The sequence below is a fragment of the Talpa occidentalis genome, unplaced genomic scaffold (assembly GCF_014898055.3).
Source record: "Talpa occidentalis isolate TD23 unplaced genomic scaffold, MPIMG_talOcc4v2.1 talOcc4.5, whole genome shotgun sequence".
Lineage (NCBI taxonomy): Eukaryota > Metazoa > Chordata > Mammalia > Eulipotyphla > Talpidae > Talpa > Talpa occidentalis.
Genome location: NW_023604861.1, coordinates 122,253,870 through 122,324,916, shown reverse-complemented (window position 1 = coordinate 122,324,916; position 71,047 = coordinate 122,253,870). Strand labels below are relative to the sequence as shown.

The following is a 71,047-nucleotide window of genomic DNA, read 5'->3' as shown; positions in this document are numbered from 1 at the left end:
ATCTGAGGAAGTGTTAACATCTTAGATCCCTCTCAGGGCCATCCCTGGCCTTCTCCATGGGAATGCATTGTGAATTCTCTTCATCTAAGGATAAATGACAATTAGATCCAGCATCTGATAACCCTCAGCTCTGGGAGGGTTGACACATTTTGTGCATTGTCTGGAAGGCCCTCCCTGATGGCTTCCCAGGGATTTCCCCACCTGCGGATGCAGAGGTGGCTCCTGCAGCCCCGCAGCTGTGGAGCTTGGGGAGGCCCCCATCAGCCCTTGTCTTCAGAGACAGTCCCCCAAGCCCCCTCGCAGTGCTGTGGGGTGGCTGTGAAGAGTCCCTCACTGAGTACTTTGGATGGACTTCCATCTGCCTTGGAAAGATGGCTACAGAGATATGTCGGAGTGTGGGTACCAACACCAAAGGGCTTTCTGGGTGGTCTCTGTTGCTTCTGAAATGCTAAGTTCAGTTTATTCAGTTCCTGTTTATGCTTTGCCATTTGTCCAAAGAGGAAGGGGAAGGAAAGAATATGAGGAGAAATAGACTGAGAGAAAGAGGGCCCTCCCTGGTGGCACAGGGGTTAAAGACAGCACTATCAAGCTATCACCAGCCACTGCGGCACAAATTTGATCCCAATCCCCAGCCAGCCAGGATGATGACCCACATAGCCTAGCAGACCTCTCCTGTCTCACCCGCTGCGCCCCTCAGCAGTGTGTTTCAGTAGATCTGCCTATTCTGCTCTGGTGAATCCTCTCACCACCACCCCTGTACCTCTAGCCTACACCCCAGTTCTTGTATGCATAAATAAGTAAATCTTTAATTAAAAAAAGAGAAAGAGATGGAAGCTCCTAGTTTGACTTAGAAGAAGAACCAATACTGGGTCCCATAGGACACCTACTGCCCTCTAATTGGTGCTTCACAGATTATCACTAATGAAGGGTCTGCATTCTTGTACTTCCAAATGGTCACAGAAAATTAGTGAAAATGAATTCATAGAAAAATGAAATAAAAAATAAGCAAAACACAAGTCCTCCTTTAAAAAATATTTTCAGATTCATTTGCAGCAACATGGATGGAGCAAGAAGGGATTATGCTCATGAAATAAGTCAGAAGGAAAAAGAAAAATATCAGATGGTTTCACTTACAGGAGGAATATGGAATATAGGAATATAAGACTATAGAACCATAGAAGAGGTCAAGGGAAATAAAACTATAACAATAAAAACACAACAAAATGAAAATAAATAGACAACTATAAATTAGAGACATCCTGCAGGGGAGGGGAAGGGAGAGGGATCAAAACGAGTACAGGAAGAGCACAAGGGACTATGGTGGTGCACGGGTGAGTTGGTGGTGGGAATTCTATGGGGACTACACCTGAGAAAAGAAAGCAAACATAGAAAAAAATGAATAATGTAAAAAATAAATAATTAATTAATTAAATTTAAAAATATTTTCACATTCAACAGAAATCAAACCATTTTGTCAATCAGCAGAAAAGTTTCTAAGTACTTACTCTGTTGGACTGAGCTGATGATGCTGCTGCTGACCAGTTCTCAAAATGGCCCTGTCCTCACACCCTGCTGTGGGCTCTGTGCTGAGTGATTCAGGCCCAGGTGAAAGAAATTGTGAGCTGAGCTGGTAGGATAAGAGTTACCCACGCCCTGTTTGAACAGGTAGACTAAATCATTGACTGTCCAAACAATTTAGCCACCTCCCTGGCCATAAGTTACTGTGCAAGGCGCAAGCCTTTAGATCCTGACTAACGATTCTCTCAGTTTCCCGGGTGAAAGCTAAGAGGCTGAAGTCCAGTAGGACTGGAACCTCTCTGAGCAAACCTGGGCCTAAGCTGGCCCAGAACAAACCATGACCCTCATCTCCTCCTCCCTAACTCATGAACTTACTCTTTAAACATCTCCTCCTAATCCCTTTGAGAATCCAGGTTAACTTCTTTCTGGCACCGGTTCCATCATGCTTGAGTCTCTAATAAAGCCTTGCCTGGTTCAACTACACCTTGTGTTCTCTGGTGAATTCTTTCCCTAGAGGGCAAAGGACCCACTCTTTTGGGTCAGGACCTGTAACAAACCTCAGCTTCATACTAGTTTTTTATCCCCAAGGAATTAACACCAGTGGAATACTGTTTGTCTCACCTTCTATGGTTAGGACAATCACTTTTGTAACAGGAGCTTCCCAAGGAGACTCAGCATTCTCCTGACAAAAGTTATAGAGACCCCAAAGCTCTTATAGGGCCTTGTGCTTCTCCTATGTTTTCCTTCCAATATGAAATATCAGGTGAAACTTCATCCAGTCTCATCCCACTTCCTCCTCAACAAATCTCTTCAACCACTTTTACATTTGTAACAAATACAGGTCACAAAAAGGCAAGGCCTGACATTTTTGTCCCTTCAGCATGAACAGCAATCCTTCAGTGTCTGAGAGATGACAAATGATAGCAGGTCTCTTGGCTTCAGACACCACCCCAGGTTCAGGTCCTCCTTCCCAGCACTGGGTCACACTAGGGTCTCCCAACCCGAAACTATTGTACATGACAAGCCTTGGAGCCTCGTGGGGTTCAGAGAACAACATGTCCATCACTAGATCATCTCCTCCTCGAAATTTTCAGAAAGAGTCACACATACAAATACCTTCTTTTTGTAAGTATTTCTAAGTCACCCCAAGGACAATGTAACCCAAATGTGAGTGGTTGGATGTTCTTACTAGTCCTCATATATTACAAGCTGGGGGTGAACTGGCTCATGCCCAGATCACCACAGCTCCCTGCAAAGGGCCAGATGGGTCTTGGTCATATTTGGAAATTCATTTGAGTCACCATACGTGGACAGAGTGGAACAGGCCCATAAAATAGGCCTATGCAAAAGAAAGTCAGGTGTGACACAAGGCACTATGGCATGCTGCCTGCATGCAGGACTGCTCTCCTCACTGCTGGTATAAGGCCATCATGTCTTAATATCAGGATTCATATGTATCTGCATATAAAGAGGGAGCTTCCATCTTCACCTTTTCCACATTGGCTATACTTGGCTCCAACTCCTGATGTTAGATGTCTGGGAGCTCAGGATGGAATGGGGAATCCTTGCAGCCTCTGATAAAGAGGAGGCCTTTGAGTGCTAACTGACAAGTGGACCTTGGGGAGCAGCAGCAGACAACACACCTGAGACTGCTCCATGCCTTGAGTCCCTGCCCTGACATTCAGATGATTCAGACGTTTCCTGAGGACCTACTACATGCAGAACACTGTGCACGCTGGATGCAGGCACCCAAACTTGACCCATATAGAGGATAGAGTGGGGGCTCTGGCAAGGAAACCAAAGAAAGAAGAACCATGTCCTCACTCACAGGTGCTGAGAACCTGTAGGATGCCCTCTGGGATGACTGATTTCCAGAGAACTCTGGCACCTTGCCACAAAGCACTAAGCTGTCTCAGGTAAAATTGGAATAGAAACCTAGGTTCCTTGCACAGCAACTCTGTCTGCATGATAAAAAGCATCGAATTGAGAAAATGATCCATTCCCTACCCTTGACAGTCAGAACAGAAGAACAAGACGAATTATCAGCTCTGCCTGATTTATCTTGGGCTGCGACTGTACTTCTTTTGTGTAATAGCAATTTACAGTGGTCACAGAGCATTGAACTCAGAATTAAAAAACACAGGGGATGGCTGGGTTTCCCTCCTCTCACCTGTGTGACTGTGGGCAGACCATCTCTGAGCTTCTTCCTTACCTTAAAATGGAAATATCAGCTACTGGGCCAACTCTCAGGACTCAAAGAGATGGCAGTGTGAAGTGTCTTGAAAAAGCCCTAAAGCAGGGGTTGGCAAGCTCAGGCCCTCTGGCCCAACCTGGTTTACCACTGGGTTTTGTAAGTAAAGTTTTATAGAAACATGGCTACATTTAATTAGGCATTGGCCACAGCTGCTTTTGCAACATACAAGAGTGGAATTGAATAGTTGCAACAGAAATTATGCATACCACAAGCCTAAATATCTGCTGGCTGCCTTTTATACACAAATTTGCTTGAAAGCATTTTCTACCTTCGATTATTTTTGCATGGGACTAAGCAAAGGGGTAAGCTCCAAGAATAATAAAATTTGGCTAATAGAATTTACCATTAAGAATTTATCTTAATGCATCAGAATTTTATCTCTAATTGATTCATTGATTTTTTTTTTTTGTAGACTCAACATTAATAGTTACATTCATGTCTCCAAAAGACTAAAGATGTTGGCTGCCATTTTTCTCCACTCAAGTCTGGTCTCTCATTGATTTTCTAGATATGGTAACATCAGGTATCTCTGGACATTTTCCGGGGATTTGAGGGTACTTTCTAAGAGTAGGGAAAACTTCATCTCTATATACAGACCATGACCTGTTTATAAAAAGGAAAATGATTTTGCAAACTTAATGGTTAAAAAGGATCTTAAAAGTTACTATTTAGATATCTGTCTGCACTTAGATTTAGTCTTTGACAGAAGATCCAAGTCCTTTTCTTGCCTTTTAGGAAACGATGAAGAATATTGCCTGATTATGAGCTATGGAAGACAAAAATGACTGTTTTCCCCTGGAATCCCAGAGCCCAACATTCTATTATGAACAAGTGGAGGCTTGATAAATGTTTGCTGACTGACTGACTGAATGGATGGATAAATGTTTATTCATTTGTGAAACATTAAAAAAAAACCCAATACATCCTGTTCTCTTTGTCCCTCCTGATGTGAAGCTGAAATGAGATAAAGGATGTGAAAACTTTTTGTGAACTGGCTTTAGGTTCAGGCTTGCTTTCAGGACCCCCGCTTAACAGCACCCACTTCTCACTCAAGCATATTTTAGGGTGCCTTTCCACGGCAGGGGGTGTAGATGATTCAGGATCAACCAACCCTGAGAAGAGAAATCAAGGTCATATTTGAGGAGTCTCTGGGGGCATATGCACCTTGGGAGTATATTTGGGGGGAGGAGAGGAAGGAGGCCCCATGCCATAAGAGGTGATGCTGCGGTCCTCTTGTCAAGGGAGGTAACATATTGCTCATGGCTAGTTACATGCAGCCACATTTGACTAACTGCTGGGACTTAATGGGCCAGGTAAAGTTATATAACAGAAAATAGAGAAAGTTGCTGAAGACAACTAGTAGCCCAGTCCCAAGCAGTGGCTGGTAGCTTACAAGGTCAACTAGCAACCAGGCCTAGCCTAAGGCTGGAGGCTCATGAGACAAACTAGCAGGCAGAATCTACTCAGCCTGGATAGCCTAGGGTGATCAGTAGCCCAGCCAGGCTGGGTCAGTCAGGGGCATTGGATGAAGGCTGTGGAGGTCATCAAGCAGCCAGAACCATCCTGAGCCTGGAGACTGCCAAGGTTGACCAGCAAGCGGCCCCAGCCTTAAGTATAGATGTTGAGAAGGTTAACAAGTAGGTCAGTCCTGGGCTCAACCTGGAGACTGCCTATGTTGACCAGTGGCCCAGCCCCTGGCAGAAGCTAAAATATGCCCAGGATGACCAGCAGGCTGGTCCCAGGACAAGACTGAAGGCTGCTGAGGTTGACCAGCAGGAAGAACTTGGACTTAGCCTGGAGACTGCCTAGGGTGATCAGTTGCCTAACCCTAGGCATTGGGTGGAGACTGCCAGGTCAATCAAGAGGCCATCCCCAGCCCCAGCCTGCCAGGTCAACCAGAAGACAGGACACAGAGAGAGCATGGAGTTAGCCCTGACAAACTGCAGGCAGGTCCACCCCACTCTGGAGGCTCCTAGGTCTACCAGCAAGCCAGCCCCATTCCCAGCATGAAGGCTGGCTGGTCAAAAAGCAGGCCGGCCCAGCCCCAGACCAGAGGCTGGGGCTTTGGCAAGGAGAACCATCCCAGTCACAGCCTGGAGGGTCCCGGGTAAACCAGCAGGCTGACCCCTACCCCAGGTAGAGGTCAAGTTGACAAACAGGCCAGTGCAAGTCCAAGCCAGGAGGCTGGCAGGGCCATGAGCTAGCCTGCACCAGCTCCTACTAGGAGGCTGACAAGTCAACAAGCAGGAGAGCCCAGCCCCTGCCTGGAGGCTGATGGGTTGACAAGCAGGCAGGAACCAACCCAAGTCTGGAGGCTACTGGTTGCAAACAGGCCAGTCCCAGGCCCAGCCTGGAGGCTACAAGATAAGAAGGAGGTCAGAGCAATCCAAGACTAAAGGGGAAGGGGTCAACCCTCAGGACAGCCCTTGCCAGGCTGGGGCTAAGGAGATCTAACGGCAGGCTGGTCCCAGCTCAGCCTGTTGCTGATGGGGTCGACCGGCAGCCTAGCCCCCACTCAGCCTGGAGGCTGAGGGGGTCAACCTGCAACCAGGCACCAGCTACACTTGGAGGATGAGAGGTCGAACAGCACCCAGCCCTAGCACAGCCTGGATGCTGAGGGTTTCAATGGCAGTCCACCCACAGCTCAGCCTGGAAGCTAAGGGAATCAACCGGAGGGACAGCCCCATCTCAGCCTGCAGACTGAGGGGGTCGATATGCAGCCAGGCCCCAGCACAGCCTGCAGGCTGAGGAGTTTGACCAGGAGGCTGGACCTAATTCAACCTACAGGCTGAGGGGGTTTGACTGCAGCCCGGCACCAGCGAAGCCTGGTGACTGAGGGGGCCGACCTGAAGCCAGGCAGCAGCTCAGCCTGGAGGCTGAGGGGGTCAACCATCAGGCTGGCCACAGCTCATCCTGCAGGCTGTATGGGTTGACCAGGAAGCCAGCCCCAGCTCAGCCTGGAGGCTGAGGGTTTGATCCACCTGCAGCCAGGCAGCAGCTCAGCCTGGAGGCTGAGGGAATCAAACAGAAGGCCGGCTACAGCTCACCCTGCAGACTGCAGAAGTCAACCAGCAGTCCTTCTCCAGCTCAGCCTGAAGTCTGAGCGAGTATACTGGCAGCCCTGATCCAACTCAGACTGAAGACTTGAGGGGGTTCCACCTGCACCCAGGCAGCAGCTCAGCATGGACGAGGAGGGGGTCCACCTGGAGCCAGGCACCAGCTCAGCCTGGAGGCTGAGGGGGTCGACCTGCAGCCCAGCACCAGCAAAGCCTGGAGGCTGAGGAGTCGACCAGAAGTCCTGCCCAAGCTCAGGCTGCAGGCTGAGGGAGTTGACCTGCAGCCCAGCACCAGCACACCATGGAGGCTGAGGGGGTCAACCACCAGCCCAGCCACAGACCCCAGCTCAGCCTGGAGGCTCAGGGGGTCAACCAGAGGGCCTTTCCAAGGTCAGCCTGTAGGCTGAGGTGTCTAGCACCAGCTCAGCCTGCAGGTTGAGGGGGTCGACTTACACCCCGGCACCAGCTCAGATTGGAGGCTGAGGGTTATTCTGGCAGGCTAGCCACACCTCAGCCTAGATATAAAGGGTTATACAGGCAGCCCGGCCCGGCTCAGCCTGCAGACTGAGGTGGTCAACTGGAAGCCATCTCCAGGTCAGCCTGCAGACTGAAGAAGTCAACCCCAAGGCCTGCCTTAGCTCCACCTGCAGGCTAAGAGGGTTGACCCTTGCACAACACCAGCTCAGCTTGGAGGCTATGGGGGTAGATGTGCAGCCCGGCCACAGCACAGCCTATAGGCTGAGGGGGTTGTCCTGCAGTCAGGCACCAGCTCTGCCTGTAGCCTGAGGGTGTCGACCAGCAGCCGGGCCCCAGCTCAGCCTCCAGGCTGAGAGTGTTGACTGGCAGGCCAGCCCTAGCTCATCCAGGAATGGTGAGGGTTTGACCAACAGACAGGCCCCAGCTCAGTTTTGAGGCTGAGTTGGTCGACCAGCAGGCCTGAGGCTTAGGGAGTCGATTGGCAGGCCAGCTCGAGTTCAGCCTGGAGGCTCAGAGTGTAGACTGGCACACAGGCCTCAGGTCAGCCTGCAGGTTGCCGTGTCAACCAGTGGTTGGGCTCCAGCCCCAGCCTGGAGGCTTACGCATTGACCAGCTTGCCTACCTGAGCCACTGCCTGGAGGCTGCCATGAGCAGGCCAGTCCTTGACCCATCCAGGAGGCTGCAAGATCAACAAGGAACACAGCCCCTAGCCTGGAGGCTGCCAGGTCAAACATCCGGCTGGCCCCAGCCCCAGCCTGGAGGCAGCCCCATCAATAAGCAGGCCAAACCCAGACACTGCCTGAAGGCTGCCGGGTCAACCAGCAAGCTGGCCCCAGCTGCAGGGTGGAAGCTGCCAGGTCAACAGGCAGCCCAACCCAGCCCTAGCCTGGAGAATGCCAGTTGGGCAAGCAGGCGGGCCTTAGCCCCAATCTATAGGCTCCCAGGTCAACCAGCAAGCAATCCCAGCCACAGCCTGGAGGCTGCTGAGTCAATGAGCAACTGGCCCTGGCCTAGCCAGGAGGCTCCAGGGTCAACCAGCAACCCAGACCCAGCCCAGGCTGGAGGCTGCATGGCCGAGCAGCATGCCGGCCCCAGTCACAACCTGTAGGCTGCTGGGTCGACCTGCAACATGGCCCCAGCCCAGCCTGGCAGCTGCCAGGTCAATAAACAAACCAGCCTAAGCCCGAGCCTGGATACTGCTGTGTGGATGAGCAAGCCAGCCACAGCCCCTGCCTGAAGGCTCCAGGATCAAAGGGCAGTCCAGCCTCACCCTGGAGGCACCTGGGTCCACCAGCAGGCTGGCCCAGCCACAGCCTCAAGCCTGTGGAGTTGACAAGCAGTCTGTCCGTCCCCATCCCAGAGGCTGCCAGGTGGAACAGCAGGCCGGCACAAGTGACATCCTGGAGGCTGCTGTCTCGACAAGCAGGCCAGCCCCAGCCCCAGCCTGGAGGCTGCCAGGTCAGTGAGCAACACAGCCCCAGCACCAGCCTGGAGACTGCCTGGTCGATAAGCAGCCCTGCCCCAGCCCTAGTCTGGAGGCTGCTGGGTAGAGGAGCAGGTCGGCCCTAGCTCCAGCCATGAGGCTCCTGGGAATATCAGCAGGTCAATGCCAGCCAGAACCTGGAGGCTGACTGGTCGACAAGCAACACAGCCCAGCCCCAGCCTTGAGTCTGCCGAGTCAATGAGCAGGCTGGCCACAGCCCCAGCCTGGAGGCTGCTAGGTGGATGAGCAGGCAGGCCCCAGCCTTTAGGCTGCCAGGTCTATGAGCTGGCCAGCCAAAGCCCCAGCCTGGAGGTTGCCAGGTAGACAAGCAGGCCAGCCCCAGCCAGCCTGGAAGCTGCCAGGTCAACGAGCAGGCCAGCCCCAGCCTGGTGTCTGCCAGTGTTGATCATAAAGCCAGGCCCAGCTAGGCCTAAAGACTGCCAATTTTGACAAGAAGGCCGGCCCCGGGCACAGCTTATTGGCTGTCAGGTTTGACCAGAAGGCTGGCCTTTGTCAGCCTGGACAAAGTTCCCTCAGAGGTCAATCAGAGGCCAGGCCTGGATACACTTGAGGTTCCCAAACATGAACAGTCAGCGGGTCCAAGACCCTAACTGAAATACATTCTTCCTAAACTGAAATAGCAAGACAGCCCAAGCTCCCAGTGGAGGCCTTGGACTCAAGAACCTGATGCCAGTGATCTAAGCCTGCTGACTGAGAGGGTCGACCTGCTGACTCATATGGTTGACTTGCAGCCCAGCCCCAGACTCAGCCTGGATGCTGCCAAGGTTGACCAGCAACCCAATACTGGCCTTAGCCTGGAGACAGCTGAGGTTGACCAGATAACTCACCCCAGTTTCATCCTGGAGGCTGCTGAGGTCTACCAAAAGGCCAATCCCAGTCAGCCTGGAGGCTGCAGAGGTTGACCAGCAGACAGAACCTGGATTCATCCTGGAGACTGCCTAGGGTGATGAGTGGCCCAGCCCTAGGCATTGAATGGAGGCTGCCAGGGTCTACCAGCAGCCCATCTCCAGGCTCTGCCTGAAGGCTCCCATATTAACTGGCAACCCAATCATCTCCTGGACCCAGACTCAGCCTTGTGGCTCCCCAAGTCAGAACACCAGCCAAATCAGCACTGAGCATTGAATGCCTGCCCCACCTGGAACCACATTTGAAAACCCAGACCTAGTCTGGAGGCTCCAAGGAGAACAGGCAGTGTGACCTGGACTCAGGCTGAAGAAGTGTGAGGACTAATGCCACGCCCAACACCACCAGGAAACAGAACAGGTGCAGGACTCACCCAGAGATCCCCAATATTAACAACCCACATGTCCTGGAGCCTAGATCAGCTAGAAGTTCTTAAATTGTAATTGAAATCATGGGGCTCAAGTTGTTGGATGCCCCTGGGGCAGGAAAGGTCGACCAGCAGACCAAGCCCAGGCTCACTCTGGAGGCTGCTGAGGTTGACCAGCGGCCAGCCCAAGGCATTGGAGGATGTTGCTGAGGTCAACTAGTAGCCCAGCCCCGAGCAGTGGTTGAAGTCTTCCCAGGCTGACTAGCAGCTGGCCCCAGCTGGCCCCAGCATAAGACTGGAGGTTGATGAGTTCGACAAGCAGGCCAGCACCAGGTTCAGCTTGAAGTCTGCCAAGGTTGACCAGTAGCCAGAACCTGGACTCAGCCTGAGGACTGCCTAGGGTGAAAAGGAGAGCTCTTGTTGCTGTAGCCCCATTTGCACCCTGGTGTTGCTGGGAAGGAGACATGGAAGAAGACATGTGGAGGAAAGTCCTGTAGACACACTTGAAAGAGAACAAGATGAGAGACGTGGGGAAGCTAATAATAGCAGCTGTTAACAATTTGTACTTTGATTTTGCTCTTTTTGTCCCAACTTTCTGGGACTTGCTACAGAACCCCTATCCTTTGGTTCCTGCTTTAAGGTGCCGTAGACTTGTTGCAACCTTTCACACCTCAGTGGCCAGCTTCAAGCTAACCCTGTTTGGCTGGACATTTGCTCAAAGGGGATGGATAATTTTGGATGATTTATTGGGGAAAATTCCTCTCTTCCCTCTCTATACTCACCGATTCTACTAAGGTTATTTCACACTAAGTATCTGCTTTGCCTTTGTGCATACAGCCAAATCCTTGTAGAGTATGCAAGTTTGGGGGTTCTGGGGTGATCCTCAGTCTCACACTAACATTTTAGGCTGATTTCCTGCCTACCTGGAGATAGAAAAACTTGCTAGTGGACCTCCTACCCCTTCACAATGTCCAACCTACTCCATGTCACACTGCACGCCCACATGTCTTTGTAGAAGTACAGACATGACCCCCAAAAAAACTCCCATAGCATGAGTGTGCACCTGGGATTGCTATGTGATGAACACAGTTTTCCTCAGGCTCAGAAACAGTCACTGGGCCTCATGGAAGCCTGACCCAATATCACTCTGGAGATGAGCCATATATCAGCCTGCAGAAAGCCAGTGACCACCCTAAGTTGGGCTGTCAACAGCTCCAGTGGGTTCTGGGTTTGCTCAGCCTGGGGAGATGAACTCAAAGGCTTCTCTTTGGCATACCACCCCTCTTTCCTATCTTACACTCTCCTTCACTAGCACCTACGTGGATTCACCCTATTCCCCTCAAACCTGTTTCTGGTCTTATAGTGTCCCAGGAGAAAGAGAGCAGCATGGGAGTCTTAAACACCTTTCCTTACTATTTCTCTACCCCTTCCACACTTTTAAGGCCCCAACCCTAACACATTTGAATAGGAAAGAGTTTTAAAACAGTCACATCAAGCTGCATTTCTGACTCCACAGAGATAGCTTTTCTTTCCCTGCCTCTGCATTCTCCCTGGCTGGTGATGCCAATCAAGCCTTAAATCCACAGAGTGTGGCCTCAAACCCAAATGGTCAGGTTTTTTCCGTGTTTTGATCCCTTTCTGTGCAAACAACCTGCAATGTCAGCTCTCTCCTATCTTTTTATTTACACACGAACACAAGGTGTTTCTTGCCAGAAGCCAGAGAGAGTTTCAGTTGCATCCGTTCATCAAAGCTCAGTTCCTTTCCAGAGCTTCTCTGGCCTTCCAGCACATTTGATCTTTGTCTCACAGCTGAGGTACCTCATTGATGCACAAGTGTTTTCACCTCAGAGAAGATATACTTAGGACGTCTGAGCTGGTGTGACAGTTGTTCAGAGACTGTTGTACAAGAAGCCACTACAATCCTGACTCTGTTTTGACCTAGATTGTGAACTGGGGAGGAGGAAACTGGGTAAAAGTACACACATTCTCCCTCACTAATCCCCAAAAGCTCCATCCTAGATTGAGGAATGGATATCCTCATATTCTGGCTTCTCCACAATATCAAGGTATTACCATGAGAAAAACAAGCAAAATTTTGGAAAAGGTAAGTCAATCAATAACATCTCTGGGAAAACTGGTAGTAAATATTAAAACAAAACTGTAGGGTAAGCAAAAATTTATGTCTTCTCCGCCCTCCCGCCATTAGCATTAATGATGGATCCCGCACTTCTACATGCATGGCTGATGGCGGGCACCCGGAGTAGGGTGTGGGCATGCTTAGGTGGGCACACCTGGGCTGAGATACTGGGGTTATAAGGGCAGGGTCACAGGGACGCCAGCAGAAATGAGACAGAACGAGAGTAGCAGAACCAGCAGAGCAGCAAAGGAGAAGCAGAGAGCAGAGGGAACAACAGAGAGCCCAGAAAGAAGACTCATGAGGGGCTGGGTGGCCTGCCAGCCTCCCAGCACCCCTGCCTGCCTGCCATATGCATGGTAAAAGCTCAAAAAAAGCTTGAAAAAGCCACCGAGGGCTCCAGGACTCTCCTTTACTCGTCTGCTGAGATCATAGAGATCCTGCTCTGTGCCTTCCTGGCACTACAAAAACGTATATCTAATCTGTGACACAATTCCTAGGTATCACCCCACAGAAATGCTTAATTTTATGCACAAGAGTTACAGGGCAACCCCAAGGAAAATGGGGGTTACCTAGGTATGAATCTTCACCCTGTCTGTATTAGAAATCAGCTTTCCCTCACCCAGAGATTTATCACAAAACCAATTATATTCCTAATAGTTAAATCGATTCACCTCCTTCCTATTGCTTGTTTTGAGGGATAGGAAAGAGATTTAAATTGCAGATTGTAAAGTAGTAGATTCAACTCATTTAAATTAGGCTTGTTGAGCGCTTCTCCGTGTGCCAGGCACTGCCCTAGGTGTCAGGAGTACAGGGATGAATTAGAATTTCTGCCCTTGAGGAAGTCACTCCCTGAGCTTGCACTCTGGAGATGCCCTTTGTAAGGGCAGGAATAGACACAGCAGGTTTTCTGATCCAGCAGACTGGGTAAAGGAGGAGTCAGAGCCCTCAGTGGTTTTTTGCAGGTTTTTATTGGGATTTACCCAGTACATTGCAGGCAAGAGTGCTGGGGGGCCAGGAGGCTGGCAGGCCTCCCAGCCCCCAGCAAGTCTTCACTATCTGGGCTCTCTGGAGTTCTCTCTGCTTCTCTTCTTCTTTTGGCTTCTGCTCGTTCTTGGCTTCTCTTTCGGCTTCTGCTGGCGTCCCCGTGATGCCGCCCTTAAAAGCCCAGTCTCAGCCCAGGTGAATCCCATCTACCTATGCCCACACCCTACTGCAGGTGCCCGCCATCAGGCGTGCATTCAGGACCGCAAGGATTCATCATCTATCCTGATGGAGGGAGGGCAGAAAAGCCTATTTTTCCTTACCCTACAGTCCACCCCCTCAGGGTTTTCTGCCATATAGTCTTCATATATACAATTTTCTTAGCAAACATAAACAATGCAGCCATGGCCCACAAAAGCAAATACATCACACTATAACAACAAAATACAACAGAACACGAATAAGTCCAGGCAGGGCCCCAACCTAGTGGCAAAAGACAATTATTGGTACCAGCAGATGAGCCACCAAATCTGCTGCCGAAGGCACTGCTCATATGAGGGAGGGAACCACTCACAGCATCTACGTAACACACCAGGAGCCGTCAGGCTTCCTGGCCTTCTCTGGCTGTAGTCTCGGCTACAAGCCACACCCCGCATCCACCCCCAGGATGCACTCATTCTGGGATTGGCGATTCTATTCTGTTGGGGGTAATCGCCAACCCTCAGGTTTCTGTCTGCAGTCGCTCCAACATTCAGCCTTCACAGCCACCAATGCGACTCGCAGACCCCTGCACTCAAGCCAACCCACTGCACAAGCACATGGGTCGGGGATCCAAACTCTACATGCGGCTTGGGCTCCACCCCAAGCCACGTTCCCCACCCGTCCCCCAAGGACGGGTTCCTCAGCTCCTCACCCTCACTCGACCATGAGCAGGGCATCGCCCACAGGTGATTTTACGAGACTCACTGGCCTTCCTCAGCTTACTTAGTGCTTAACAGCCACTCAGGGCTTCCCAAACTCAGCATCAGTACCAGCTTTTGCCTTCTCGGTTGGTTTTTCTCCTCCGCCTGGCTGCTGGGCATACACAGGCTGCTTTTGGCCATCGAGGCCCACTGGCCACTCCAAGATTCTCAAAAAAACATAACCGGCCAAGGTCCTCCACCTTCTGGAGGGATTGTCAGTCCATCAGTCCAAGTCTGTTGGTCTCTCCCTGCATCAGCACTGGCGAGCTCCGAATCGTGGTCCTCTCTTCGCCAATGATTCTTGCTGCTTCAGGGGTCGTTGGCTGGTCCTCTCAGGTGTCACAGCCAAACACAGTCTGCTACTCCTTAGTCCCTCCAGGTCTTCGGAGGGCTCCATACCCATCTGCATGGATCATCTTGCCGACTTACACCAGTCGTAGGGGGCAGGAATGGACATGGTGCAGGTTTTCTGATCCAGCAGACCGGGTAAAGGAGGAGTCAGAGCCCTCAGTGGATTTTTGCAGGTTTTTATTGGGAGTTACCCGAACATAGCAGGCAAGGGTGCCTCCCAGCCCCCAGCAAGTCCTCACTCTATCTGGGCTCTCTGTAGTTCTCTCTGCTTCTCTTCTTTCGGCTTCTGCTCGTTCTTGGCTTCTCTTTCGGCTTCTGCTGGCGTCCCCATGACACCGCCCTTAAAAGCCCAGTCTCAGCCCAGGTGAATCCCATCTACCTATGCCCACACCCTACTCCAGGGGCCCGCCATCAGGCGTGCATTCAGGACCGCAAGGATCCATCATCTCTCCTGATGGCGGGAGGGCAGAAAAGCCTGACATCTTTCCTTTCCTACACCCTTCTCTCTTCACTGCGAGGTGCTCACTCTGAGTCATAGTCAATATTCACGCAGCCAAGAATCCTTGATCTAGAAGCCCAAGATTCCCTCTCACCCTTCCAGGTCTGAAAGATCTCCCTGGGCCAGGACACGTCGGTCCACGCCACTGACTCAAGCTAGCGTCACAGCTCAGCCCTGAGCTCCTGCAGACTATATATGGCATTTCTGTCTGGATCACAATGTTTAACCAAGCTATAACCCACCCAAATGTTATCTTGCTCTTCCTCCTTTTGAAAGAGTTAAATGCTGAACTAAGAGCTGACTCTTCCTTCAGAGTCATCTACAACCTCCATGAGTGATTCCTCTTGTCCAGACACTGGCAAACTGCTCCAACCATGGTGATTTCTAGATTTCTCATCTAAATGAGGGCCTCTACCCAGCACCACACTGACCACTATTATGTGAGGGACAAGTTTGCTCTGTGAGCATCGGTGTCTGTGACATCTGATTCCACAGAAGTCAAACCTGCCTCGATGTCTATTAATATACAGAGTGCAGCTTGCAGGTCAATTTCTTTAGCTCCATAGGTATTTTCATTTTTTATTTTATTTTTTTAACATTTGTTTATTTATTTAATTTTTAATGTCCCCATTCTAGGATCTCACTATTGGTTGGTGACTGAAGAGCGGTCTCAAGTACCCCAATGACACATTCATGTCAAATTCGAGTTTCATATACTAAATGAGACTAAACTCAGTGTTTTATTTTTATTTTTATCTATTTTTTAAAATATTTTATTTTATATAATTCTTACATCTTTTTTCATCTTTGCACAATGTATGCATTTTCATTTTGGTTATATTCCCCATACAATTGCACCTCCCGGCTTATTTTGACTCTTGTTCTTCCTTTCCCCGCCCGGCCCCCCCCCCCCCCCGTGTGTCTCTGGTTTATAGTTGCTTGTTGATTTTGATTTTTACTTTGTATTGATTAGTCTTTTTCCTGGTCTCTTATTTAGGTTTTCTAAATTCCTGCTATGAGTGAGACCATCCAGTATTTTCCTTTTGACTTATTTCGCTGAGCATGATCCCTTCTAGCTCCATCCATGAACTGGGGCACAGGCCAGAAGTTCGAAGCGGGGATGAGAGAATTCACCAAAGACACAGTGAGAGCAGAACAGGCAGGTCCACTGAAAGACACTGCTGAGGGGAGCAGAGGGTGAGACAGGAAAGGTCCGCCACACCATGTGGGAATCTCCCTGGCCGGCCAGGAATCGAACCCATGCTGCAGAGGCTGTGGACAACTTCACAGCACTGCGCTCATCCCGCTGCGCCACCAGGGAGGCCCTAGGTATTTTCATTTTTTAAAGAAGAAAACTTACCCAAATGAGTCTCTAGTTGCTAGAATTCCAGTCAGTGAAATAAATGAACATTTCTAGATGACAAGTAAGATCAAGTGTCTTGTATAGTAAACAGTCCCTCACAGGTGTTCATTCACACTCACATGGGTTATTTATATTATGTAATTAGATTCGTATTTAAAAAAGAAACTTTTGGGCCTCCCCGGTGGCGCAGAGGTTGAGCGCTGGGTTGCGAAGCTGCCCACGGCCTCTGCAACGCCAGTTTGATCCCCGGCTGCTCCCCGGCCACTGGAGGAGGGTCCCACATGGTGCGCAGACCTCTCCTGCCGCCCGCTGCTCCCCTCAGCAGTGTACTTCGGTCCTTCTGCCTGCTCTGCTCCCTGCTCTGGCTCTGGTGAATTCTCTCACCCTCCCGCGCTTCTGACTGTACCCAGTGCATGTATAAATAAATAAAAATAAATAAATAAATAAATAAATAAATAAATAATAAATAAATAAAACATGCCTCCATTAAAAAAAAAAAAGAAAAAAGAAACTGTTTTGTGCCCAATACAACTACAAATGGAACAAACTGCTAAAAGACTGTGGGTAAGCTGTAAAACCCATGTTGCTCCCCACTCTGGCAGCCCTATTGTAAGACAAGGACATATGTGTTGGTGGTGCACTATCACCTCTGGACAGTGAGTCCAGGTGCTGTGGTTATGGTGGCACCAAAGCTTCATAAGTCAACTGAAAGACTGTTCTATCACCTGATGGCTACTGCTGCTTGATTTTGCTCAGTTGCTTATGTTTTTAAAACTAGAATCCAACAAGGAAAAGAGAAGAGATTTGATTTGTGATTGGGAAAGAGGAACATAACAAGTTCAGAACAAGAGGGAAAGTCGGTGGTTTTCCTAACTTTGAAGGATCATTTATGTATCCAAAATCCAATATAATAAAAAGAGGCTTTGTGGGCTAACTCATAAATTAAAAATCATCTCCAAGGTTCCAAATTCTAAGACCTAAGTTATTAATTCCTTCCCACTCAAAATATTTCAGAATGTCAGAGGAAAATGAGAATTTCACTGTGAAGTCTTGAAATAAAACAGACAAGATGTTTTTCAACAGGAGGGTGTCAGAGAGCTAATTAGAATCTCAAGGACATTTATTTTTAACCCTTAACCCAATTGAACTTGAATTGATGACATGTGCTCCATCTGGGAAGGACTTGGGAATACACTGTGGGCCATGCTGATCAGGGAGGCTGGGTGGGCACAGGGCATGAAATTCTGAGGGGTGTGAGGGCAAAGAGATGCAGAAAACTCCAAGTTCAGAATGAGAGGGAAAGTTGGTGGTTTCCTAACTTTCAAGGTTTCCTAACTTTCTAAGTAGGCAGACAGCATCAGAGAGGGTCCAAAACATCTATGTTGACCTGGCCACAAAACACAAGTAGATCCCTAGAAAGGAGGCCAAGTCAGCTGACCTCAGTTTCCCAGGAGAGTGGAATACACAGGGAGTACTTAGTGGTATTAGGGTGCAAATCAAATGAACCATGTTGTTGAAACAGATATATAGGTCCGACAAAAATATCTAAATTGTACCCAAGATATTTCCCCAGATTAGGGGCAAAATTGTTCACTAAATCTTGGGTGCACAGATGTTAAATGAAAGTAGAAGTAAAAGACTCCTTCCAGCCTCCTCTATTCTCATTCTTTTCTTTTCTATCCCATTTTCTCTAATCCAATATTGGCCTAGTAGCACAGGTTGGGGCAATGCCTGGGACACACATATCTGGCAGGGATATAACATCTCAGATGAATGGTGCATTTTGGCACTTCTCTACCAAGTTCACAAAAGGTCCATTAATTCAATTTCAGGTCTCTCTTTTTTCATGACCACTGGAAAGTATAAAACATCTAATTTTCTCAAAAGATGTTCATGTCAATAACAGTTTAGTTATTTAAAGATGAAGCCTGGGTGTTCATCTATTAACACTGTCACTGGGGTGTGGGGGAGCCTTTCAGCATGAAGGTATACCCAGAAATCACACCTTTATTTAGTTATGGACTATTCCCCCAAACATGATCCAAAGAGAGGAAGCCAAACAAGCCTACCCTCTGATTTGGCTTTTCATTACTTTTTTAGATCCTACTCTGGTCCCCTGACAGATAAAAATGTTGTTTGGATGATTTTCTTTCAAAGTCTCATAGTGTACATCTCTTGTTTTCTGCCTCTAGTCTTAATTGTGCTCTTGGCTTTATTAAACTCGCCCAAATCGATATGTACCTGAGGGACATTCTTCTTCCTTTGTTCCTGATATCATTTTCCCTGTGTGTCTCATAATTTCACCTCTACTCATCTGTCTGTTTTGGTTTGTTTATTCGTCTGTTTGTTTTCTTTTTGACTTGTGACCTGGCCAATCTTTCTCGGCAGAAAGTCTGTTTGCCATTATATTATTCATGCCACAGAAAATTGATTGCTGGGGAGGATAGTGTCCTTTCTGTATTTTCTTCCGAGAGGTAGTGACAAGATTTCTGTTAGGAAAGAAGCTGTGATGGGAAATAGACTATGAGTAATCCCAGGAATACAAGAATGAGTAAGACACAGTGTGTAATGTTTAGGGGATACAAAAAAAGAGATACCATCCTGAAGTCAGCAGCATCCCAGGTAGAGAGATGATGACTCCAGTAGAGATTCTTGAGAGATTCCTCCCACGTGACCATCCACAGGGAGATGGAGATCTCAGGGTCCACAATCAAGAAATCCAATTTGTGGAAAGAAGAAATAAAGCTATCATTATTTGCAGGCAACATAATATACATGGAGAAACCTAAAGATTCCATGAAAAAACTAATTGAAACAATAAATCAGTTCAGCAAGTGACAGGTTACAAAATCAATACACAAAAAACGGTTGCCTTCCTATGTGCAGACAATGGACTAGAGGAGGAAGAAATTAAGAAATTACCTTAATAGATGTTTCATAGTCATCTTCATCCTTGCATTTTCTTAAAATCAGAATCTCTATGTGCAGAAAACAACAAGCTTTAATGGGGCTGTGTAAGCTAAAGTTTGCAGTAGGAATGTTGCAGGGTTTATTTGGTTTTGTTTTAGTTTATTTTTAAATGAAATACATTTATTTCCCCTTATGTCATTTTTAATTTTTGGACAGTATTTGATTTCTCCCTTCAGGTATAGTCCCTATAGTTCTTCCACCATCATAGTACCCATGATCCATCACCACAGTTCCTTGTGTTCTTCCCTCTCCCATTTGACCCCTCTCCCTCCCTTCCTGGATGCCTCAGATCTATGGCCACATTGCAAGTTTTGATTTCATTATCACCTTTGTTTGGTTTCTCTCCATTCCACATATAAGTGCAACCATCTAATATTTTTCCTTTCCCTTCTGACTTATTTCGCTTAGCATAATCCCTTTCAGCTCCACCCATATTGCCACAAATGGCCATGAGTTTATCTTTTTGATCACTGAGTAGTATTCCACTATGTGTATACCACATCTTCCATCTTGATAATGTTGATTCTTCCAATCCAGGAGTAAGAAATATCTTTCCATTTCTTTGTGTCTCCTATTTCTTTTAACAATGCTTTATAATTTTCCTTGTACAGGTCTTCCATCTCCTTTGTTAGATTTATTCCCAGACATTCAAAATTTTTGGTACATTTGTATATTGGATGGTTTTCTTCATTTCTTCCTCTTCAGGCTGATTGTTTGCATATAGGCAAAAACATATTCATAAGGAAGGATGATTATTCATACCAGTGATTAAAATGTATCATAAGATCATAATAACTTAAAAGCATGTTACTAAAAATAAACAACCAACTCACTGGAGCAGTTTCTGATAATTCTGAAAGAGCATTTACATTAGCCAATAATTTATAATTTCTCTTTAGAAGATTTAACTTTTCTCTTTAGAAGATTTTCAGTTAAATCATTGCAGAATAGAAGTTTTTCAACAGAAAACTGGTAGAGAAGCTGGGAATAATTCTGAATACATCACCACCCTACAGCTTTATACCAAAAAGAAAGATGATGCTAAGTTTAGTCATATATAAAAATTTAAACTAAAGGAAATCTTTGAGAAAATACAGTCCCAAATTTCTGAACAGGGGCATTCTTTCTAAGTTTAGTGCAATAATGTAAGAAATCATGGAGAACAAAATCAACGACTTTGGCTATATAACACAATTTTAAACTTCAGTAAGTAAAAAGACATACTATAATTAAAATTAAAAAATAAAATAAGATAAATATAATTTTAAACTAGAATGAGAGCAAGATGCAGCTGCCCAGTAGCCAGCTTCTAAAGACAAAGACATTAGCAGGTTCCATTTCCAAACTTGGCTTTTGTATTTTTAAATAATGCCAGCTCCTATCTTCTGCCTTTATTGGGTTCCCTCTGTTCAGAGACATTTCATGATGGCCTTAAACTTATTGTTTTTAATCGTTAGCTTAACAGCAGGAAATTCATTTTTCCAGCCTCTGCTCCTCCAGAGCAACCTCAGTAATGAGTCAGGTTTGGGGACCCCCTGTATTAACCCTGTGCTAGGGTCCTCAGGGACCTTCCTCTACCTCCCCTAGTGGGGAGACAGAATTTACAACCTAGAAAGATTCTCAGGGCTGGCTTCAAGGCCCTTCAGTTCTGGCTTCTCCTGCTTTTGGTGTTACACAGTTTTGTCACTTTTCCTATGCAAGTTTATTAGGGGGGTGGTGCAATCAAGATACTGCTTTCAGTGACAGACTGATATATCTGGGATTAGAACCAAGAGCGTGTTTCTGGCTTTGTTGCAAAAGAGTTGCTCCTCACCTTCAGGGACTGAGGATGTTACCCCTTCCTGACACTATCACCACCTGCAAATCCCCTCATATTGACTTCCTCGCACCTTTTGTGGGAGGAGGAGCAAGTAGGTCACATGACAGACAGTTCCATAGCGGATGCTGGATGCCCATGCGGGCAAGCTTTCAGTCTCTCTGTGCTTGAGTTTCCCTCCCTGAGAGCACCCCTAGCTTCACGCCCTCTGGAGTCACGTGTGCTGGGAAAGCAGCGGCTGATGATGACACGGGCAGTGGGGAGGTTTTCTAATTACAGCTTTCCTCTCATGAGTCACAAATGGCTTGCCTTTGGAGACGAGGCTCTGAGAGAAAAAGCTAAGCTGTGGAGGTTCATCAAGCAGGCAGTTTAATAAAAACCAGACACCACTGCCTCTTGGCAAGGTTGGACTTTTCAGTTAGCTCTGCTCCTGGGACACCTAAGGATGAAGTTATATGTCAGCCGGTGATGAGAGGCCCAGGTCCAGAACACGGAGCAGTATCCACAGACTGAATAAAAAGAGTAGTAGCCACATATTAAGAGCTAAGAATGTTAGTGGGTGCTGTTGACGGATACCAGGCACTGCACTAAGCACACTACATGGACTGTGTTCTTTAAAATTTAAAAAGTAGGGCCTCCCTGGTGGCCTAGGGGTTAAGTCTCAGTGCTATTACCAAATATCTTGAGTTCAAGTCCCAACCAGGGAGCTGACCCACAGGGCGCAGCAGACCTGTCCTGTCTCCCTGCAGCTCCCTTAATCCCAACGGTGTATTTCAGTAGGCCCGCCTAGGTAGCAGTAATTCTGCTCCCCACTCTCACTCTGGTGAATCCTCTCACCCCATGCACTTCTGGCCTACACCCCAGTTCTTCGTTGCAAAAATAAATAAACTCTTTAATAAATAAAAATAAAAAAGCACCCTGCCTTATATGGGGCTGTGGCTTGTAGAGGGAAGCTGCTTCTCTGGGGTCTCACTGCAAGGCTGTTGGGGTGCCAGGTCTCTGTCTACATCAAGTTGCCTGACTGTGAACCCCTAAGCCATCAGGATGACAGAATAGGAGCCTCATGCTGCGAGTGGGAGAGGCAGTGACTGGAGAGAGGCACTGAGGAGTAAGAGGGAGCTGAAAACAGATGCCAGTGACAAAAGTTAAGTAAGGGAAACGTCAGGTTCCAGAGGGCCGCCTGCAGCAGAATAGGCTTTCTATAAGGTTCCAAAACCAAACCTCAGTAGTGTGTTGCTTCAGCTCCCAAATACAGGTGATGACATTAATATTAACATAATATTAAAACAAAGGAATGACACATTAAATTTACCTGTAGAGGTTCCCTCTGGAGGTGAGGAGGAGGCAGGAACAGGATACAAGGGAGGAACACACAAGCAGGTGCAAATTATTGCTAATTTTGCTAGTCCTTGGTTTAGATGCTAGGTTCACCAGGGATTGATTTCATTATTTTTAAAGGTGCCAAGTAAAAGAAGAAAAAAATATAATTAAAAAGTCAGGCATAGGGCCTCCCTGGTGGCACAAGGGGTTAAGCACAGCACTATGAAGCAATCTGAGACTCTGCAGCACACGTTCGATCCCCGGCCAGCCAGGGAGCTACCCACATGGTGTAGCAGACCTCTCCTGACTCGCCTGCTGCTCCCCTCAGCAGTGTGTTTCAGTCCATCTGCCTGTTTTTTCCCCACTCTGTCTCTGGTGGATCCTCTCACCCCCACATCTCTGGCCTGTACCCCAGCTCTTGTATGCATAAATAAATAAATTTTTTTTAAAAAAGTCAGGCATAAAGAGCTTGTTTTGAATCACAATTATGAAAAAAAGAAATCTAATTTGTGCATCTAAGGATCAGATTTTTTTAATAAAGAGTAGGGGAAATAATAAAGAAATAGCCAAGTACCCACTTCCAAATTTAAGACATAAAGCACTGCAAATACAACCAGGGCCTCTGTGTACCCATCCCTAATTCCATTTCCCTTCTTAGTCCCCAGAGGACACCACTTTCTGATTGTTTTTATATTCCTTCATCTCTTCTTAAAAGCTTCTCTATCTATATGCATCCATGAGCCACAGAGTTGCTTTTGCATGATTTAAAACTTCAGAACAACGGTACTGCATTATGCATAATAGTCTCACTCTGGCTTTATCTGGTCAACACTTTTTTGTATCAGTCCATTCAACTCCCTCGTTTTCTCATTTTTCTAGTGTTTATTTTATTATATGAAATTTTTTCTGTTATATAGACATGCAGCAATTTATTTATCCATTTTCTTGGTGAAAGAAAGTTGGTTGTTTATAATATTTGCTGCTGCACATAAGGCTGCCATCAACATTCTTATATTCATCTTCCAAGTACGTGTGCAAGAGACATTCTGGAGAGAATGCCTAGGAATGAAATCAGAGGGCAGAGGACACAAGCATCTTCAGCTTTGCTGGGTAATGAATACCAGATTGTTGCCCAGAGAGTTTGTGCCAATCTACACATCCACCAGTGATGTGTGAAGTTCCCCTACTCCACATCCAGGCCACCACCTGGTCTCATCCAGCTGCAGATTTGGTCATTTTGATGAGGTGTGCATGCCCTCTAGCTGTCACTTGACACTAATTCCTAATGAGGTTCAACATCTTATGTTTATAGGATAATTTTGTGGCCTCTTTTATACAGGTATTGTTGTGTCTTTTGCCCTTTTTTTTTTTTTTCCTCCTTGGAAGTATTGTCTTTTTCTTATAAATGTATAGGCATCCGCTGGTTATTTTACTGTGTTGTTCTGTTGGTGTATCTCTGTGCCGAAATCACACCATTTTAATCCCGGCAGCTTGACAATCGTGTTCACTAGTTATTTCCTTCTGTGAATAACCAGTAATTCCCTTTACTTAGTTATTATTATTTTTTTGTCTTTCTCCCTCCTCTTCCATGTCCTCATTTTCTTCCTCACCCCCCTTTTCCTCATCTTCTTTCTTCTAGAATATCTTAGCTCTTCTTGTATCACTGTTCTATCTGCATTTTAGAATCACCTTGATAATTTCCATGAAAACACTGTTCAAATTTTAATTTGAACTCAATCCATTATTGAATCTAGCAATTTTTGTAAAGAATTTGTATCTTTGTGGCATGACTGAACATGATATATCATTCCCATTTATTTGGAACTTCTTGAATGTCTTTCCATACAATTTCAACATTTTCCACATAAAGCTTCATTAGATTTTTCCTAGGTTTGCTTTTTGGTTTTTATAAATGGTATTATTTTTAAAAATTCCCTTTTAAAGCTTATTACCACTAGAGTATAAAAATATTACACTTTTGGGTCTCCCTGGTGGCACAAGGGGTTAAGCACCACTCTATAAAGCAGTCTGCAGCCTCTGTAGCATGAGTTCGATCCCTGGCCAGCTAGGGAGCAACCCACATGGCACAGTTGACGTCTCCTGACTCGCCCGCTGCTCCCCTCAGCGGTGTACTTCTGTCAATCTGCCTGTTCTGTTCCCCACTCTGTCTCTGGTGAATGCTCTCACCCCCGCATCTCTGGCCTGTACCCTGCTCTTGTATGCATAAATAAATAAATCTTTAAAAAAAGAAGTATTGCACTATTATTCAACTCCTTTTTTAGAGATAGGTTTACAGCTCTTCAGGAATGAGAGACCCAGACTAGACGTGTTAACAGTCACGAAATTAGTAAATTAGATATTCAGAGCTGATACTCGGTGGGGGGTGGGGGACACACGACTATAAGGCTACTCCATTCCCATGGCATGGTTAGCCCAGTAAATAGGTTGACTATTACCTCTTAGGCACATCTGCTGGTGCTACTATAAATGCCAAGGGCAAAATATCAGTCTTAGTGGTTCCTCATCCAAGAACTAGCTTGCTCAAAAAGAGACCACCAGCTTTAGGGGTCAAGGAGAGAAACAGACCTAAAGGCATAACTAAGAAGATTCTAGCCAGTGCCACCTCCGACACCCCCAATCTTCACCCTACTGTTTCACCTGCAGTTTCACAAGCATATCAACCTTGATGTGTTTCAGACTAATTGAATCATCTCTAATGCTCAATCTACCCTATTCCTGAGTACCCTAATTATTGGAACAGTATCCCTAACCATCTTGTCCCCTATAACAGAAGACTCAACATCATTCTAGACCCAGCCTTATTCTCATTTCTGCTCTCATATTGCTCACCAAGATCTGTCAATTCTAGATCACAGGAAAAAAAAAAAAACTCTTCAAGACAGCCTCTTCGTCATCCTCATTACTGCTCTCTCCTACATTTTTGCATTGTTTCCTAACTGGTTTCTTGGCCTCCCAGCCTCTTTGCTCCACAAGCCCCTCCCTCTAATGCTGCTAGTATGAGCAGTCCTTCCTGGACCACCCATCTTTTGGTAGAAGGGCATGTATGGGAGCCATCTGCCTTGACAGGAGTATTTTATCACTGACATTGTTTAGAACGATGCTAATATAAATCAGATTGACTCTGAGTTGGTTTTATTATTGCATTCAAATTCTCAACAGATGATACCCCCTTTTTGCTTACACCTGGCCAAATATCCCCACCTGTACCAGAGATAGCATAATCTACCTATTGAGCCTCTGTGAAGGTTAAATGAAACAGCACCCACTGAGAACTTTGCTAGCCCCTGCATGGGTGAGCACTGAGTTAATGTTAACAGTTATTAGTCAGAACACTAGTATCAGTTCCTACTTCCTATATGAGTTCTGTTTTGGCCAACAAATCCTTCACACCTGGCCTCAGGAACCCTCTTCCACTCCTTGTACCCCATATTCTAGATCACCTATTATATCATTTACCCTGCCTTCAGCAGACCAGGTTTTCTGTGTTCCCACACTTCTGCAAATGCCCATTACTCTTCCTGAATATGTCCCCTCCTTCTCTATAGATTCATCATTTAATCATTTCAGGTCCACAGTCATGTTTTCTATGAAGTCATCCTCAAGCTCCCCAGATGATGAACTGCGTGCTGATGGCTCTCTAGACAGATAACCTGACTAAAGCCGTCCTCAACCAGAGCTCCTGGAAGGGAAAGTCAGCCTGCGCTTATCTTTGTGATCAATTTTATATCCACGGTCACTAAAATTGTGTCTGCCACTTAATTCTTAACACTTGTGGGTTTTTCTTGTTTGCTTGTTTTGTTCTAGGGGAACGAATGAATGAGTAGGGATGACTCACTTAACTTCACCCTAGATCTGGCAAAAAGTTTTAGTAGCAATTTTGGTCATTTTGTGTAACCAGATCTTGGACCCTTCCTTCCACACCCCAAGAAAAATATTCCCAGATCTTAGTGTTTGTCTTCCGAAGGAATTGGGCGCAGTAACTAAAGGCAAGTATTTAAAAGCAAAGAGGGGGCCTCCCCGGTGGCGCAGCGGTTGAGCGCTGGGTTGCGAAGCTGCCCGCGGCCTCTGCGGCGCCGGTTCGATCCCCGGCTGCTCCCCGGCCACCGGAGGAGGGGCCCACATGGCGGCAGACCTCTCCTGCCGCCCGCTGCTCCCCTCAGCAGTGTACTTCGGTCCTTCTGCCTGCTCTGCTCCCCACTCTGGCTCTGGTGAATTCTCTCACCCCTCCGCGCTTCTGACTGTACCCAGTGCATGTGTAAACAGAACAAACAAACAAACAAATAAATAAATAAAAAAACATGCCTCTATAAAAAAAAAAAAAAAAAAAACATTTAAAAGCAAAGAGGGATGAGGTCAACCCGGCCTTCGCAGGCATCCCTGAGAGGGCGCTGTTCCCAAACGCAACCTCCAGGGGCCGGGGATGAAATGCCAGCGCGTTCCCACCGGACTCAGCATCCCTTCCCAGGCAGCGGCCGCAGGTCTGGAGCGCAGCGCCTGCCCACAAACATGGCGGCGCCCTGCTCGGCTTCGACTCGCCGGGACCCGCGGGCCGGGCCGGCCTTGCCAGTACTCGGGGACTTCCTCCGCCCGCCGGCTTCCTGCACCGCTGGCATTTAAACCAGCGCCTGGGGCTGCGGGCTGCCCTGCGGATGCCGAGCTGTCTGACGGCCGAGCAGCACCGCCGCCTCTCCAGAGCCTCCCGGCAGAAGCCACAAGCATCCCGTAGCTGCAGCGGGGACGAGCAGGACAGGGCTGGCGAGAGCTCGGGAGCGCACGCCTCCGACCCCGGCATCGGGCAGTTTAATTGCAAGCTTGACTTTAATTTCCGAGATCGCAACCCTCCTGCCCAGCTCAGATATTTTTTCTCTCTCCGGCCTGGGTTCCTGGATGAGGCGGCGGCTGGACTCGGTCCCAGACGCAGGACCAGAGCGCGTCCCCGGCCCCACGCCGCCGCCCCAGGGACTCCCGAGCCGCGCGCCCGGTCATGGTGCGACTGAGCCCGGCGCTCCTGTAAGGCGGCGGCGCCCCTCCGAGCCCAGCGGGCCCGCCCTGCAGGGCACCTTCCCCCGGAGCCCAGGGCGCCCGGACCTGGTGCTGCGCGCGCTCCTGCTGGGGCTCCGCGCGGGGCCCTGCGGTGGCCGCGATGTTCAGCTGGCTGGGTTCCGACGACCGCCGCAGGAAGGACCCCGAGGTCTTCCAGACAGTGAGCGACGGGCTCAAGAAACTCTACAAGAGCAAGCTTCTGCCCCTGGAAGAGCATTACCGCTTCCACGAGTTTCACTCGCCTGCCCTGGAGGATGCGGATTTCGACAACAAGCCCATGGTCCTGCTGGTGGGCCAGTACTCCACCGGGAAGACCACCTTCATCAGGTGAGCCGGCCCGGGCCCTGCCAGTGCGCCCGCGCCCAGCGCTGAGGCCTCGTCCACTCCCGCTCGCTGTCCCCTCCTGCTTGGGAACCATTTTCACAAGAAACCCTCGGTGCGCTGGTGTCCAAAGTTCTCCCCACAATTGCATATCTGGCCCCCGACCCCATCCTACCAAGTGCCTCCCTGATGAGCTCAGCATTTGCTAAGGAGGTCGGTTTGAAGTTCAGAGGTATCCCTATTCTCATTTTGGTGAGGCTGAGGCCCTGGAGGAAGTGAGAAACTCAGCTCCTGGGGGCAAGAGGACTTTATGTGGGTGGGGGAGTCTTCCACCCACATTCCCTCCCTCAGGGGACCACTCCCTGGCTCAGCCACTCACAGGGGGGCTTTACAGCTGCAGCTGAAGAGGAGGGCCAGGGACCAGGTGGCCCTCCACCTGCTAGTGCCTTTCATCCATTTCCTTCTCTGAGCAGAGCTCCAACATACAGCTCCCCAACACCAGGCAAGAACTGTCCAGAAGCAGAATGCATTTTTCTTTTCCCTTTTTTTAATCTTAATGGCTCAGTAATAATATTAAAGTCTCCTGGAGGAGGAAAGGACACTGGCAATTTTGTCCTCCAGCCCTTTACTTGGCAAGTGCACGCCCAGACTTAGAGGTTGAATGAATTGTCCAAAACCATAGAACCAGGCAGGACGCAGGTTCTAGATGCATGGGAGGAGATCGTTGGCTAAATGCCTGTCACTGAGGAGGGTGTGAGTCATCCATTCCTTGGGCTGGAGGGATCTAAGAGTCAACTTGTCTACCTTGATTCAGAGAGGTCCACATACTGCCCCCGCAGAGTGATAAGGCTCCCCCCTCACCTTAAAGGACAGGCTTCTCTCTGGTCCTCAGTCCACAGCCCTTCGAGAGCAGGCCATTTTTCTTGATCTCATGGGTAGTCATCACCACATTCATAAGGGTCCTTGTGGCCCTCTGTGTTGAGAGTCAGGCTCCCACAGAGTGGTGATGAGAGCCATGGTCCCCAAAATCAATGGTGCTCATCTCCTGTGGAAGGTTTCAAAGTAGAGGTTCTCTTTTTCCCTTCACTGACTGAGCACCTGCCACATGCAAAGCGCTGCTGAAGCGCTTTGTTTACTGAAGGCAGAGAAGTTAAGAATCTGGTTATTGATTTTCTAGGTACTAATTTTGTCTAAGGGTGAGCCCCTAACACATCCTCTGGCAGCATGCCCCTCAGTGACGTGTGTCTGGACAGAAAACCAGATCAAATTTGCCCTTGTAGGGGTGGACAGCCTTAGACTCATCAGTTTTGAGGAGCTGAATGATCTCTGAAGAAAGGGGGTGGTGGATGAGCCTGATAGCTTTTGGATATTGTGTACTGTTAAACTACAGTGATTAGTGTAACCCATTGCTTCCCAACTTTTTAAAAGGTCCTTTAAAAAGCTGATGAAAACTGTGGATCTCTATTTAGAAAAATGCATATACATCCCAAATTTACATCTAATTTGAGGATGAGACTGCCTGGCCCAATTCATCTCCTTTATTTTATTGAATACACATTGCTGCCCAAGGGCCTTCAGAGCTCCCGCTCTGTGGCAAGGTTTCCTTTGGATTCCATATCCCCCAGCCAAAGGGATGGGCAGGCTATTCACAGATGACTCCTGCTGCTGCTCAGCCTTCCCTGGCCCTCTGGACACTCCCTGTGTTTAGCTCTGTACATTATTTGGAGCTTTTCCTTCCTGTAGCACCAACACTTACAAGGGTGGCTTAGCTCCCCAAGGGGTTACCCACAGCAGGTCTCAGTCATGGAGGTTCTGACTTTTGCAGAAAGGGAGGGAAGGTGGGGTAAAGCCAGTGTCCCTGGGGCAGAATGCGCTGTTGGATTTAAGTGCCTCTTGTCTGAGACACTCCCTGGCTTTGCCTGAGTCACCCTGGCCTGGCCATTAACAGGGTCTGAGAAAGGGACAGAGTGGAGTTACCATAGATTATTCCTTATCTGAAGAAGACAGGAAGGCCGCGGAAGAGAGAGGTCCCAGCTTTTTCTTATCCTCCAAGTACAAGAGTTTTCTCCTCCTCACTTCTGTCTGTAACTGAATTTAGCTTCTACATCTAAAGCTGTCTACCCTTGAGGGAGAGCCCCCAGCAGGGTAGGAGGGGTCATAGCACAGAGAAACCCTCCACAGCCACATGACACATTTTCCTTCCTTCTCATTAAACCTACTGAACATGTTTTTAAATTGGAAAATGCAGATAAGAATAAATTCGAAGAAGAAAAAATTTACCCATACTCCCACGTCTCAGGGGAAACCATTTTAAATATCATATATATTTATCTTCCTGGCATTTTTGGTTATTTTATAACAGTTGAGCTCTTGCTGTGATTTTGTATGCGGGTTTCTTGCTTATAGCCTGAGTGCTTCCCAGGTACATTAAAAAAATCTCTGCAAGCATTATTTTAAGAACTTCATGATATTTCACTGTGTACATAGACAATTATTCATTTAACCAGTCTCTTGAATGTTTTAGAGTGTTCTAGTTTTTTTTTCTATTGTAACATCACTCTGAACATCTCTGCAGATGATATTTCTGCACATATGGGACTGTTTTCTCAGATTCCCAGACATGAAATCACTTGGTCAAAGGTTGTGCAGAGTTCTGTGTTTTGTTTTTTTTTTTAATTTACTTACTTTTTAAGTTATTAAGAATTATATTCTTGAGGTGCTGTCCAAGAAGCTAAGTTGTCAGTCCCCCACCTTACCCCACCTCCCATTTCCTACCCTAAGCAGGGGAGTTTCAGCCCCATCCCTGGCTGGAACCTGGGAAAGACCTTTCCCTCAGGGACAAAGACTTCCTTCTTCAGTCCCCATCGCTGGGCCTTTTGCCTCCTGAGTGTCCACGTTCAGTTATATGTACTTGCTACAGGATCTATTTCTTGTCTCAGAAAGAACATGCAGAAAAGAACATTCTTCTAATAACTAATTAATGTGCTATGATCTCTGCCTGAAATAACTCCCCTGGCCTAAGGCCCAGCAACCCAGAGTAATAAAATAAACAATAAATTGGCCTGGTGGCCCTCCTTCCCACGCGGGCTGCATCTTTGGAGTACAGTAGCCCTGTGTCCCTGTGGCTGGCTGCCTTTCCTCCTGCCTCTGCTATTTTCTCCTCTCTCTCCTCCTCTGGCTGGCCTGCAGCCTCAAGTCCCTCCTCCCTGCACCAGTTTCAGGGACTGAGGAAGGCCAGAGTACCCACAGGTGGTAAGGCAGGCCTAGTGGGCCATGGAGCAGGGACAGGAGAATCGGGTGTGGGGCCTGGTCTGGCTATATTCTCAAGGATGCCTGGCTGGTCTTAAGGACCATGTGGGCTTTCTATAACATGACTTGGATCCCGAAGTATGAATACTTGGAGAAAGGGTTGTGGAGGTATGGTGGGAGGCTATTCAGCAGGTCCTTTTGACCTCCTCAATTTCTTCAGGGCCTTGTTATGTCCTCCTCCAACAGTGAGTTGGCATTTGCTTGTGGCTGCACCATATGGTCACCTCCCTGGCATCCCCGTCAGCCAGGCCTTACCCTGAGCATTACAGTATTATCACCCCATAAAAGAAGATGATTCTCTGGAAAGCTGAAAAAAGCTGACAAAGAACCCCCTGACTCCAGATAAACCCACTGACCTCTGCAAAGTCCATCCTGCCAGCCACAATCCCTGTACCAGCTCTCTCCTGTCTGCCCTCTGGGGTTAAAGGACTTGAGGATTCTGACCTGGTCCCTGAGTGGGGCTAGGGCCTTTTTCAAGGCCTAAGTTTTACTCAAGGAACCAGACGGCCCTTGAATGGAGGAACTATGTCACCCTGCCTCAGGCCCAGCTTACGATCTTCCTTGAAAATCAGCTGTCTGCAGTCCTCGGCAGAAGATTTTCTGCGAGAAGGGCCTCTGGAAGACAGACTCCTTCCTGGTCCTATTGCCAGTGTGGTGGGACCTTGGAAAGAACACAGACTGGCTCAGCAGAGTCCAGGCCACACAGGTAGCAGCCAAGAGGCCTCGTGATCAAGGCCTGACTGCTCTGAGCCTCAGTTTCCTTGTCTCTAACGTGACTAGAAAGCACATTCTCAGGCTTGTTCGCAGGAGCGCTGTTCTGTTCCTCGCACTGGACTTGAGGCTGTGCCTTGCCCTCTTTTTCTAGTGGATTCTCTTAACTTCCAGGCTGGCCCTCAGGAAGGTGGGAAGCCCTATGGGCACAACACCCAGTGTGGGAAGCAGGGAGAAGAGAAGGAGGCAGTATGTACAGCCTGAAGGAGCCTGGCTCCCACCTCCCAGGGTGGGAGGAGGAGCATGAAACAGAACTGGGGAGGCCGGGCAGGGCAGGGGCAGAGCAGGGACAAAACAGGGCCTGCCACAGGGCAGGGGCAGACAACCTGAGGCACCAGGGAAAACTTCCATCTGGCCACTGGACTTTGTGTGGGGCCATTTTACCCCATGGGGTAGGCTGCTCCCAGGAGCACTGAGCTGACTCAGACCTCAACTGGCCGTGGAGTTGGGAAACTCTACAGGCAGTGCTGGGTAGTAGCTCCCATCTGCTCCCTCCCTAGGTGTCTGTGGGGTGCTTCAGGGTCTCTCTAAAGTCCTGTGAGGCCAATAGGGTGGAAATTACTGTCTGAACCCCTTTTTAAAGCTCGAGTCCCCAGTGCTTAGTGAGACTAAAAATGTAGATATATAAGCAAATGTCTATAATAATACAAGCCAGAAAGTAGCATTCCCCGAAGATACACAAATTAATAGCTATGTGATTTTCAGGGAAGAGAGTGAGGTGGTAATGAATCAGTTAAGGCTTGGGAGGAGGAGGCAGGGAGGTGCGCTGGGGCTGGTTTGGAGATTAGGTAGCAATGTGCTGAGTTCTTAGCGGCAACTCTGAGGTGTCCCTTTTCCCCAATTATTCTCTCTGCCTGTCTGGGCACGTAATCTTTGTTTTTCCCAACCTCACATATATCATCTCAAAACCTTCATTCTATTCTTCTGACCTCACTAGAAAACAACTATTATCTCCATTTTATAAACCAGGGACACTGAGGCAGTGGCCTTTAGGGCTGTGTCCAAGGCCATATCTGCTCAAACCACCACCCATGAAGTTGCTTCCTCCCCCACCCCCAGCACTGTTGTGGGGCCTTCCCCTCTCTTCCCCCGCCCCCCTGCCCTGGCTGGGTGCCTTCCGCAGCAGCCTGAGGTCTGCAGCCTGAGTTCTGGCCCCACTGTGGCAGAGATGGGTACTTTGTTGTTTTTTTTTGTTTTTGTTTTTTTTTTTAAATATTAAATTTTATTTTTATATTCCCCCATACAATTGCAAACGCCCCATTCTGACCCCAATCCTTCCCCTCCCGCCCCCCCCCCCCCAAAAAGTGTCTCTGGTTCATAGTTTTTTGTTGATTTTGATTTTCACTTTCTTAGAGATGGGTACTTTGGAGGCAGAATATAAGATTCTTGGCTCCGTGCCTTGCCCTGGGTGCTTAGGTCACCACTAAAGCAGGCCACAAAAACATGAGGAAAATGTTATGAAATAATTTACTTAAGAAGAATATGCAGAAAACTCATTCTCAGGGGGCAAGTTGGCATTGCACTGGACTTCCTTGCACTGCTTTAGGATTCAGTGCTTATTATTTTGCATTGGATGGCAAAATCTTTTCCGCCCTTAAATCCTCTCACTTTTCTCATCTGGCCCTGAACTTGGATCGCCTCTATCTCAATGTAGGGAGCTGCAAGACCGCAATAAAGCTGCTGTCCTGCAGTATTTATAGGACTGACTCAGTGGAATAATTTGAGTAAATGTTCCAAAACAGCACCTGTCCCCCCTTATTCATGTGGGTACCCCTCTCTGCCCTTCCCGCCTAGGCTTGCACTAATTTTTCTTTGTTTATGCCTCTGTGGGAACGTTTCTGCCTGGCAACAAAGGCGATCTGTATCACTTCCCATAGAGAAGCAGTGATGAGCTCCCTCAATAAGTTTTCCTTTCTGGACACAGTGACTGCTTTGTTCAGGGGGCACTCGGTGCTGCCAGCCATACCCAAATGTCCCTGCGAATTTACCCCTCTCCAGGGTCCTCTGGTTGGACCGTGTCCCTGGATTTGCTGGTGGTTTTACTAGACTCTGTGTTTCTCCAGACCTATGTGTGGTCAGCAAGTTTTGGGGTCCTGTGGGTTTAGCTGAGAGGGCAGGACAGCAGGCCCTTGATGGTAGCCTTGGACTGCAGCTCCAGGACATCTGGGGAAGTGGCCCTGCTCTGCTGGGAGGCGTCATACTGGCCCATCTGCTGATACTTAGAGTCTCCCTCTTAGGGATGAAATCTGAGACGCCTGTGTCAGAAAGATACTTCATCCCTGCCATGTGGCCTGTTCAGGCTGGGCCTTCTTAAAGCTGTTCAGAACTGTTTCTTTCCAACTCAGCTTCCTATGTCAGCTGCCCCGAAGACTTTGATGAGAACCACAGCCAGCATCTGCCCAGAATTCACACTTGCTCCCCACCCACCACCCCCAGCATGGTCCTGCATAGGGCTTCTCACTCAGGTGTCCTTTCAGGCAGGTATTCCCACACACGGGCAAAATAGATGGGTTTCCCATCAAGGTGTTGATTGACATGAAAGTACTTCCCAGGAGAATCTGGCCCTACTGAGGTTAAGTCCCCCAAAATGTCCTCTTGGAGCCTGTGGGCCTGGGGTCTGCTCTCTTCACCTGATAGCTACAGCTTTTGCATACAACACCCCACTCATTGCTGTGGAGCTGTGAGCCCAAGGGTGGATGTTCATATAGATGAGTGCGTTCCTGGGCTTGTGGGTCCCACATCCTAACCTCTCCCCCAAGCTTGACCCCTGGCAGCCTCCTGCCAAACCACGTTCCTTTGTGGCTTTCTTGTCTTTCCTTCTTCCAGGCCCATGTGGACCTCAGTGCTTTGGCCTGTGCCCAGAAGTGGCTGCATTTCTTGGTCAAGGCAGGAAAGGAGACAGTGAATGTAGTGGCTCGGAGCCTGAATTCTCAGTCTAGGTGCCAAGTTCAAATTCAGAAGCCCTGCCCGTTACTGATGGCATAACGTGGGGCAGCTCGTTTAGCCTTTCCTCCTCTTTAAAATGGGATAGTAAGGCCTCCCTGGTGGCGCAAGGGGTTAAGATGCAGCACTATGAAGCTATCCGCAGGATCCCCAGCCAGGGAGCTACCCACATGGTGCAGCAGACCTCTCCTATTTCACCCGCTGCTCCCCTCAGCAGTGTATTTCAGTAGATCTACCTGTTCTGTTCCCCACTCTGTCTCTGATAAATCCTTTCATCCCCCACACCTCTGGCCTGTACCCCAGTTCTTGTATGCATAATAAAATAAATCTTTAAAAAATGAATAACAAATACAATGGGATAGTAATCTGGGTATCAAAGAGTGATGTAAGTACTTAAAGGCTGTAACTAATTTGATGCTGGTTTAAGTCTTAAGCTCTGTAACTAGATTGATCCTAGGAGGTGTCTTTTCTTACTAGGCCCATTTGATGATAAGGGTGTAGTGTCCACATCAGAGGAGACATGAAGATAAAAGGAGATAATCCATGCGAAGTCCAGAACAGCACCCGGTGCACTGCAACTGTCACCTCCCCTGTGAAAGTGAAGGGTGTAGGGCCCACAGAAGTCCAGTGCCTCATGCTTAGAGAAGCCAGATCTGCCTGTTCCCACCCCTCGTGGAGGCCTGAAGGAGAAGGCATAAGGAAGCAGGAAGTCCCATTCAAGTGTGCAGCTGTTGGGATTTATTCTCTTCACACCCCCAAGTGATAGTTTTTAAAATGATCTTCCAACAGGAGGAAATCCTGCCTTCACACCCAGATTGTTGGGCCTGGATCCCAAAGGGAGATGAGGGTTTTCCTGAGGCAACCTGAAACCCTCCTGTGCCTGCGGGGTGGCCTCCTGGGCTGAGCAGCAGCTCTAAGGCAGGAGGCAGGCTCCTTGGGGAGGGAGCCCATGGCAACCCTGCCCTGGAACTTCAGAGAAGCTAGCAGCTGGGAGCTCTTCTCCAAGGCACAAGCAGATGTCGACAAGCTGGAAGAAACTCCAGCAAGTCTCCCCAGCCACCACTTTGTCAGGCTGAGCTGGTTACTGCTCCAGGCCCACCTCTGGCAGGCAGAGCGTGGGCCCTGCAGACATGGCCTGAGGTCCCAGCTCTGCCCAGGCCTTCAGTGGGGCCGTGACCCCCCTCTCTCTGGCAGGCATTTCTTCAGAGTAGAAGACAGTTGAAGGACAGATGTTAGGCTGTTATGGATGTGGATTCTGGGTCCACTCCAGCTGGAGAAAGCCACATAACCCTTCTCAGTCTTGGATTTCTCAATAATGCCTGCTGTGAAGCTGAAGGAAGCAATGTTCCCGAAGTGATCAGTATAACATCTGACATGTGGAAATGCTCCTGTCAGGGATGATTATCAGTAAAATGAGAACATTGGTTCAGAGCAGTTTGTCAACCCTGCCTGCATATTCAGATCAGTAGGAAAAGTCCTAAAAAGTACCAGCTGCCAAGGCCCACCCCTGAGCAAATAGATCAGAACCTAGGGTGAGGCCAAGGCACCACCCACCAGAGCTGCAGGGGGCGCCAGGGCTGAGGACCACTGGTCCGGGACATAGCCTGGTTCCCTTCCCAACCTCACAGACTCTGACTTGACCTCTTCCCTGAGGGCTTCTTGGTTTTTCCCTCCAAGAGTGAATACGGGCCCTCTTAGTTAAGGAGGAGACTCCCAGCACACGATGGAGGCTCATCTCAGGGGTCACTCCTTAGCTCCTGGTCCATGCTGGCTTGGGAAGAGGCCCTGGGGACTCTCCCCCGGCCAGTCCCAAGCCAGCAGTTCTGGGCTCTCTCCTGGGAACAGACTCACACTGTTTGGGTTTAAAGCTGTTCTGAGCTCCTTCCAAATGGCCTGGTTGTCCTCACAGGCTCTGCCCTTCATTCTCTGGCTCATATGTGATATTGATCTTGGCTTCTAAAGGGGGCTGTGGAGAAGGACATGTGGCCTTGGACTCACTGCCCAGGAGGAGAGCCAGAGAGAACCTGCCACCTCAGGTCACAGCTGGTGCAGAGACGGGCCAAGAGTCCAGGATGGGATGGGAATCCACTTCACACTGTGTCACATAAGCACAGTTTTTTCATTGAATGACTGACTAACCAGGTAAATTAATAGGAAAGTGAGCAGACCGCATGGATTGGCCATGCCTTCTGAGGGCATGTCAGCTGCCCTCACAACCTCGAGTTGTGGGGTCTTCAAAACTTGGCCATGCTTTGTTTCTGAGCTCAGATATTGTTGGGTTTTTTTTGATGTTGTTGTTGTTGTTGTTTTGTTGTGTGTTTTTTGTTTTTCTTTGTCCTGGCTCAAGGAGGGAAAAAGATAAGGACCAAAAAGGACAGATTTGCTATATTAAGATCAGTTGCAACCCCACCTCCTCCACGCAGTTATTTGAGGTCTTATCTGAGAGGGCAGCCTCTCTCCCTGCCATGAAAGCCCAAGCTCCGGGCCTGCCCCTGTGTGACCCTCGTCTGCCCATGGAGACAGGAGCCCTGCATTGTGACTGTGCTCCCTTCTGCCAGGTACCTGCTGGAACAGGACTTCCCCGGCATGAGGATTGGGCCCGAGCCCACCACCGACTCCTTCATCGCGGTGATGCAGGGAGAGGTGGAGGGAATTGTCCCTGGCAACGCCCTGGTGGTGGATCCTAAGAAGCCCTTCCGGAAACTGAATGCCTTTGGCAATGCCTTCTTGAACAGGTGAGTGCAGGTGTTCCCTTTTCTTCCCGGAGGATGAGAAGCAAAAGGTGGAGGCAGGATTTGGGGACGCTCAATGCTTTTTGCATGCTCAAGGTGTCTCTTGAGTGTTCTTCTCTTGCTAGGCGTGTAACTGAGTGAATCACCAATGATCAGGGATGAGGTAGCTGTAATCTGGGCTGACTCCTGGGCATGGAGCAGGGAAAGGCCTGGAGTTAAATCACACCCAATCTGTACCTCTTTGCAATAAAAGCCTGAGGGGCTACTCTGGCTGGCTAATCCCCCAGCATTGGGGTGGGGGGAGCTTGCATACAACTGAAAGGAGGCAGAGGACATTGTTCTTACTCTGTGGAAAAGACCCAGGACTTAAAATAGAAGCCTTGAGTTTGAGCACTGATTCTCCTATGGACTCACTATGTGACCTTGAACAAGTCCACTCTTCTCCCCTAAGAAGAATCTAAGTCTACAGACACTGGGGTGGTTGTGAAGATTTGAATGGAGGAAACTTTAGGGTCAAGCTGACCCAGGCCTTTCCATCATGACTCACAAGATTGCAGGCTGTCCCCATCATACTTGTTAAATAGATCCAGTGTTTGCATGTGGATCACACTTAACATTTTTTTAAAATGACTGTCTAGTATTGTCATGTATTATTTCGTTCACTCCATGTGTTATCCACCAAGGGGCCTAGGTAAGCCCCTGTTGCCACTTGTTGTCAAAGTTGAGGCTTATTGCCCAAAGGATTCTCAACATGTCTTATCCTGCAGGATGTTTAGTATCAAGCTTTGTGCTTGTCCCTCATCTTTCGTCTAGGAGCACAGGCTCTGTAGCTCTCCAACACAGGATGGGGAGGGTCTACTGGGGAGAGGCTGCATGGGGAGTGTGTGAAATTGTGCATGGGAAGGGGGTGCTCCAAAATAGTGATGCCTGGGGAGGGTCGTGCTGATGAATCTTGGGAAATTGGCCTGGAGGTAGAGCGTCCTCAGGAGTTTGACATGATTTACTTAGGAAACTAAATTGTGCGTCTAAAATAAGAAGATTAAGGTGGCGATGATGTCAAGGTGCAGTGAGACATGTAGCCCTGAGTTGTATCTCTAATATGTGAAGAACATGATGGAGGATGAGTCAGCATGAGTGAGCGGAGGCTGGTAGGTCCAGGGGAGCCTACCAGGGTTGTGGCTGATGAATTTGACTTTGAACACTTGAGCTTGCAGTGACTTGGAGTCCACTGAATAGCATTAATCCATCTGAGGGTAGCTATGAGGAGCAGGATCCCAGTTGAGAGGTGAGAAAGAACTGGGCCTAAGAGCGGTGGGGCTCATTGGAAGACAGAGTAAAGGTTTGGCAGTTAACCCCATTTTGAAATAATTGTGCTCATAATAATCACAACAGTATATGGTATTTTGTGTGATAGCGTATAGTCTATTATGACAACAGAATCTCTGTAATTGCCATCATACACCCGGTGCGTTCTTAAGAGCTGAGCTTTCTGTCATTAATTAAACCCAGCAAGTCTTGCCAAGTCTATTTTTGAACATATTAAAATCAGAAGGTGTGTGTAAGGTGGAGTAGGAGTGCCTTACCCAGGGCAGAAACAGTTAACCTCTTTGAGTCTTAGTCTCTTTATCCACAAATAATAGAAAACAAGTCATCTATGCTGTAATCTCCTACAAATACTGCGTAAAGAAAATCTGAGCACAAGTGCTAGGAAAACGAATTTCGAGTGGTCCCTGGAATTGTTTACAGTGGCTGCCTTTAGGGAGTGGGGTTGAGGGGCGAAGAATGAGGGAGACCCTCCTATTTCTTTTTGCACTTCGCTGAACTGCTTCTTTTGCCATTTGCATACTATTTGATTTATTTAAAAAATTGTATATGAAGGTATTAGGAAAAGAACAATATAAACAGAGAAGGTGACACTATTCAGCTGTGATATCAATGAATAAAGTGTTTAACCTGAAACCGACTCAAGCAAGATCCTGACTTTCCAGAAGGACCTATCTCTGCCTCTGGCCAGGAGACCAACTTTGGTAAAGAAAGAACCGTGACTCCCTCCCAGGGTCTTGCTGAGGGAGAGAATCCATGTTTTATTTCAGCAGACATCAGCCCCGCTGGCCTTGGGCCTAGCTCTGAGGGGGATGTGGGACTGAGCAGGGTCAGAGGCCTGGAGAACAGGCCAGGACCCAGGGCAGGAGGCCTGACACGGCCTTGGTGGAAAATTGGCATGTGAGATCAGCACCCGTGTTCAATGACGAGCGAGATGACACTGACAGGGTTAAAAAAAAAAGGACATTCCAGGCAGAGACAACTGGAAAATTAAAACAAGCAGAGAGGAATGGGAGAATGCTGCTTCACGCAGGAGCCCTCTGACCAGGACAGGGAAGGAATCGTGAGGTCTGGTTTCCTGCAGGACCTCTCGACAGCCAGCCGGGAAGGCGGCTTTCCAGACTGGCCCTCGCAGGGTCTATTGGAAGAACAGCAGGGAAGGGGAGACAGTCCCCCTTCTGTGTGCCCCCAGCTTCGTTGCAGCCACGCACAGGGAGGCTGTACCCAGATGTGGGTCTCCCTCCCAGCACTGCCAAGAGCCCCCATTTCTTGTCCCCCCTCCTTGTCCTCTGGGCGCTCCAGGCCAGCTCCCATCACTCCGCAGATGACCCTGCTTCCTAGTCTAGAGAAAATGAAGCCCGTGCCCCTGGATCCCTTCTAGTTGTTTTTTTCCAATCTGTTCATCAATGGGCTTCATTGACTTCTGTCCTCATTCCCTGCCCCCGAATGCAGGCAGCCAGGACTTCCTTTCCTCCAGGTCTAGCTCCTCCCTCCCCCATGCTGTGCTTGGGGCCAACTGCTCAGGGACAGCTCCGGCTCCATGGATTATTCCTTTCCTTCTGACAACTCCACCCCCTTGGCGCCTTCCCTTCCACATGGAAATATCTCCTCTGAAAAACTTACAGGGAGCCCTACCCCCCCATCCCTATCCCTTTCCTTTCACAGTCAAGCTTCTTGGTCCCACCTCCACACAGCTTCCCGGACAGCTGTCTGCGAAGGTCATTGTGGAGGTGACCTCTTAGTGACCGTAAGAGGGGACACTGACCTTCCCTCCTTCTCTGGTTCTTGTCTCTCAACCACTGGCCCCTCAGTTCACTGACGGTGCTCCTGCGCCCCCTGGCCAGGCGCTCCCCAGCCTCTCTCTGGTGCCTTTTTTCTCTCGTTTCTATGACCTGAGGTCTCCTTCAGTCTGGCCCACCTTCAGTTCCTGGCCCTTCTCTTTCCATGGCCTCAGCCTGCCTGATGCCTCCACCCCAGCCTCAATCCCCACCCCCAGCATAGGGCCACCTGATCACCAAGTGACGGAAGCCTGCTCAAGCTGGCTTCAGCCCAGTGTGGGATCTGTTTTAGAAAACTGGGTGTGTCTTCACCCTGAGGACTGAGTGTGCTTGGGCCTCGGACACCTCATGCTTCAACAGGAGAGAATTAGGCCGCATACTTCCCTTAGCCACATTATTCTCTTAGCCTCAGTCTCTTAGCCTCTAGCACAGTGCCAGGCACATAATGGACACTACATAAATATTTGCTGACCTGAACTGGACCTGCTGAACTGACCTGCTGAACAGTTCCCTGTAACTGTTCCAGTGAGTTTCTACTGCTCTCAATATACAATCCAGATCTGTTAATGTGGCTTTGATGACTTCAGTGATTTAGCGCTACCTCCCTGTCCATCCATATCTGGCCAATCCAGTCTTCCCATTCTTGCCCAGTGGTGTGCAGTGGTGCATCTCCCCACCCCCACCCCCTGCCACATTTCCACCAGCTTGTTGTGCTTTTCTAGAGTCACCATAACATATCATCACAAAGTGGGTGGCCTAAAACAACTACTGTAGTTCTCACACACAGTTCTGGAGGCCAGATGTCCAGAGCCAAAGTACTAGCAGGGCCATGCTCCTGTGAAGTATCTAGGGGGTTACCTTGCTTGCTCCTCGCAGCTTCTTGGTGGTTCCAGGCATTCCTTGGCTTGTGGCAACATCCCTCCATCTCTGCCTCCATCTTCATGAGACCATCTTTCCTCTGTGTGTGTCTTCACATGGTGTTCTCCTGCATTATGAAGACACCAGTCCTATCAGATTAGGGGCCCACCCTACTCTTGTATGATTTCATGCTGAGTGTAACTCTAACAACCCTCAGGTTGCTTGTTCCAAATAAGTTTACTGGGAGTTAAGATGTCAGCATATCTCTGCGGGACACAATTAAACCTATTAATACTGCACTTTCACCCCTTATCTCAATCTAGAATGCTGCCTTCTCTGCCACTCCCAACACACACACAAACTCACATACACACACACACACCCTGGCACCTGCTCATACCCCAACATCTGCCTGATAAATTGTGGTCATCTTTTGAAGTCTTAGATGCTGTCAAGGTGCTTCAAATTCTTCTGCATGACTGTCGCCATGTCACTGGGTAACAGAGGCTTAGGGTAGTTGTGATAGTAAGATACCTTGTTGCCTCGCATCAAAAATGTAATTGAGATTTGGGGTAAGAAGGATCATAGTTTACCAATTTGTATTTTGAGACTTAGGGATGTAACAATAATACTTTCTTGAATAACACTTGACTTCACTCCTAAATACAATGGTTGGTATTCAGATGGTCCTTTAGAAACCCAGAGAAATGTTCCAGGGTGATCCGATCCATTCTTCAAGACCAGCACCAGTGCTGCCTCCTCCAGGAAGCCATCTCTCCACCTGTGATCTCCCAAGTCCTTCCTCTGACCTCCCATGGGGTGCTGGTCCCCTTGCACCTCATCCTGTGGCTGCTCATGAGCAGGCCTCTTCCCCACACTTTGGGGGCAGGGATAGAAGTCTGGACATCTTGGTGCCCCGACAGCAGGGGTTCGCAAATGTGAACCTCAAGACCCCGCAGGGAGCCTCCTCTGAGCTGAGCCCTCTGCCAGGGCCAGGCTGGGAGTCTGCCCTGGAAGGCAGCTGGCTTCTGAACTTCTGCCCTGGGCCAGGAAAAGTTGGTGGGGGCCTGAGATGAGGGTGTGTGAGCAGCACGAGAGGACAGTGGCTCACAGCAGGTTTCCTTTCACGGCGCAGGTTCGTGTGTGCCCAGCTGCCCAACCCCGTGCTGGAGAGCATCAGTGTCATCGACACGCCGGGCATCCTCTCTGGGGAGAAGCAGAGGATCAGCCGAGGTAAGCGCAGCACCTGCCAGATTGGCTGTAGCTTCATACTACTTTCCTTTCAGTGTGTTCTCTTGCTGCCATATCCCAGGGCCTTGCTTCCTTTGACAAGCCAGCACTGCCTCATGCTGGGTTTCGGTCTGCTGCAGGAGACAGCTGGCCTCAGTCTTCTCACCTATAAAATGCAGACATCAGTGTCTGCCTTTCTTCCTCATTCACCAGCCAGACACTGCTTCTGAAGTCCCTGCAGTTCCCGGGGGGCTTGCTGTCCCCAGGGAGCAAACTTCAGTTCTGTGTATACTCCAGAGCATACAAGAGCAGCTGGGTATGTCAAAAGGCTTTGAAAACTGTTCACTGCAGACAGAGAATAGGTATTTGCTCAAGGGAGGTCCCAGCTGGTGGTTGGGAGAGAGAATGCTGGAGCCTGACTGCCAGGGTTCTGTGCTGCCTCTGCGCCTTCCTAGCAGAGCGAACGCTGCAGCATTCTTTGCTTTAGTTGGTTCATCTGTAAATAAGGAAAAATAATTCTACCTTCTTTATGAGGTTGTTTGAGGACTGAAAGAAATGGTAAAGGTAAAACACCTTCTTCCTAGCACATAGCAAGTGCCCAGCAAACATTAGTGTAATCCACCATCATCCTCATTTTTTTTTTTCTAGCACTGGAATGCTAGACTGATGCTATAAAAACTAAAAACCTGCTTCTGCCCCTGCCCCAGCCCTAGCCCAGCCTGCTGTGTGCCCTGGGAAGCCTCCCTACCCTCTGTGCCATGTGCTGTATCACTGGCAAAAAATGCAGATGGAACCATACCCGCCCCAATACTGGAGCTGGGGTAGAGCCAAATCAGCACTCAGATGTCAGCCTCCAGGAAGAAAAGGCTTTAGACTGGCAAGGGTTCTCTGGCTAGTGGCTGGGACTGTCACCTGAATGACCTTAGGTGCCTGCTTCCCTCCACATGCTCCTCAGCCCCAGTGCTCCGTGGCCCATGGGCTTCTGCTATATGGGTGGCGGGGGCGGGCAGAAAAATCCTCCATGAAGGGCATGGCCTGCACAGATTGGCATCCATTCACCCCCAAGCCCTGAGGGGAGCCCAAAGCCTCATAGGCGATAGGCCAGGGCTCCCAAGCGGGGTGCTGAGGGGCCCTGGGGCTGCAGGACTGGCCCAGGTGCAGGCCACTAGTGCCAGAATTGGGCCTCTGTCCAGAACCCCTGCCAGCTGCCTTGGCTTCTCTGAGAAGATTGCTTGTCTCTTGCAGATAGCTCTCTCATGAGGGCAAGCGGCAGGTGACAGAACAGACTGGGCTCTTTGGGGGCTGCTGGGGCTAGTATATGAGCCAGCCCTGGCTGGAGGTAGAGAGGAGGCGTGGCTGTGGGAGAGGCCCCCAGGTCAGCAGGCTGCTCAGGTCTGTCCTGCAGTCTGTTCTGAAGAGAAAACAGAACCTTCTCTTCCTGGGGTGAGCAGGGGTATGTGGATTTGAGCTGGAGGCTTCAGCAGGAAAGCCCTGACCCTTACTATCTCCCCTTTCGCTGAGGGAGAGACCTGGCAAGAAGAGGGGAGAGAAGGCAGGGAGGCAGGAGGGGCCTTGGGAGCTGTGTTAGCATTCCATGCAATTGGTGACCCACCCATGAAAGTGGGATGTCCGTGGAAGGTTCCATGTGAAGGGGGTCTGGGCAACCTGGGCCCCAGACTCCCTACCACTGGGCCCTTGGTGGTACAGGGGTTGAGGTTCTGCAACCATAGAACCCAAGGCCATGGGAATATAGGGATGTCGCCACCACTTCTCTCTTCAGCCTACCTCCCTTTGTAACTCCCCTACTGCCCTGTCCAGGGGTAGCCCCATGGAGGGGTAGCCTGGGTGGCTCTCTGCTTCCTTCTATTTGTTCCCTAACATCGGGGCTCATCCTGAGTGTGGGCCTACAGGGGATTTGCTGTTCCACAAGGGCAGCCTGTATCTCCTCAGGAAAGGTTCAGGAGAGCCAGAGCTTCCCAATCTGTTCTACCTGGAGGTGAAGGAGGTGGCACCTGTACCTGCGAGGCCGCTGCAGCCTGACAGGTCAGTCCAGATAGCTCCAGTCTCTGGGGTCCCAAGAACCCTGGGTGGGGAGCTCAGAGGCCTGGGCTGTAGATCCTGCGTGGATCTCAATAGGTCACTCTTTTTCCTTGAGCCTCCATGTGCCCAGGTATAGCAGGGGCAATGGTACCCATCACATGACTTTGTATGGTCCAACTTTGTACAGACCCCAACTCTAAGTCTTAATCACAGTCCATCTTTCACCCTTATCTGCCAGCCAGGCCCTCAAGAGCACCCCCAGACTAACTATGTGACTGACTATGTGAGTGGGCTTCTCGCAGTTGTGCAGTGCACAGCCCGTGCAGCTGTATGTGGCAACCCTGCCCCTGGGACTCCTGCCTTCCTTGGTCCCTGTCCCTTTCCATTCTTTGCCTGTTCCTCTGCCTTCTCTCCTCTTTCATCTTTGGACCTCAGACTGCCCTTTGCCATTTGGGTGCTTGGTTTTCTTGCTGCTCTTCCTATCCACCCTCCACCCCAACCTAAGCACCAGATCCCACCCCACTTCTGGAAGAAGCAATGGCCCCATGAGTGGCTACACAGATCAGTTTGTTCTCTGCTTTCCTGAGTCCAGACTAAATGCAGCTACTGTAAAAGCAGGCTGAGATAATAACCAGAGCTGGAAACTGGGCTGCCGGTATCGCATCACCTGCCTTGGCAGTGCTGACAACAGCCTTGCAAGGTGACCAGGGAAATTGGGAGAAGGGCATCAGACACTCTTAGCTATCAGATAAGTTTTCAGTATATGGTATCCAGTCCCTTCCCATCCTTCCTAATCAGCCATAGCACCTGCTAGTTGCAGTTTACACCTGTACACCGACATACACACACACACACACACACACACACACACCTCCCTCCACACACACCTCACTTCCAGGCATGGGTATGCACAGAAACACACACACTTCATGGCACCACTTCCTGGGGTTTTCCAGACTCTGGATCTGGCTGCAGCTCATATCTGGAGCTTCTCCCTTCCTCCAGACAGCCCAGGGCTGAGCAGAATCCCCATGGACAGTTCTGAGAACCATCCCCTCCCTGAGGCCACCTGGCTGAGGTAGAGCCTAAAATCCAGCCCACATCCAAGTCTGCCAGGCACAGGGCTGTGTCTGTGGGGGGCCCTGGGTACCATCTGAAAACCCAGCTGTTCCCAAGGGCTCTCCAGGCCTCAGAAGCTGTATGAGGCACACTCAGGCACCCAGGCCTGGGCAAAGCGTGGTCCTTGTTCGGGGTGTGGCCTCTCTGCCAGGACTTGGGGGTGGGAGTGTCTTGGGGGAAGAGGGAAGAGGTGGTGCAGGAGACATGCGGGAACCCGGACCTGGGAAGTTCCAGGCCTGTCTCTGGCTGCAGATGCACTGGGGTGGGCAACAGAGGGCCAGGGAGGCAGTTCCTGGAAGCGACAGGATGTCCCCAGCCCAGGGCTCATTACTGGGAAGGAGCAAGGATGCAGCAGAAGTGGGAGGGCTCCGGAAATCTGAGTGTCCTCACACTTGGGAACCACATTTCCTGCTGCTTCTCAGCTAGAAATGTCCACACACTCCACCCTGGAAAAGCAACCCCATGGGTGTGGTGTTCACAGCACTCCCAGTAGCCCCTTTCCTGTACAGGTGAGTCAGTGGGGCCAGGGCAGGTAGAACTTGGCCCAGGTCCCAACCCTAGAGATGGGCCTCTGGTCTCCTGTCTCCCAGCCCAGGGTCTTCCAGCCTGTTAGCGCCTGCCAGGAAGAGCTGGGGAGCAGGAACACAGGCAGACTCTCATCTATGAGTTTCCCCTGGGGCCCTGGAGGGTCTAGGCTGATCTTCACCACTCCCTACCCCTGGTCTGCCCCCGACACCTGCCTAGAGGGGCTGCACATACATGCCCACGTGGGCATCACTGGGCAGAGCAAGGGGGGCCTGACGCCCTTCCTGAGGCTCCCTGACACCCTCAAGGTCATCGGAGTCCTGTGACTCTGTGAGTCCACATTCAAGGTTACTTCTGCCAGGCATCTGGGATGGCCTTGGGTCACCAGTGTCATCTCAACTCTTCCCTACACTTTAGAAACAGCTGCCTTTTTATTTGCCAAAATGTCTTTACAACTTGAGTTGTTTTTTGTTTGTTTTTTTTTTTTTTTGGTGGGGGTTGGTGGCAAGGACTTGGACCTTTTAGATTCCACCACAAGTAAGTACCTAGTTTTAGGGCTCAATCCAGCTTGCTCACGACTCTGCGCTGTGAGGGGAGCGTGGGCTGGGGGTCAGTGGTCGGAGCTCTAGGCCTGTGTTTGCCACCACCTGGCCTTGTGAGCTGGGGCAGCCCCCCACCTCTCTGCTCCCTCTCCCATTCCTGAAAGATGTATGTGCCTCATTACCTCCCAGCATGTGGAGAATTATGAGGATCAAATGAGTTCGTGTGGCCGCCCGTTAGTGCCCCTATGATGCACGTCACCAAGAAGGAAGCCAGTGGGTAATGAAGGAGTCGTCTTGCTTATTGTGTTTGTCTCGTTGATTTCCTCCCGCCTGGCAATACTTAGAAATGCTTTCTTTCCAGCATTCTGGAGTCTGGGGAGGGGGAGTAAGGTGTGAGAGGGATTAAGGGGTGAAGGGGAGACAGCAGTGGAGAGGGCCCCAGATCTCTGTAGGCTGCCCAGAAGCCGGGCCTGGTGCCTGCAGAGCCAGCAAGCACAGTGAGCCACTGGGTCTCTGGGGGTTTGACTCCCCACCCCACCCCCTACTAGTCCATGAGCCCCTGGGCTCCTGCAGGTGCTCAAGACCTCTACCCTTCTGCTGTGGGTCTCAGCCATTCCTGGGACCAGTGAGGGAAGGGGGACTCTCCCTTGGTATCTCATCACTCCAGATGTTAGGACAGAGCCCCTGGACTGAGTCCAGGCCCTCCCTGCTCTGTGGGAGCCTGTTGTCAAGGCTCTACCACTGACATCTCACCAGACAGTCATTATTAACCCAATTCATTGCTGAGAAAACTAAGGCTCAGACTTGTCCAAGGCCACACAGAAAATAAATGAGAGAGCTAGTCCATTCCCTTTGCCTTAATATGTCCAGTCCATGCCTTTCAGATGCTCATGTTCCTGGATCCCCTTAAGCCCTTCCAGGAAACAATTAAATACCCCTGCTGGATTGGAGGCTGCTAGGCTCCCAATAGCCAGGAGCAGGGAGGCTGAGCTTCTGAGGAAACCTACGGTGTCATGGCTTAAAGTTCAAGGTCCTCACAGCCACCCCTGGGGAAGGAAGTATCTGGCATTACTGAGTTTTTCATTTGAAAGCAGTTTGCCAGAACCTGCAGAATTTGCAAAAGGATGACAGGAGGCCATTGTGCTTATAAAATCCTAGAAATGCTTCCCCAAGCCCTCAGGCAGGAGCAGACCTCACAGAGACATCATGGGGGCACTGAGGAGTTGAACACAGTGGCTGCCATTCTTCTTTCTGCCTTTCCTCCAAGGACTTACTGTGTCTAGCCTCCATCAGTCCTGCTGAACAACTCCCCCTCACACCTCCAGTCTTACAAGCAGGGAACTGATAAAGGGAGCTCAGAACTTGGCCAATCCGTCCTCCCCAGCTTGACAGACAAAGAGATCAAGGACCAGAGACAGAAGTCTGCTTGCCCAAGGACACACCGCAAGTTAATAAGAGAACAGAAAACTAGAGGTGGGCTTGCCCAGGCCAGCGCTCCCTGAGTGACCCTCGGGAGCACATCCATCTATGGAAACTGGGATTTGGAAGGTCATGAGTCTCAAGGTCACACAAATGGTTTCACTGTGTCTTCTTTGATTGGATCCTCACAGAGACCCTTTGGCAGGGTCTGGTGGGTTCCAATTTGGAGACCAGAAAACTGGGACCCAGAAAGGACTTACTGTGCTCTACATGTAAAAGGGAAAAAGGGGTAAATTTCAATTCTGCTTGCAAATACTGATATAGCACCTACTGTGTGTCAGGCACGGTGCTGGGGGCAGGGGACTAGGGAGAAGGACAAGCTTGGCCCCTGCCCTGCCCAGGTCTGGCTACAGTGGGGAGGGGGGATCCTCATCCTGGCATTTCCATGGGTCAGCAGAGGGACAGGCCTAAGTACTGGAGAGTAGGAGGGGCATATGACCCAGCGGAAATCCCCTGTTCTGGAAGCACCCACCCCACCCCCAGGTGGGGGCAGAGGGGTAATCAAATTTGCCCCTGCCCTCCACCAAACCTTTCAGTCCAACCTCCTCTTTCCATCAAGGACCAGAGGACAGTTGGAGGGGCCAGAGCCTCTTCTCTGCAACCTTTCTGCCCCTTTGCTTCCCCTGCCACAGGGAGGGCTGGCTAGAGCGTGCACCTTGGGGTTGGAAGACCAGGAAGCTCTGAGTTCAGACCCTGGCTCCGACCCCTACTGCTACATGGCCCTGGACATGCCCCTTCCCTGTCTGAGCCTCCATGTCCCAGACAGTCAAGTGCCCAGTGCCAGCTGCCTAGCTGAGAGGAGTGTGTGTATGTGTGTGTGTGTGTGTGTGTGTGTGTGTGTGTGTACACACAAGCACACATGCAAGATCTCTGGGAGCTGAAATTCACAGTGACCAGGTGGGAGGGAGCAGCAACCTGCCTTCCCAGCTGCCCTACCCCATGTGGCCTGCAAGGTTGCTCAAGCCAGATTTGAGAATAGGTCTCAGCACTGTCTGAGGCCTCTGAGGCCTGCTGCCCTCACTCCCACTGCTGAGAGCAAGCTTGCTCGTTCCAGGCACAGAGCAGCTGTTGTGACCTGCTTTCCATAGTGGGGGTTGGGCAGGGGATCAGCTTGCCCTGATTTTCTGAGCCTTTGGGCCCCTTCCTGCCCACTGCTCTGAGGGACCACCTTTCTGAGGTGAGGCCCTCCTAGAGCTGTGCTGAAGGGAAAATTTAAAATAGCCTGGGGCCATCTCTGGAGGAGGGAAGAAGAGCCCACCTGGGGCAGGAATGCATGAGTCTCAGAGCTCTGGAAGCTGCTGGCTGGGCCTGAGAGCCAGGGAGGGGAGAGGATGGAGGAGAGCAGTGAGAGCGGTAAGGAAGGTAGCAGGTGCAGGAAGGCTGCCAGAGGAGCGTGTGCAGAGGGCCCAGGGCCCAAACACCAAGTCCAGTCTTCACCACACACCTAGCCAGCTGATGCTCCTCATCATACCTGCTTCGCAGGATGCAATAAGGGTAAAATGAAGTCCAAACATAAGTTGAGTCAGGAACTCTGGGATTATGGCCCAGCCAATTGGCTTTTAACAAGCCCACTGGGAGATTCCGATACAGGTTCAAGTTAAGGACAACTGTTATGGATATTACAGACAATCAGAGCCTCTTAAGTCCAACTCATTTGTGTGAGGTTTGCTAGTGCCCTTGCCCTGGTTGCTAGCATCCCCCTGAGAGGCAGGGCACGAACTGCTGGATCCTCCTGATGCCTTGGTTTCCCACTGAACGGGGGCAACTAGCCTCAGGGCCTCAGGGTAATCCCCTTGTGGTGCTGGGAGCCAGGCAAGGCCTACCTCCAGACTAGAGATATTCCATGGAGGAATGGCAGACAGAGGACCTGGTACTTATGTTCTCATCCCAGAGCTGTGTTCTCAAGGTCTGTGTGTTTTCAAGCAAGTCACTTTACCTCCCCGAGCCTTGCTTCCTTTATCTGTGTTCCTATTTTATGGAAGATACTGGCACCTAGACAGGTGAAGTTAAATATTCAGACTGTTGGCATGACCTCCCTCTTGAGCACCTCCCAGATCTATGCTTACTTGAGGTTTAGCAGAACAGGTGTTCTAGGGCTCCTGGAACTAGCCTGACCTGACACTGCTCAGTGCCAGGTGACCAAGGTCTGCAACCAGAGTCTGTCACATCCAAAGGGATAAACCCCTGTGGTTTAAGAATTGGGGAATTGGGGCTACAGATGACCAGTAAGGAAAAAAGTGAGCTCTTGAGGAGGTGTGAGAACAAATCATGTGTTATTATAATAAGAACCTCAGCTTTCTTCCAGACTAGTAATGAACATGGCTGAGCCATCAATGGCTTACATTTAGCTGTTTTGTTGTTTGCAAAAAATTTCTGGGTCTTCATTCAAAATGTATCTAGAGTCTTTTTTTTTTTTTTTTTTTCAAAAGGACTTGGCTATTAACTATAATAAGCAAGGCTAAGGGAGCTGTATAGTGGGTGTGCTTTATGGGAATAAAGATGCTAATTATAATAACTAGCATTTACTGAGCAGCTACTATGTGCTACCTTCCAAGTTTCTTAGTTTTTATCATTCTATTAATTAGGTACTGTTATTATGTCCATTTATAGATGAAAAACTGTTTATTTGAAGATATTGAGTAACTTGCTCACAGCCAAAAAGTGAAAATGAAGGAGCTGGGATCTAACTCCCAAGACCATATGATCTCTACTGCACCTAGCTGCCTCTCCCGAAACCCTTACTCTGTGCCCCAAAGGCCCCTCCCTTGACTGTCCCTCTCCACAGGGTATGACTTTGCGGCTGTCCTCGAGTGGTTCGCCGAGCGGGTGGACCGCATCATCCTGCTCTTTGATGCCCACAAGCTGGACATCTCCGACGAGTTCTCAGAAGTCATCAAGGCCCTCAAGAACCATGAGGACAAGATGAGGGTTGTGCTCAACAAGGCCGACCAGATCGAGACGCAGCAGCTGATGCGGGTGTATGGGGCCCTCATGTGGTCCCTGGGGAAGATCGTGAACACCCCAGAGGTGATCCGAGTCTATATTGGCTCCTTCTGGTCTCACCCCCTTCTCATCCCTGACAACCGGAAGCTCTTTGAGGCTGAGGAGCAGGACCTGTTCAGAGACATCCAGAGCCTGCCCCGAAATGCTGCCCTGCGGAAGCTCAACGACCTCATCAAGAGAGCCAGACTGGCCAAGGTAAGGCTACCTCCGGGTAGATGGACACCCTGGGTGGGGTCACAGTTGGGGAAGGGTCAGCTCCAGAGCTAAGATGACAGCCCAGCAGGAAAGACAGGCCCAGATCATCTCTCAGCCTTCTGATTCTGGGTTGAGTTTCCATCTGCAGCCCTCCTCGCTATTGCCTGCCCACATGAGAATTTTCTGTGGCTACTGTCTCACGAAGGTCCTCCTTGCCAACTCTGGGACTGGGGACAGGATTATGTGGTGGTGTTGAGCACAGGCCCTGACATCAGATGGCCAGGTTGGAGCCTGGCTCTTCCATTTGCTAACTGTTTGATCCCCAACCCCAGCCAGGCCCTTAGTCTCACTGTCTGTTTCCTCATCTATAAAAGGTTGGATGATAAAGTAGGATGAAAGTAAAAAGCCTCATCATAGTGCCCGACATCTTCTGAAGTGCTCGGAAATGTCAGCTGTTGTTACTGTCCCCCTATCATCATCAACACCATGCCAACATTACCATCTCTATTATTGCTTTGACCACAATGGCTCTGCAATCTCACCTTTCCTGTGTGATCTAGAAAAATAGCTTAGCACTGCAAGTAACATGAGAGCTGGAGAGTGGAAGTAGACATTGAGTCAGAAGGAGGAGCAGGAGGAGGGGAGAGATGGGGAGAGATGGGTACGAGCCACCCTAAAAGACAGGAATGAATCATGGGTCTAGATCCAAAGGTTTCTCTGCCCCTATTTCTCAGGTCCACGCCTACATCATCAGTTCTCTGAAGAAGGAGATGCCCTCCGTTTTTGGAAAGGATAACAAGAAGAAGGAGCTGGTGAACAATCTGGCTGAGATTTATGGCCGGATTGAGCGGGAGCACCAGATCTCACCCGGGGACTTTCCCAACCTGAAGAGGATGCAGGTAAGCAGGGTCTAGGACTCCAGGACAAAAGACTCCAAGTAGCCAAGCAGTTTGAACATGGCGGAGTCCACCTGGGATGCCCGTGTTGAAAACTCAACCCAGAATCAGAAGGCAAGGAACTGGCCTGGGTCTGCCCTTCCAGCCAGGCTGTCGCTGGTCCCACAGGTGCCATATTTGGGCCTGGGAAGAACACAGAGTCCCAGTGCTCCCTTAGGAGAGGTGTTACGTGATATTTGGGGGTCTGATACCTCCAGTTTTTGACCATCCCCAGTTACAGCCACCATGAGGCTTGGAATTCCCACCATGTCACATAAAATGGGACAAGTTGCCTGACAAAGGCCTTTCAGGGCTTACGTTTGCCTCTCGATTCCCCCTTGGGAGCAGCTTGGGACACAGCCACAGAGAAGTCCATGCAGGAGCTTGCCATCTCGGGCGCGCACTGAGGGACCTTCTCTTGGATTAGGATCCACTCCTGTGGTTTCTCATGTTATTCCCCAAAGGCATCCTCTGAGGGAGGCCTTGTCCTCCTGTACAGATGAGGAAACCAAAGTTTACAAGGCAGCTAACGAACCTACCTATGGTTTTCTTAGTGCAATGTTCACATGGGCCGTGGGTAGGAAAGCCAGGAGCTCTGCCCAAGGTCCTAGCAAGAATGCGCTATATCATGCTAACTGGATCCTCTCTGAACCCATCTCGTCTTCTCTAAACGGAGGCTGCCAAAGCACACGCTTTGCAAGGATGTTGTTATGTCATTAGGATGAGGTAATATTTGAAGGCACAGCCTGACTCAGCCATACACATATAGCAATCCAGTCACCATGCAGAAGCTGTGTGATGAACACAAGGGATCTACCTCCTGTACAATTTTCTAACTACTTGTGATTCTTTAGTTATTTCAAAATACAAGTGTTGTGATTTTGTTTTTAAATAAGGGAGTCAAAGACAAAAAATAGCAGCACACGTGGTCGTGATACTCTTGCTGATGTAGCAGTTTCTCAGGTGAAGATGAGAGTTTCAGAACCTCGCTATAGTCCCAAATAGACATTTTAAGTTTCTTATATGATAAAAGAAAAAGGAAAATATACAGGCATTTAAAATCTGCATTTTTCATGTAGCCATTCATTCCTGTAAGCACTTACCAAGAGCCGTCAGTCATTTCAGAACTGCTTCAGTGCAGTTTGGGCTTCTCAGTCAGCCTGACCTGAAGCTCCTCAACTTTGAGTTCCACCTGTAAGCAAACATTTGGAAAGAGGACAGTTGAAATGAAACATTCACCCCCTTTTTAAGGTGAGGGATCCTTTTGCAACATAAAAACATTTCACCTTCTCATTCATTGGTTTACCAGTGCGACGTTTGGGTCTGTTTTGGGTGTGCCAAACAAATCGTGTACATGGTGTCTTATGAGTAGGGGTTGGGGGGAAGCATATGTGTACAGAGATGGGAGCACCCACCAGGCCCCCTGGAAGATAGTGGCACTCCTTGTTGGAAGCCCACCAAACGCAGCTAGATGTGAGCGGGCAGACAGAAGAGGGAGGAGTAGAAAGGGCCTGACTGCTCTCCACACTCTCCCACATTCCTCCCTGCCCTGGAAGGGAGGCGAGAAATGTCCAAGCTAATACTTGCTCTTGACATGTAGCTGTGGGTGTTTTCTGAAGTTTTCATCAATGAGCTGCATGTCCCTGAGGCCAGCTCCTGTGTACTGGCCTCTGCCCAGGGTCCTAACATTGCTATGGCCAAAGCCAGTCACCCCTATAATTCACCCCTGTCACTCTAGAGGCCCACGAGAAGCTGGATGTTCTAGACTCAGAATCTTTTAAAATCACAAAGACATGCAAAATGGAGCACATTTCTTTTACCAAGTGGGGTGGGTGTCAGGAAGGCAAGGAGGGCGGCTTTCACAAAATCGACACGCCTGTTCGTGTCTACCACACCAGAACCCTTGGTGGGAGAAGCTGATACTTGAAAATTCACTGCAGGTTAATTCCCATAAGCATCCTGACAAAGAACCCCTGGTTGGAGAGAACCGTTAGCCTCTGTTATGACTTGCTTTTTGTTGCCTGTGCCTCAGTGATTCCTTTCCTAAATGAGAGGCTGTGATTCACCTCTCAGAGGGGCCCTGGGAGTGAGTAGGGTCATTAATGCCATCAAAACTCCTTCCACATTTCCATCCTTATTGATGTTGAGACCTCCATGGCCAGTCCCAGGGAGGTGGAACATTCCAGAACCACCATTCAACAGCCACAAAGAATTTAAAGAGAAGTTTCTAGAACAACATTAAAGGAAATCCAAATAAATGGATCATTTGTTCAATCCCCTTCCTTCTCTGGCCCCTTCCACTGTTCTCTCTCCTGACAACTTCCACCATCACCCAATGTGCCTTTTCCTCCCCTTTTCTTACATCTTTTATTATTTTGTGTGTGGCTCTTAGCCTCCAGGCCCAGGGCTGCGAGCACTCCAGTGTCAGTAGAAGGCAGCTTCCTTCACCAGGTGCAGGAGCTCCTTCCACTGTCTGCTGTCCTCAGCCTCTTTTCCCTCCTTCTTCCCAGGACCAGCTGCAGGCCCAGGACTTCAGCAAATTCCAGCCACTGAAAAGCAAGCTGCTGGAGGTGGTGGACGACATGCTGGCCCATGACATCGCCCAGCTCATGGTGCTAGTGCGGCAGGAGGAGATACAGCGGCCCGTGCAGATGGTCAAGGGCGGCGCCTTCGAGGGCACCCTGCAGGGCCCCTTCGGGCACGGCTACGGGGAGGGGGCGGGGGAGGGCATCGATGACGCCGAGTGGGTGGTGGCCAGGGACAAGCCCATGTACGATGAGATCTTCTACACCCTCTCGCCGGTGGATGGCAAGATCACGGGCGCCAATGCCAAGAAGGAGATGGTGCGTTCCAAGCTGCCCAACAGCGTGCTGGGCAAGATCTGGAAGCTGGCGGACATCGACAAGGACGGAATGCTGGACGACGAGGAGTTTGCGCTGGCCAATCACCTCATCAAGGTCAAGCTGGAGGGACACGAGCTGCCCAATGAGCTGCCCGCCCACCTCCTGCCCCCCTCCAAGAGGAAAGTGGCCGAGTGATGGGGGGTGGGAGGGGAGGGGGCACCGAGCAGGAAGGAGTTAGAGGGGTGGGGAGAGGCAGTGAAACACACTCGCACACACTCACATACACACGCACACAGATCTTAAGAATCGCACTGCAGCTGAGGGGACAGTGAGCCCCCAGCATTCCAGGCTGCTCTTTGTTTGGACACATCCGCAAGTTCTCAGCATTGGTAGAAGCACACGAGCACTCCCGGCCCAGGTTTCAAGCCCAGGTCTCACCCCTGTCTCCCTCCCATCCCCTGCTACCCAGAGACTTGCCTTCTCCCTCAGAGGAGGCTGTGCACAGGCCGCAGATGGTCCACCCACCCCAGCTCCCCTAGTGGCTCTGAATCTGAGCAGATGGAAAGGCTTTTCACTTAATAAGCAATTCCCCTTGTTTTCTGTGCTTTGGCTTCCCAATGTGAGATCTGGTCCAGGACTAAGAGATGTGAGGGAAGGGGGCAGCTACAGGGAGGGGAGGGCAAAGCCAAATTCTCTGGGGGAACCGGACCTCATACTTGAAGAGACATGGATGCTGAGCTCTGGGCTGTCAACCTTGGACTTTGTCTTCCTGCGCAAGCCTGGCTTTGAACTCAGCGGGCACTTCATTTCAGAGAATCGCAGAACCAGGGAGAAAAGAGAATCTTTCTGCGGGAAAGAAAGCAAAGAAACTGCTCTCCTCTCCTCAAAGTCATCAGGGTGGTTTCATTGCACATTTTCTGAGATTCATGTTTTTCTACCTGGCCTCTGGTGTTCATGCTCATTCTCCATTCACTTTTACCAGCCACTCCTGTGTCCGGCACATTATATATGTCGTCCCACATGGCCCTCAAGATCAACCCCCACGGAAGTATGCACAGCTCTCCCGCCTCCCATTTTGCAGACAAGCAGACTGACACTCAGAGGAGTTTAGGTGACCTTCTCAAAGTCACGGAGGTCACCTGTGATGGACGGGGACTCAGTGCAGGGCCTCAGGTGTGCAGTTTCCCCGGGGCATCAACCCCGCCCCCCCACCCCCTCCCAAAGCCGGCTGGCCAGGGGAAGGGTGGTCAGCATTGGATGGGCCAGCATCTGTCACATCACAGAAGCAACCAGTGCCTTCTGGCTCTGTGCCCTGTGTTCCCAAGCCACAGAAGTCTGGCACCCCAGCGGAGAGTGGGCCGGCCTGCTGGATGTTGTTCGTGCCTGTCCCTGCTCCGCCTCCCCTCCAGTAGCTTGACTCATCCTAGCTCGGTGTCAGCCACTGACTCCTACAAGCGAGACCTCGTGCTTATTCTCAGAAGGCCAACCAGAGAGGTGTGAGGTGGGGTTTCCTGCAGGCCCCCCTGTGACTCTGCAGTGTCCCTGGAGAATCCCTACACTCAGAGCCCTGCCCCTTGGCTTGCTTCATGGCCCCTGGCCCAGTCACTTTCTTTGCTATGCCCCAACTGTGGTGGAAAACAAAATCAAGTATAACTTATTTTATATCTATGGTCAGACTATAGAGAATATTCTATGTATCTCTGATGTGCTTACTACTGCAGAGCGTTCGTCACTAGTATTCATGTTAATACAGCGCATTTATCCTTTGGTACCTGCTTGGCCACAGAATCTCATTTCCTGGAGGCTGAGTGAGAGGGGCTGGTTGTTACCTGGGGATCCGGGTGGTGTCCTGGCAGCAGATGGAGCCGCCCATAAGCAGTGTCCATGTGCAGCATCATCTGGCCCAGTGATTGCCCAGGCTGACCCGCCACTCTGGCATAGAGGTGGTCCCCAAACTTTTGGGCTGCCCTCTGCATCCACACTTCTCTTTCACGTACAATGAGGGGCAAGGCAATGAGGTCTAATCTCTAATTCCTGACTGCCAAGGCCACCTATCTGTGAGCTGGAGGAGCTGGGACGGGGACAGCAGAAGGAGGCAGTGTCTGTATTTTAGAAGAAAGGGCCATGTCGGAGTCCCCTCTCCCCCACCACTTGGACACAATCTCTACCTTCCTCCTCTCTACCTCTCCCACCGCTTCCTCCTCCAGACCACATCCAGAGCAGATCTGTAAGCATGGGTGTTCCAGGCCAGCTCTCTCCCCACCTCCGGGGAAGAGGAAATGAGATACCTCTCCAAGGGGCAGCAGGCAATTAAGGGACACTTCTATGGGGCTGGGGTTTCCTACAGGCCCCCCTGTGACTCTGCAGTGTCCTTGGAGAATCCCTACAACTCAGCGCCCTTACCCTTAGCTTGCTTCATGGCCCCTGGCCCAGCTCTGACTGCAGCTGCCTCAGACTACTGATCTGCAGTCTTCAGGGATCTGGGGTATCCCATGCCTCAGCCTGGGGACCATTTATGGAAATCAGACATGTCAGAGAAGGTGAGCAGGCAAGGCTTCCTAGACACCCACTGTCCTGTTGAGTGACAGACTTCCCCACCCTCAGCCTGGGCCATGGAAATCACCAGGTGGGAAGTACAACACTGCACCTCTGGCCAGGGAAGCTTGTCCCTGGTGCCTAGAAACTATAGCATAAGCAAAGGTAGTCTTATGCAGGGGCCCTGTTGGCCCACCCACTCACCCATCCACCATCCATCCATCCATCCTTTCTTTTACTCAGAAGATACTGAGAATCTACAGAAAAGGCCCTAGGTGGCAACAGACTTTCATTCATTGTGCCATTCAAAATTACTTAATAAATACTTTTTGGGGCAAGTCCATATAGACTGATGAAATCAAGTTCTGGCTCTCAAAGAGCTCACAGCCTAGCTGGGCATTGAGGCATTTATACAAACATTTATAATATAATAAGGGGCCCAAAACAGGCACAGCAGGGGTTCGTGAAAGGCAGAAATGGCTTCCAGTAGGGGAGAGGGTCAGGGTGGATGCTTGAGCTTAGCCAGAGAAACCCAGGTCTGCCCCTTGTGCCTATGGTCTTCCTCCCCAGTCCAAGAAAGAGAGATGGGATTTTTATGCAAAAGTAAATGCACAGCCTCCGCAGCCCATAAAATCCTGATAAACCAAGAAGCACTGATGTATTCAAGAAAGGCATGATCAGAATTTTTGTCTCTGGGGACTGTGCTGGTTTTTCACAGGCCATTCTTAGTAAAATTTTTTATCAGTGTCTAAAGTTGAAATTTTTAGTTTCCCAAGGAAGAGAAAAACGGTGAGCGGGGAATGTAAATTATCCCAGCTGCGTGATGAGGGCCCTGGTGGTGTAGGGAACTCAGCTCTCCCTCTCCCTGCCCCTGGACCACTGGAGGTCACCAGGACTGTCCACCAAGTTTGATTTTCTGGTCCTTCTGGCACAGGTGAAGGCCGAACTTTCTACCCGCTGATGTTGGACAAGGACATGACTTACTTGGGCTAGTGAAACATGAGTGGTAGCACCTAGTCCCTTCCCTGCAGAAACAAGTGTGTCATTAGTCACATTCTACATTTCCCCCCTTGCTGGGCCTGCCTGTGTGAGCAAGTGTGAAGGAAGAGGTTTGGTCAGCCCAAGTCCCTGAAACACTGAAATCCCCACCAGACTGCACTGAACAGTTGGCATGAACAAGATATAAATCCTAGTTACTTTAATGTTATGGGCTATTAGTTACCCAGCATGAACTATCCTGAGACCCTCATGAGCAACACACCTGGCAGGTTCCTACAATACTTGTCTGCTGAGCAAGTGTCACGGGGAGGAAGTTGCCGAGGAGACTGAGTTCCTAGCTTTTCGTACACCAAGATCACCTGAAGCTGAAGGTGTGGGTGATGTGCACAAAGCCATTTAGTGTCTCAACCATCTCCTGCAATGTCCCAGACCCCAACTGTTCAACCTCACTTTTTTGTAATTGCAATAAAATACATATGACATAAAAGTTCCCATCTTAGCCATTTTTGAGTGCAAAGTTCAGTGGTATGAAATACCTTCTAATTATTGTAGACAACACTTTTTAAGTTGAAGAAGTTTGCACTCATGGAGTCCAACAGTGCTAGGACGTGTCTTCCATCATCAACACTGGGAAGAAACTAGGCGTGTGTATACCCGGAGCTAAACAGAGGGTGTATGGGTTGGAAAGAGAGAAAACAGGAATCCCAGACTCCCTTGAAGCCAGGTTTAGGATGTGATGTGATTTTAGGTTCTGCCAACAGGACATCTTACCCCTAGTGTTATAGTCAGTGATTAGTTTTTTTTTTTTTTCATTTACTTATTTGTTCGTTTGTTTTGTCTATATAAGCACTGGGTACAGTCAGAAGTGCAGGAGGGTGAGAGAATTCACCAGAGCCAGAGCGGGGAGCAGAGCAGGCAGACTGACGAAGTACACTGCTGAGGGGAGCAGCGGGCGGCAGGAGAGGTCTGCGCGCCATGCGGGACCCTCCTCCGGTGGCCGGGGAGCAGCCGGGAATCGAACTGGCACTGCAGAGGCTGCGGGCAGCTTCACAACTCAGCGCTCAACCGCTACGCCACCGGGGAGGCCCAGTGATTAGTTATTAACAATAAATCAGCCTAATATGCTCATGGGGCATTTGCTGAAGCAGATCACACCAGAGGCAGACCCAGCAGGTATAACAGCACCATCCTAGCTTTTTGACTTTCTCTCTAAGCTTAAGAAGCTGGAGGCCTTGCCTGTGTGGTGGGTGGAGCAGAACCTGTGCTAGTGGGCAGCCCTGGAAGTGACCACATGTTTCTGAGTGCCCACAAAACCAGGGCGCTCAGCACTGCTGAGGCATGCAGAGCAACCCGGGTGCAGCAGGGGCTTCCTGGAGGGAGGGAGGGTGTGTGTGTGTGTGTGTGTGTGTGTGTGTGTGTGTAGGAGACACTGAAGCCATTCTTGCTGGGTAAGTGAAGAGGGAGAGCTTTCCAGAGAGAATGATGGCTGGGGAATTTTCAAAGTAATAATTCCTTTCTAGGAATCCAGAGCATACGTCTGTACACTTAGACCACTTGAGACCATAAAATAAGGAAATGTTAAATACAGCAGTTCTAGTACCTTCTTTAGCGTTTCCTAAAAGGTGGCTCTCCTCCTCCCCCGCCCTCCTCCTCACCAGGCAGCCCCTCTGCAGGACAGCTTGCCCTCTGGATCATATCTTCACCCTAAATGCCTCCGGGGCTTCCTTGGTCAGATGAGGCAATTCTCCTCATTCCAGAAAATCCTCTTCCTAGGGATCAGACCCTGGCATGAAACTGGAGAGTCCACTGCATGGAAGTCAGCTGATGCTTCTCACCCCGAGCAGAGTAACTGTCCAGCTGAGCATCTGCAGCTTGTCCTCCTGATGACCTGACGTGTTCAAGGCCACAGGAAGTGAGGCCTGAGATAACGGTAGCCCTGAACTCAGCAGTGACATTTCCTGAAATTTCTCAAGATGAAGAGAAAATAAGCAAGTGGGCTCTGAGCTTCACCCCTTGACCATGTGTCACTCCTCAGCCCCAGGGATTGGCTTAGTCTCCCGTTGGCATCCAGGCCTGGGTAAAAGAAGTCCACAAGCCACACCAACCTACCTTGACCGGGTAATAACAAAAACCCTCAAGCTAAGATTTCCAACCCCCAACTTAAATACTCCACCCAAGCAAATGTAATGCCTCTACCATCATCCCCTCCATCTGCAAATCCCTAAGACTTTGGGGGTCTCCCTTCTGCTGTCACCATATAACATTGTCATTCACACGCTTGTTGAATTCTGCCATCTGGATAACAAGTTCCCTAAGGGCACAGAATGTACTCAGCGCAGAGCTGGACTGGACGCTGAAGGCCTGGCCCCTTGCCTCAACCTGGAACTCTTGTGAAGGATCCGCCCAGCTCCAGGGCTCAGCTGAGCTCTGCTGGGTGCATTGCAGCCAACTGCTCCCTCCGCCTACTCAGGCCTTCCCCTCCACAAGTATTAACCCTACAGCTGTCTCTAATAAACTTCCTGCATGCTAAACTCCACCTCTGAGGCTGCTTCCCAGGAAGCCCAACGCTCCGTAGAGGACCTGGCCAGTGAGCGCTGCTAGGTGAAAAGTCACTGGCAAAACTGGCAGCCTGTGGGGTCCAGGTTAGTTGATGAGACAGACGGGAGCAGTGACCTGGCCATGTAAGTGCCACATGGCTCAGCCCCTTCTTGGCAGCTTCACTATACTTCCTAGCAAAGCCCCAGTGATAGGATGAGATATTTTTTTGCTGTTGCAGATTTGGAGGATATAAAAGAAGATCAGCGGGTGACAAAGAACCAGGGCAACAAAAGAAGGTCTGATGGGGTCAGGGGACCCACAGCTGGTGTCCACATCCAAGTGGCCATGCACTGGTCACGGCTGCCAGGAACCCTGAAGGACCCTGCTGTCTAGAGAGCAGAACAGGCAAGCAGTGCCCCTCATGGAATGAGCTTCCTAAAACCTATTCATGACTGTGTCTAGCCTACGTTATAGAAATGCAGAATTCCAGACCCCGGAAATCATGTCCACCCAGCCTGAGACACCCACCTGGGTTCTGTCCTCCTGTGACTGTTCCTGGACAGCCTTATGTCCACACCCACCTTCTGGACACAGCCTCTTCCAGTGATAGCTATCTAGTTACTGCACCACTGTGCCTCATGCACCTCTACAAAGACTTGCACCTGTAAACATATTAGAGCCATTCTAACATGAGTCAGTCCCCAGAGAATATACAACACTAAGACTGAACCCCAGTGTGGCTGTGAGTGATAATGACATGTCAGGGAGGCTCATCCATGGTAACAAATGGACCACTTTGGAGCTGGAGTTTGATCGGGGTAAGGGAGGGGCAGGGTTTCACTGGGGAGTCTGTATGTCCTCTTAACTTTGCTGTGAATCAAAAAATCTAAAAATAAATCTTTTTAATTAGAAAATAGATCAAGGCACTCTCTGAATACACGAAGCTCTGCATCTGTACGCAGCCAGAAAGGAAGTGTCATCAGCACAAGCTCAGGGGTCGCTGGCTTGGGCCTTCTGGCTCCTTCTGTCTTTTCTCTTTTAGACAAAATGAAATCAATGAGCACAGGGCATTACGAAGGGTTGTTCTGAGTTGGAGACCAGATCTACAGTTTCCTCATCTTTATAACTGTAGCTCATCTGGGAGCACTTGGTTTCCCTTGTCCCCAAATCCCCTTCTCAAGCCCCCATTTCAGTTCTCTTGTTGAGGGTCTCCCTCCTACCATAGCCAAGCTTTAAGATCATCATGTCCCATCATTTCCCTCTGTTGCTGGGTTCACTTGATCCACACATGGAAAAAATATAACCCAGATGACTTATTGTTGAAAGAAAAGCAGATAAGCCACAAGAAGGGAAAGAAGGTTTTTTTCTTTGCAGCTCAGGAAATGCAAGTCTTTAGATAAGTCTTAAAAAATGAACTCTTTCATTTTCTTCCAATGCAAAAATAAAATCTCCCTTGAAAACCAAATGTGTCATACGTGTGTGTCCTAAGCCATTGTCACTTTTTTAATAAAACATGGATGGAGAGGGGGGAAATGATCCATTTCAGCCTACCTCCTTCCCTGTGAATATTAATTAAACCAGGATGAAAGGTAAGATAATCCATCCACTGCCCTTCCCCCAGCTCTTCCTATCGCCTGCAAAGGTTTCTTACAAAGTTATTTCAGTTATTGTGGTTTCTGGCCTTAATCCAATGTTTTTGTCAAAGCATATCTTGGGAGCAATGAAGTGTCTCTAGGGTTTTAGCATCCGTGTGTGTGTATGTGTGTGTGTGTGTGTTCTTGTGTATTTGTTGATACCTGGTTTTGTGCTGTTTCTCCAGTGGTGTTTAATTGTGGAGTGTATGGAATGTACCTGAGAACAATTTTGCAAAACCCCATACCCAAACTTTCCTATCAAGTTTCTCTTAAGCTGCTCCAGCTTTGCAAAGTTGACCTTGAAAAGTGCCTCCAGCAGAGCAATTTGAAGATTTGGGGAAGGCTTACATATTATCACACAGTCAGCTCTTTCAGCCATCAAGCCCATGGCTAGCACCTCTGGCATATCACCTGGGCAGGTAACTGAGCACCCCTTTGAATCACATTTGTAAAATGCAGCTAATTAAATGCACTGTAATGAGAATGAAATGAGACATTGTCTAAAATGACCTAGCACAGAAGAGGCACCTTCCTCTACCTTCCCCTGGCACATGGGTGAAGGCCGTGGACATCCCTCCTCCTGGGGCTGCCTGCTGACACACTTCTACAGAAGGCAGCTAGGGATCGAGCCCACTTGGCGTCACTGCTCCCCCTTTCAGCCCTGGCCACAAGTCCAATTGGCCTCCCCCTTGATTGTACCCACATATTCAGTGCCTAATAAGATGCGACCTGGCTCCCTATTACTGGTTTCAGGTGCCTTTGTTTTGTCTACCTGTGAAACTCTCAGCTACAGGGGGGGCAGGCTTGAGTTCCCCATCCCTGTTGTTTCCTCCCAGAGTCCACCCATCAACTAACCACAGGCGAGCTCCTGGCACTGGGTGCATTGGCACATCGGCCCAGGCCAGTGAGTGGGGTCCCTGAAGGGCAGCCGCCAGCCTCGCACAACTGGGTGGGTTGCAGCCCAGGCGAGGAGCCTGAGGCTCAGCCTGGGGATCAGAGGAGATTCTCCAGCACCCCATACCCAAAGCGTGTGCTCCTCTGTCCTCTGAAATTGAGGCATAAAGTGGTGACAAGGACAAACTTTGGAAAGCAAATGATGGCAACTGTTTACCTTTAAGACTCCTTTCCCACCTGGGGCTCCCCTATGCACACTAGACCCCCAGAGACCTCATAAACCTCAACTTCTGTGACCATCACTTACTTTCAGATCGGTTGTGAAATTTACCTCTGTGAGTACTAAAGCCTTCAGTTTTGTATTCCAGAAACTTAGTATCTCTGGGACACTTCTGCCTTGTGCAGGAGATGAAGGCATCCAGCAGGACATGCTTACTCTAGCAAGTCAGCAGTTTCAAGTGGAAACCCCAAATCTACCAGGTGTAGCCTTGGGTGACTGAACATCAGTTTCTTCTCCTGTACTATAAAGGTAATCATGCCTCTACTACCAGAACTTGTATGAGGATTGAGGTTACTGATGATTGCTGCCATGTGCTACTTACTGCATACCAGGCTGGTCTCCTTACTGACATTTCATTTAGACCCCAGCAAAAGGACCCCTCTAAGGTAAGAGCTGTTGACAGATGAGAAACTTAAAAGAGTTAAGACTGAGATGACACTTGAGAGATAAAGCACTGGCCCGAGGTCGCCGGCAAGGACTAGCAACAGGTGAACTTCTTAAGGGCTGCTGTTCTTACCTGCCCCTTGTCTTCTGTCTCTAACTGGGGACTTTTTATGGCTAGAGATACATTTTCTACTTGTTTGATAGCCTTTAAAAACACTAACAATACCCTTTGGGCTCTCCGAGCAGCACCATGGCAGTCAGCAAAAACAAGCGCCTTTTGAAAGGTGGCAAAAAAGAGAGCCAAGAAGATCCATTTTCTAAGAAAGACTGGTATGATGTGAAAGCACCAGCAATGTTCAATATAAGAAATATTGGAAAAACGTTAGTCATGAGAACACAAGGAACCAAAATAGCCTCTGATGACCTCTAAGGTCGTGTTTTTGATGTGAGCCTTGCAGATCTGCGGAATGATGAAGTTGCATTTAGAAAATTCAAGCTAATTACTGAGGATGTTCAGGGCAAGAGCTGCCTGACTGACTTTCATGGCATGGATCTTACCCGAGATAAAATGTGCTCCACGGTCAAAAAATGGCAGACCATGACTGAAGCTCATGTTAATGTCAAGAATACGGATGGGTATTTGCTTCATCTTTTCTGTGTTGGTTTTACTAAAAAACACAACAATCAGATTCGGAAGACCTCTTACGATCAGCATCACAGGTCCACCAAATCAGGGAAAAGATGATGGAAATCATGACCCAAAAGATGCAGATAAATGACTTAAAAGAGGTGGCCAATAAATTGATTCCAGACAGCATTGGAAAAGACATAGAAAAGGCTTGCCAGTCTATCTACCCACTCCATGATGTCTTTGTTAGAAAAGTAAAAATGCTGAAGAAGCTCAAGTTTGAATTAAGAAAACTCATGGAGGGCCTCCCCGGTGGCACAGCGGTTGAGCGCTGGGTTGCAAAGCTGCCCGCAGCCTCTGCGGCACAGGTTCGATCCCCGGCTGTTCCCCAGCCACCGGAGGAGGGTCCCACATGGCGCACAGACCTCTCCTGCGCCTGCTGCTCCCCTCAGCAGTGTACTTCGGTCCTTCTGCCTGCTCTGCTCCCCGCTCTAGCTCTGGTGAATTCTCTCACCCTCCCGCGCTTCTGACTGTACCCAGCACTTGTATAAATAAATAAACAAATAAATCTTTAAAAAAAAAGAAAAGAAAACTCATGGAGCTACATGGGGAAGGCAGTAGTTCTGGAAAGGCTACTGGTGATGAGACAGGTGTTAAAGTTGAACGAGCTGATGGCTATGAACCACCATTTCAAGAATCTGTTTAAAAATCAGAATTTCAGGGCCTCCCTGGTGGCACAGCAGTTGAGCGCTGGGCTGTGAAGCTGCCCGCAGCCTCTGCAGCGCTGGTTCGATCCCTGGCCGCCAGTGAAGGTCCCACATGGCGCGCAGACCTCTCCTGCCATGCCCTCTGCTCCCCTAAGCAGTGTATTTCATCGGTCTGCCTGTTCTGTTCCCCGCTCTGGCTCTGGTGAATTCTCTCACCCTCCCGCACTTCTGACTGTACCCAGTGTTATATAAATAAATCTTTAAAATAAATAAATAAATAAATAATAAAAATCAGACTTTCCATGATGACAAATAAAAAGTCAAATTTGAAAAAAACAACACTAACAATAGTTTAATGAAGGGCTAAAGGAATTTTTTAAAAGGGGCAAAGGGCTCAAACTCTTTAGGGAAGTAATAATTAGAAAATAAAGGTGTGAGATAATCCACATCCAGTTCCTCTACAGACCACTAGGAGAGACAAATGATTCTTCAGAGTTCTACTCTGACACAGGATGCTATAAATAACTTAATATAACTTAAATATCCAAGTTGTTGACTTTGTTCATGCTTGAGGTTTCTTATAATCTACCCGTTCATTAGCTGATGATTTTCGTGCAACTCTCTCTATTGCCACATTCTGCTCCTTAATTGCAAAAGAAAGATGAATGAACTGTCGATGAGTGAAAAGGCTCTTATCAGTTAGGAGGATATTTTCCACATTAACAGCATTCCCAGGACTTGGCTGGCTGGTCCTCACTTGTCCCCATCAAAGTTCTCACTGTACTATGAGAGCCTTGTAATGAGGAACTTGTTGATTAACTGCTTGGGAGTAAGGAGGATACAAATCAGGTGAGGAGTGAGCCTTCTCACCCCAATGTAAGGCCAAGAGCTCTTCTCCCAAGTCAAGGATGGGATATTTCCAAAAGCTCCAAAAAGTGAATCTTGCTTAAGGTACATCCAGAATGATCTCCATGCTGTTAGAAAGAAATATTCCACCCCCAGGGTGGATCATGTGGCCCTCCTGCAATTTACTTTATATAAAAACTGAACTCTAGGCTGTCTCCCTGGTGGCACAAGGGTTAAGACACAACCTATGAAGCTATCTGCAACCACTGCAGCATGAGTTCCATTCCGGCCAGCCAGGGAGCAACCCACATAGCACAGCAGAGCTCTCCTGACTCGCCTGCTGCTCCTCTCAGCAGTGTGCTTCGGTCAGTCTGCCTGTTCTGTTCCCCACTCTGTCTCTGGTGAATCCTCTCATCCACCACACCTCTGGCCTGTATCCCAGCTCTTGTATGCATAAATAAATAAATCTTTAAAAAAAAAAAACTGAACTCTAAAAGTTGTGCATACAAACCAAAGGTGGCCAACTCTTTGGAAAACCTGCTGAAGTGGCAGCCCATCTTGGTGGAGTCCACACTCTCTGGTTTACCCCATTCCTACTCAGTCTACCTTGTGGATTGCATTACCTGCCTGGCTCTTGGAGGCATTTATGCAGATCAAGATCTGAACCCCGAGAGGTGCCCCAAAAAACAGAGTGAACAGTGAGACCATACTCAAGAGAGAGAAGCAATAGCTTCAGAGCAAGGAGAAAATTATCTCAGAACCCAGAGGTGCTCGATGCAATGGAAAAGCATCAAGAATGAAAGTTAGTGAAGTTTGATAGGGAAAGGGTCAGCAGCCTCCGGAAGGTGAGGGGACCTGGTGAGAGCATGGACTACAGGTGAAAAGATGTAGCAATCTCTAGACAGAAATGACTGGAATGGGTCCTCAAGGGGAAGCAGACCATTTAGCAAAGAGGTGTCACAGGGATGTCCACAGGCTAGGAAGGAGTCAGTAGAGGCAGCACCTTTTGGGTGACCTACTCTCATGGTTGGCCCAAGATTGAAGGGTCTCCTGGGATGGGGCTTTCAGTATTAAAACTAGCAGAGACCAGGCAAGTTGGAATGAGTTGGTCATTCTATAAAATGCAAAGGGATGGTATGGGGATGGAGCTAGATCTTATAGGATCCTGGAAGTGGTTGAAAGGTTAACCTGAAAAAGGCAAGTGGATGCTTTCTCTATACCAATTTATTCTGTTGAATTAATATCTGCACACCAAGATATTTCTTCTATTGCAATAGAAGAAATAGAGTAGTTACCCATGACTCTGGGTAACTGAAGTTCTCTAAGCTTCTATTCTCGTTTGTAAAATAAAATAAAGTGACCTTCCAGTGCCAGCGTAGTTGAACTAGAAGAAATAAAAACCGTTTGTAAATTCTTGGGCACATGACTAGCAGCACCAGAAGTAACCACTCAAAAAAAAAAAAAAAAAAACCCATAATAGAAAGTCAGTCTAAGTATGTGTCAAATGAATGAATAAATGAATGAATGCATAAATGGCTGAATGAACATGGACTTGCCAAGCTAGACCTGCGGAGAACCTAAAATCCAGCCAGTGCTAGCTAGGTATAAAAACCAGGGTGAGTGGTCCCAGGCTCACACAGGCCAAAGTTTGAAGTAAGCAGGAAGTATGAATGCCAGGTGCAAAGCCACAGCCTCAGAGGAAGCCTCGTGTGGAGGGAAGACACTTGCCAGGAGATGCCTCCTCAACCCCAGGCCACGTCTGGGACACACTGCATGCCAGACCATCTCGAATCACTTACACACAGAGCCAGAAAATCTTAAAACTTAAATATAAACAGGTCAAGAAGGCAGGTATGAGACAAGCGTGCTGGCGTGTGAACGGGAGAACACACACTCTTCTGGATAGAGGCATTTAAAAATGGGTGAAAAACAAAACCTCTGACAGTCAAACAAAATACAAATGGAGAACCCAGCTCAGAGAGTAGAAGGGCCTGCTAGCTTGTGTAGCCCTGTTACTGAAATCTATATTTCCTAGCCAAAGGCAATGCAGCCTCAGGACAGGAGGGGAGAGAGGAGCAGTTTTGGGGAACAAAGTTTGAACACAGATCTGCTCGTGACTCCCAGCTTAAGATGACCCCCAGCCCACGCTGAGCACCTACCTGGGCCTATTGCCCAGAGAAAAGTGTGATAAAGAATGAGCACGTAGGGCCTCCCTGGTGGCACAGGGGTGAAAGTCTCAGCACTGTGAAGCTATCGGCGGCCTGAGTTCAATCCCCAGCCAGGGAGATACCCACATGGCGCAGCAGACCTCTCCTTGCCCACTGCTCCCCTCAATGCATTTCAGTAGATCTGCCTGTTCTTCTCCCCACTCTGTCTCTGGTGAATCCTCTCACCCCTGCACCTCTGGCCTACACCCCAGTTCTTGTATGCATAAATAAAAATAAATCCTTGAAAAAAAAAGAATGTGCAGGTCCCCAATCTGAGGACATCATGCCCAGCTTGTTACACATTCAGAACAGATTGTTTAACCTCAGCAAGCCTCCATTTTTACATCTGTAAGCTGGAGAAAATGTCTACAACTAGAGAAGATGACATCTCTCCCAAAATGTGGAGCTCGTACTTCTGTAATGAGTGCAAATCTCCTCCCCTGAGTCTTATTACCTAGGTCTCCATGTAAAATAATGCATGCTACTCTATTAAGCTTGTCAAACTTGAAATACATATTTTTATTTTCCCTGAAAATAAAATGGTGCTTCCCATTCCAAGGCAAGACAAAAACAGGGCCATAAGTTAGGAGTGAAGACAATGACTCCGTTATCATCAGAAATGCACATTCCAAGATAATGCAGGTCCCACTTCCCAGGATCCAGCGGATTCCTCCCTCTTATAACCCTGTGGGGCGAGGAAGAGCTGGCGCCATCTTGGACCATAAATCATTTCCAAACAGTTCCTGGAGGGCACAAACCCCCAAGGCAGCACCTTCCACAAAGCTGAAGAATTTCCTGCCAAAACAGATAAGAATTTCCTGTTTTGCTTTTCATCATTACTTTAAATAATCATATTCAGAGTCTTGGAGGATGGTACGCAGCAGGGGCTGAGGGTGTATCATCTTTTCTGGATTAACCCAGGATGGTTGGGGCAGTTTTAGAAACCGCAAGTTGACATCTAGACAAAATGCATGAAGTGACCAGCTGAGAACTGAGTCCTAACCAGAAAGAATGTTCAGATGCCAAGCTGGCCATTGTATATGCTCTGAGCACCCAGGTTTTGGGGGCTTCCATCATCCCGCAGTAGAAACCTCACCCATGGAGGGCATCACAGTCAGAGCTGATGGGTTCATCACCTCCTTTAGCTTCTTCTCCTTGACTCTGAGGCACAGCCTCAGCACAAAAAGCAGGAGACGCACAAGTGACCCTTCAGAGAAGGACAGCTGATGCTTGGGGTCCCCCCTTTTTGCCATTGGACTTTTCCCAGACCGTTGACCATGACTCCAGACCAGACAGGAGTGTCCTCCTGCCACTTGGCTTAATTAGAGTTCAGAGGGGAGACCTGATCGCCTCCCAGGGATCCTGTTCCCTCCTGGGACGTTCCCTTAGAAGCAGGAGCCTCTTGGAGCAGGTCCTGGTAACTACCCAAATGCAGTCATTCATCGTTTATTCTGAGAAGTGTGCCGGTAGGCGATTCTGTCGTGTGAACATCAGAGGCTGGGACTGCGCACACCTAGATGGTGTCAACTCCTGCGTGTATGGCACAGCCTGTAGGGACCACCATCCTCTATGCAGCAACATTGTCACAGACTGTAAGTAGCCCCTTTAAAGCATCTGCACATGCTCAGAAAGCACAGGCTGGGCAGCTCAGTGAGGCTTTCTGGGGGGCCTCGGGAATCAGACTTGAAATTTCACCCCAGGAGGAGGGCTCCAGCCCCACTACTCACTCCACAAGAGGGCCCCTCATTATGTCTAGAACTGTGCACATCTACCCCCTTTCCCATCCTGACCACTTCTGGCGATGCCACCTCTTTCTTCCAGTGATTGAACCCAACACACCCTACTTATCCTTCGCCCTCCCTTTTCCTCCTTATCCATCAAACAGCACCAAATTTGAGCCACTAGTC

At 49.3% G+C, this 71,047-nt stretch overlaps 1 protein-coding gene and 1 pseudogene across 1 annotated transcript; both read left to right on the top strand.

Moving 5' to 3' along the window:
• Positions 1-27,592: 27,592 nt before the first annotated feature.
• Positions 27,593-59,804, top strand: EHD3 (EH domain containing 3). The gene is made up of 6 exons (XM_037528270.2): positions 27,593-27,869; positions 37,445-37,621; positions 42,713-42,810; positions 51,298-51,710; positions 52,445-52,609; positions 55,156-59,804. The coding sequence occupies exons 1-6, from the start codon at positions 27,643-27,645 to the stop codon at positions 55,681-55,683; spliced, it is 1,608 nt and encodes a 535-aa protein (XP_037384167.1). The 5' UTR covers positions 27,593-27,642; the 3' UTR covers positions 55,684-59,804.
• A 5,198-nt stretch (positions 59,805-65,002) lies between these two features.
• Positions 65,003-66,086, top strand: LOC119258695 (40S ribosomal protein S3a-like; annotated as a pseudogene).
• Positions 66,087-71,047: the final 4,961 nt, after the last annotated feature.

Excerpts from the sequence above, each read along its gene's own strand:
- EHD3 (XM_037528270.2), top strand. The coding sequence starts at position 27,643 with ATGTTCAGCTGGCTGGGTTCCGACGACCGCCGCAGGAAGGACCCCGAG. Across the intron at positions 37,622-42,712 it reads GGCAATGCCTTCTTGAACAG|GTTCGTGTGTGCCCAGCTGC; the intron begins GTGAGTGCAGGT and ends TTCACGGCGCAG. Across the intron at positions 51,711-52,444 it reads AGAGAGCCAGACTGGCCAAG|GTCCACGCCTACATCATCAG; the intron begins GTAAGGCTACCT and ends CCTATTTCTCAG.